This window comes from Hemiscyllium ocellatum, unplaced genomic scaffold (assembly GCF_020745735.1).
Source record: "Hemiscyllium ocellatum isolate sHemOce1 unplaced genomic scaffold, sHemOce1.pat.X.cur. scaffold_2365_pat_ctg1, whole genome shotgun sequence".
Taxonomy (NCBI): domain Eukaryota; kingdom Metazoa; phylum Chordata; class Chondrichthyes; order Orectolobiformes; family Hemiscylliidae; genus Hemiscyllium; species Hemiscyllium ocellatum.
In genome coordinates this window covers 9,511-77,048 of record NW_026868064.1, presented here as the reverse complement: position 1 = coordinate 77,048, position 67,538 = coordinate 9,511, and the positions used below count along the sequence as shown (strand labels likewise).

The 67,538-nt window shown below is 49.2% G+C and overlaps 1 protein-coding gene and 2 long non-coding RNA genes across 3 annotated transcripts; all 3 read right to left on the bottom strand.

Annotated features, from left to right (window-relative positions):
* Nucleotides 1-7,315: 7,315 nt before the first annotated feature.
* LOC132811739 (uncharacterized) lies at nucleotides 7,316-13,099 on the bottom strand. The gene is made up of 4 exons (XM_060822842.1): nucleotides 13,053-13,099; nucleotides 9,628-9,789; nucleotides 9,440-9,586; nucleotides 7,316-7,798 (listed from the first exon to the last, which is right to left on the bottom strand). Exons 1-4 carry the CDS (start codon nucleotides 13,097-13,099, stop codon nucleotides 7,435-7,437), a joined length of 720 nt encoding a protein of 239 aa, XP_060678825.1. The 3' UTR covers nucleotides 7,316-7,434.
* A 95-nt stretch (nucleotides 13,100-13,194) lies between these two features.
* LOC132811740 (uncharacterized) lies at nucleotides 13,195-14,768 on the bottom strand. Its single transcript, XR_009643373.1, has 3 exons — nucleotides 14,635-14,768; nucleotides 14,303-14,446; nucleotides 13,195-13,346 (listed from the first exon to the last, which is right to left on the bottom strand). It is a non-coding gene; the product is annotated as an uncharacterized LOC132811740 (long non-coding RNA).
* A 3,327-nt stretch (nucleotides 14,769-18,095) lies between these two features.
* Nucleotides 18,096-20,051, bottom strand: LOC132811738 (uncharacterized). Its single transcript, XR_009643372.1, has 3 exons — nucleotides 19,786-20,051; nucleotides 18,702-18,822; nucleotides 18,096-18,197 (listed from the first exon to the last, which is right to left on the bottom strand). It is a non-coding gene; the product is annotated as an uncharacterized LOC132811738 (long non-coding RNA).
* Nucleotides 20,052-67,538: the final 47,487 nt, after the last annotated feature.

Sequence of the window (67,538 nt, the reverse complement as noted above, 5' to 3'; positions counted from 1 at the left end):
AGCCTCAGATTTGGGACGTTTCTTTAACAGCTGTGAAGTCCCTTTTGGAACAGATTCAAATCCATTTCAGTGAATTGTCCAATTCTCCATCTTCTGGCCATGAGATGTCAGTGTAAACCATTCCCTGTGACCCTGATAGACACAGCCATCCCCAGAGCCCTCCCCAATGTAAACAGGAACCACATGACCTTTCCCACAACCAATCCCTCTCAATGATGTGACTGGGACATGGCTCGGTCTGGGATTTGGCTGCACCGGGACGGTTGATTGTCCAAGGAGAGGTGGTTACGTTGCCTCTTGCGAGTGTCGTCAGGGCCATAGCCTTCCCAGTGTCCAGCATCTCCACCCGTTTTCTCAGTATCACGTGGAGTGAATGGAATTGGCTGAAGCCTGGTCTCTGTGATGCTGGGGCCTACTGGAGGAGGCCGAGATGGATCACCCACTCGACACTTTGGGCTGAAGATCGCTGCGGGAGCTTCTGCCTTATCTTTTTCCCCGATGGGCTGGGCTCTTCCTTCAGGAGGATGGGGATATCTGTGGGCCCTCCTCCCTCCAACCAGCTGTGGAATTCTCCACCCCACACCCCCCATTCCCCCTGGACTGGATGTGGCAGGATTGGGGAATGTCCATCTCATTCTCACACAGACTTATACCACATCACACACACACACCCCTTCTCACAGGCACTCACCCCTAAGGGCACACACTCACATGCACACACACACACACACACACACACACACGTACTCTCTCTCAAGTGCACTCACACACACACACTCTCTCTCTCCTGCATCCCACAGATATATAACTCTATGGGTGAACTGGTGTTTGCAAAATTATATTTACAGATACATTCTATTTCCCTCAAAAACTGCCTACCCTCCAGGCAGCCAATGCAGGCCGTCTATCCTGATGAAGGGCAAATGCCTGAAACGTGGATTCTCCTGCCCCTGGGATGCTGCCTGACTGACTGTGCTTTTCCAGCACCACCCTCTCGACAGTCACTCCTCCCAATATCATGGAAATTCCACTTTAGACATCGAACCAGTCTGACTCAAGGTTGGGACAGACTCGAACCTCACCCCATGAATGCAGGGTCTGAGCTGAGATGGGACCTTCTGTTATAAAACCTTATCTTGAGATTGTGAGTGTAACAAACTCCTGGGATTGACATATTAAAGAACTGAAATCAGCAGAGCCATTCGAAACCTGACAGACTTTCATCTGGTTTGTTCAATGGACCGTTTCAGCTGCGTGACACTGTCATCTTTTGCTGGGAGCTCTGTGTTTTGTGATTCTGTTCCACAGCTGCAAATGTGTTGCTGGTCAAAGCACAGCGGTTAGGCAGCATCTCAGGAATAGAGAATTCGACGTTTCGAGCATAAGCCCTTCATCAGGAATAAGAGAGAGAGAGCCAAGCAGGCTGAGATAAAAGGTAGGGAGGAGGGACTAGGGGGAGGGGCGATGGAGGTGGGATAGGTGGAAGGAGGTCAAGGTGAGGGTGATAGGCCGGAGTGGGGGGGGGGCGGAGAGGTCAGGAAGAGGATTGCAGGTTAGGAGGGCGGTGCTGAGTTGAGGGAACCGACGGAGACAAGGTGGGGGAGGGGAAATGAGGAAGCTGGAGAAATCTGAATTCATACCTTGTGGTTGGAGGGTTCCCAGGCGGAAGATGAGGCGCTCCTCCTCCAGCCGTCGTGTAGTTGTGTTCTGCCGGTGGAGGAGTCAAGGACCTGCATGTCCTCGGTGGAGTGGGAGGGGGAGTTAAAGTGTTGAGCCACGGGTGATTGGGTTGGTTGGTTCGGGCGGCCCGGAGGTGTTCTCTGAAGCGTTCCGCAAGTAAGCGGCCTGTCCTCACCAATATAGAGGAGGCCACATCGGGTTCCCCTGCAACCGCAGGAAATGTAAAACTTGCGCCCACACCTCCACACTCACTTCCCTCCAAGGCCCCAAGGGATCCTTCCATATCCGCCACAAGTTCACCTGTACCTCCACACACATCATCTATTGCATCCGCTGCACCCGATTGTGGCCTCCTCTATATTGGTGAGACAGGCCGCTTACTTGCGGAACGCTTCAGAGAACACCTCTGGGCCGCCCGAACCAACCAACCCAATCACCCCGTGGCTCAACACTTTAACTCCCCCTCCCACTCCACCGAGGACATGCAGGTCCTTGGACTCCTCCACCGGCAGAACACAACTACACGACGGCTGGAGGAGGAGCGCCTCATCTTCCGCCTGGGAACCCTCCAACCACAAGGTATGAATTCAGATTTCTCCAGCTTCCTCATTTCCCCTCCCCCCACCTTGTCTCAGTCGGTTCCCTCAACTCAGCACCGCCCTCCTAACCTGCAATCCTCTTCCTGACCTCTCCGCCCCCACCCCACTCCGGCCTATCACCCTCACCTTGACCTCCTTCCACCTATCCCACCTCCATCGCCCCTCCCCCTAGTCCCTCCTCCCTACCTTTTATCTCAGCCTGCTTGGCTCTCTCTCTCTTATTCCTGATGAAGGGCTTATGCTCGAAACGTCGAATTCTCTATTCCTGAGATGCTGCCTGGCCTGCTGTGCTTTGACCAGCAACACATTTGCAGCTGTGATCTCCAGCATCTGCAGACCTCATTTTTTACTCGAAGATTCTGTTCCACAACCACCTGATGAAGGGGCGTCGCTCCGAAAGCGAGTGATTCCAGAGAAACCTGTTGGACTAGAACCTGGGGTTGGGGGATTTTTAGCGTTGTCCCCCCCAGTCCCACACCGCCCCTCCACGTCATGGTTTAGAAACTGCTCTCTCTCTCTCTCTCTGGTTAAGATGCTGATGTCTCACTCTCTCTCTCTCTCTGTCTCTGTTTTCGAAGCTGCTGTCTCTCTCTCTCTCTCTCTGTGTTTAGAAGCTGCTGTCTCTCTCTCTCTCTCTCTCTGTTTTAGAAGCTGCTGTCTCTCTCTCCCTCCCTCTCTCCCCGAGGCTGGGATCGAACCTGGGTCCCTGGCGCTGTGAGGCAGCAGTGCTAACCACTGAGCCACTGTGCCACCCCCATTTCACAAGTTAATTTACAACCGTGCGAGGGAACGGAGTTTCACACCTGAAATGCAGGTTGAAGTAAATTCTGAGTACATACGAGTCATCTCGGGAAGGGATTTTGGGAATGCTTCCATGGATTCAGACGGGAACCTGCCCGTTAACTCTTCCTCAGCGTCAGTGAGGAAACTGCTGGAGGAATGTTCTCACCAGATTGACCGGGGAAAGGAGGACCTTCAGGAAGTCCCGGTTCCCCCTGCCAGTGATGGGCAGCTACTCTCCGGCTTGGGAGATCCTCAATGAGACCGGCTCCTTTCTGAGACTGCTTTTCCCCAGTGTCTGGCACCTGCTCCCTCCACCCTTCCTCCCTCTCCTCCTCCCTCATCTCCGTTCCCCCATCCCCTTCCTCAGCTGCTTCCAACTGAAGCGTTCCTCACCCCGCGCCTTCTCCCATCAGGGCTCCCCGTTTTCCATTTCACCTTGTGGCCATGGGGAGGCGGTGTGAGAGGGACGGTGCTGACAGCACCAAGTCCTTTCACCCATTGATGTCACCGTGGGGAAAGGTGGGGGGATGGAGCTGGTGTCACTGCGGAGGATGGACTGGACCACGTACCCCGACAAAGAGGCAGGCAGAGCTGGGGCCCACCCGGGTCACCATGGCCACCCCTTTGGTTTGGAGGCTGTGGGAGGATTCGAAGGAGAACCGCCCACTCTCCTGCTCCTCAGATGCTGCCTGACCTGCTGTGCTTTTTCCAGCACCACCCTCTTGCACTCGGATCTCCAGCATCTGCAGTTCCTCCCTTTCTCCTGGCCCAGGGGACACATCTATCCTCATGGTTTTCAACATTCCCAGCACATTCTCCTCCTTAACACCAACCTGTTTGAGCGTATCGGCCTGTTTCCTGCTGTCCTCACAAAGGACAAGCTCCCTCTCAGTAGGGAACACTGAAGCACAGCATTAACTCCTCCGAATCCAGGCACAAGTTCCCTCCACTATCCCCAATCGGCCCTCCCCTCACTCCAGCCAACCTCTTTCTCCTCACGTAAGTGTAGAATGCCTCAGGGTTTTCCTTCACCCGACCTGCTAAAGCTTTTCCATGTCCCCTTCTCACTCTCCAAAGCCCATTCTTCAGTTCCTTCCTGATGACCTTGTGACCCTCTAGAGCCCTGTCTGGTCCTTGCCCCCTCGCCCTTAAGTCAGCTTCCTTCTTCCTGGAGCGTTCTGGCCCGGTGGGTAAAGAACTGGTTGGACAACAGGAGACAGAGAGGAGTAGTCGAAGGGAGTTTCTCGAAATGGAGAAAGGTGAGCAGTGGTGTTCCACAGGGGTCAGTGCGGGGGTCACAGTTGTTAGTGATGTCCATCAATGATCTGGGAGAGGGCAGTGTTGGTCTGATCAGTAAGTTTACAGATGACACGAAGATTGGTGGAGTAGCCGAAAGCATAGGGGACTGTCAGATAATACAGGAGAATATCGATGGACTGGAGAGTTGGCAGAGCAGTGGCAGATGGAGTTCAATCCAGGCAAATGTGAGATGGTGCATTTTGGGAAGTCTAATTCTAAGGCGAACTATCCTGTAAACGAAAGAGCCTTGGGAAAAGTTGCTGAGCAGAGAGATCTGGGAGTTCAGGTCCATTGGACCCTGAAGGTGGCTGCACAGGTGGGTAGAGTGGTCAGGAAGGCCTATGGTTATGTTTGTCTCCATGGACGGGGTATTGAGTATAAGAGCTGGCAGGTCGTGTTAAAATTGTACAAGGCATTGGTTCGGTCACATTTCGAATACTGTGTACAGTTCTGGTCACCTCTTTCCCAAAAGGATGTGGACGCTTTGGAGAGGGTGCAGGGAAGGTTTACGAGGATGTTGCCTGGGATGGAAGGTGCTAGCTATGAAGAGAGGTTGAGTAGGTTGGGTTTGTTTTCATTAGACAAAAGGCGATTGCGGGGGGACCTGATTGAGGTTTACAAAATCATGAAGGGTGTAGACAGGGTGGATAGAGACAAGCTTTTTCCCAGGGTGAAGGATTCAATAACGAGGGGCCACGCTTTCAAGGTGAGAGCTGGAAAGTTTAAGGGGGATACACGCGGTAAGTACTTCCCACACAGAGGGTGGGGGTGTTTGGAAGGCGTTGCCAGCAGAGGTGGGAGAGGCAGGCACGGGAATTCTTTTAAGATGGGTCTGCACAGATGCATGAGGAGGTGGGGAGCAGAGGGATACAGATCCTTAGGGATTGGGTGATAGGTTTAGACAGTGAATTTGGATGGCACAGGCTTGGAGGGCGCCGAAGGGCCTGTTCCTGGGCTGTAAATTCTCTTTGTTCTTTGTTCTTCCTGTTGACGAGATCTTCCACATCCCTTTGCCACCCAAGGTTCCTTCACCCTCCATCCCCCTCCTTACCTCAGTGGGACAAACCTATCCAGCACTCTCAGCAAGTGCTCCCTCAACAACCTCCACATTTCTGTCGTGCACCTCCCTGAGAATAACTGCTCCCAATCTTCCTGTCTAATCGCATTCTAATTCCCCCAATTAAATACTTTCCCATACTGTCTGCTCCTCTCCCTCTCCATGACTGTAGTAAAGGTCAGGGAGTTGTGATCACCATCACCGAAATGCTCTCCCACCGAGAGATCTGACAGCTGGCCTGGTTCGTTGCCAAGCACCAAATCCAAGATGGCCTCCCCTCTAATCGGCCAATCTACATATTGCATCAGGAACCCTTCCTGGGCACACCTGACAAAAACTGCTCCACCCAAACTAACTAAGGAGCTTCCAATCAATATGAGGGAAGTTAAAGTCACCCCTGACAACAACCCTGTTACTTCTGCACCTTTCCAAAACCTGCCTCCCAATCTGCTCCTCCATGTCTCTGTTGCTATTGGGGGGGGGGGGGGGCTTGTAGACACCTCCCAATAAAGTGACTGCTCCTTTCTTGTTCCTGACCTCCGCCCAGACTGACTCTGTAGACAAACCCTCCTCGATGGCCTCCCTTTCTGCAGCGGTGGTACTGTCCCTGATTAGCAATGCCACCCCCCCACCTCCTTTACCTCCCTCCCCTATTCCTTCTGAAACATCTAAACATTGGAACATCCAACAGCCATTCCTGCCCCTGTGATATCCCAGTCTCCGGAATGGCCACAACATCCTACCTCCAAGGACTGATCCATGCTCCAAGTTATTCCTTATTCCTGACAATTGTTGTGTTCAAATAGACGCCCTTCACCCCATCACACTGACTGCAACGTTGCTCTATCAACTGTCTCTCCTTCCTCACAGACTCTCTGCACGCTAATTCTGCCTGTTCACCAGCGACCCCATCCTCTGACCCATAGCTCCGGTTCCCCCCCCCCCCACCCCCGGCCCAAACTGGTTTAAACCCTCCCACGAAGAGCTCTCCCAAACCTCCCACCCAGGATATTGAGGGCCCCCCCAGTTCAGGTACAACCCATCTTCCTTGTACAGGTCCCACCTTCCCCCCAGAAGGGATCCCAATGACCCCCCCCATATCTGATCCACACTTCCTTCCATCAATGCCCCCTGCCCTGGTCACTCCATCAAGGGGAATGTTTCTCCCTGTCTCTCTTGTCGATGTTCCTCATCATTATATCCATCTCAGTCATGACTTCCACCCCCGCCCCCCTCCCCCCCAGCTCTGAGGAAAGTGACCCCAGTCGGTCCAATCTCTCACTCTCCAGCCCAGGTGACCCCCCCTCCCAGGCTAATTAAGGTAAGGGTCCCGTGTCCCTCCTTAACCACTTCGCCCACCTGCCCCACTACCTTACGGGAGCGGGGAACACACCCACCGAGCTCCCTCTCTGACCCTCGGGCACTCCCAGGGTCCTACTGCCCACCATCTACTCCCTTGCCTTGTATCCCCCCCACCCCAGTGCGTCCCCCACATTGATCCCTGTTGAACGTTGCTTTCAATAAAGTTGAGGGGAGGAAGGGGACGTTGACGATGATTGTTAAAGTGGACAGCAGTCTGGGTGTTGCCAATACCCACACTGCCCCCCCATTGTTCTCTGTGTGTATAAACCCCTTATTTACCCCATCACCCTGGTGGGCATGGCGTGACAGAGAGACACCCTCAAACTGGAGTCCCGGAAATCTTCATCTGTATTTGCATTTAAATCATTGACAACGTGCACGTATCTCGGTAATTCGGAACAGCTTCCCATCCAGCGGCCAACTCTGGGTTGCTGTTACTCTGTGACCATCATCGCGTGAACTCTAACCCCATCGCTGTGGCCTGAACTGGACTGCACCTCGTCCTCTCCTGCCAATTCCAAACTCTGGGGCTCTTCACTGGGAGGGGGGCTCTGGAGTTGTCCCGTTCCCTTCTCTTGCCCAGACCCTGTGGATCAGAACCTTCCAAGACATTCCAAGGGCAGTGGAGAACATCTGGGTCCATGATTCCTTATTTTATCCCCTTTGGCTCCCCCTGAGCCGGCCGACTGACCCCCAGCTTGTCAGGTACTTGCAGGGTCCACAGAGGCCTGTCCCTTTCACACTCAGTTGGTTAAGTGTTGACGTCAAGTTAGCATCATTTCCCATCATGCATCCTTCCACACGTCCTGTGCTGACATCACAGCTCGGTTTCGGTCCACTGCTCACGGGAGAAGGAGGAAACACATGTCCCCACGGCAACAGCGGATGATGGGATGGCAATCTATCATAGCGATGCCTGCTGACTCTGTGTCTCAGTATCAGCACTGGGAGCAAGGCGATGAGGACCACCAGGACCACCACCAGGCGATGATAATGGACACTTCTCCACTCAATGGAGCTGTGGGGGAAATAATCCAAAACAGGTCAGTGACTGCATCAAGGATTAGGGAAGGAAGGTGCTGGGGGATATTAAGGGGTGAGGGGTCTGAGGGGGAGAGTGGGATGAGACTGGGGGGGATATTAATGGGTGTGGGGAGTGAGGGGGAGAGTGGGATTAGACTGGGTGGGATATTAAAGGTGTGGGGAGTGAGAGGAGAGTGGGATTAGACTGGGTGGGATATTAAAGGGTGTGGGGAGTGAGGGGGAGAGTGGGATTAGACTGGGTGGGATATTAAAGGGTGTGGGGAGTGAGGGAGAGTGGGATTAGACTGGGTAGGATATTAAAGGGTTGGGGAGTGAGGGGGAGAGTGGGATTAGACTGGGTGGGATATTAAAGGGTGTGGGGAGTGAGGGGGAGAGTGGGATTAGACTGGGTGGGATATTAAAGGTGTGGGGAGTGAGGGGGAGAGTGGGATTAGACTGGGTGGGATATTAAAGGGTGTGGGGAGTGAGGGAGAGTGGGATTAGACTGGGTAGGATATTAAAGGACATTGGTGATTCCTTGTCTGGAATACTGTGTCCCGTTCTGGTCTCCCTGTTATCGGAAGGATATTATTAAACTGGAGAGGGTCCTGACGAGATTCCCGGGATGTTCCGGGTGTGGAAGGTTTGTGTTCGAGAGGAAGGCTGGGTAATCTGGGACTTTCTTCACTGGAGCGAGTGTGTATAAAATACTGACGGGGATGGATAGGATTAGTGGGCGGGGTCTTTCCCCAGGACGGGGGGTTTTGAGACTCGGGGGTGGGGGAGCATTTTGAATGTGAGAGGAGAGAGATTTAAAAAAGGAGGGTAGGGGGCGATGTTTGACCCAGAAGGTGGTTTGTGTGTGTCCTACCCCACACAGGCCCGGTCAGTGACAGGACGGTGATGGGGAGGGGAGGGGGTCCTACCCACACAGGCCCAGTCAGTGACAGGACGGTGATGGGGGGAGGGGAGGGTGTCCTACCCACACAGGCTCGGTCAGTGACAGGACGGTGATGGGGGGGAGGGGAGGGGGTCCTACCCACACAGGCTCGGTCAGTGACAGGACAGTGATGGGGGGAGGGGAGGGGGTCCTACCCACACAGGCTTGGTCAGTGACAGGACAGTGATGGGGAGGGGGTCCTACCCACAGGCTCAGTCAGTGACAGGACAGTGAAGGGGGTGAGGGGAGGTGAGGGGGAGGGGGTCTTGCAGTGCACAGAAAGATCCCACGGCCCTTTCCGGGCCTGAGTGTGTGGAGTGGTGTGGGGACAGTATCTGTGGGAGGGGGTGGTTTGAGACGGGGGGTTTCGGGGAGGGAGGTGACAGTAGAAAATCCGGTCCCATCCCAGAGTCTCACCCAACGCTGTACACCAATGGGGAATGTTGGCATTGTCCCCTCCCCCAACACCCCCCCCACCAGGGGCAGGGACTGGAGTCTGACCCGCTGAGTGCTTGACCCCAGCTGCTGCTTTCATTCCCCAGTGAAAGGGAAATGTTCCTGGGGGACGGACAGGAGGGGGTGATGGGGAGAGGAACGGAGTGGGTGGGAGGAAGGGGGCAGGACCCCTCGAGTCACTGAGTGATAAGGTAGGGGCCCCGTTTGACTGGAATCACCAAGCTGCATGTTTGAAGTTACCGTTCGCTGGGGTTGATGTGCTGGTTCCTGCTGGGATCGATGTGCTGGTTCCTGCTGTGGTCGATGTGCTGGTTCCTGCTGGGATCGATGTACTGGTTCCTGCTAGGATCGATGTACTGGTTACTGCTGGGATCGATGTGCTGGTTCCTGCTGGGATCGATGTGCTGGTTCCTGCTGGATCGATGTACTGGTTCTGCTGGGACGATGTGCTGTTCCTGCTGGGGTCGATGTACTGGTTACTGCTGGGATCGATGTGCTGGTTCCTGCTGGGGTCGATGTGCTGGTTCCTGCTGGGATCGATGTACTGGTTCCTGCTAGGATCGATGTGCTGGTTGCTGCTGGGATCAAACCTAAAACCAGTTCAGACAGACACACAGAGTGGAGAGAATGCTGGGAAATAATTCGGAGGTACACCATAGATATACACAGCACGGAAACAGACCCTTCGGTCCAACCTGTCCATGCCGACCAGATATCCCAACGCAATCTAGTCCCACCTGCCGGCACCCAGCCATATCCCTCCAAACCCTCCCTATTCATATACCCATCCAGATCCCTCCACCACTTCCTCTGGCAGCTCATTCCACACACGTACCACCCTCTGCCTCAAAACGTTGTCCCTTAGGTCCCTTTTATATATTTCCCCTCTCACCCTAAACCTATGCCCTCTAGTTCTGGACTCCCCCACCCCAGGGAAAAGACTTTGTCTATTTATTCTATCCAAGCCCCTCATGATTTTATAAACCTCTATAAGGTCACCCCTCAGCCTCTGAAGCTCCAGGGAAAACAGCCCCAGCCTGTTCAGCCTCTCCCTGTAGCTCAAACCCTCCAACCCTGGCAACATCCTTGTCAATCTTTTCTGAACCATTTCAAGTTTCACAACATCTTTCCGATAGGAAGGAGACCAGAACTGCACGCAATATTCCAACTGTGGCCTAACCAATGTCCTGTACAGCCGCAACATGACCCCCAAACTCCTGTACTCAATACTCTGACCAATAAAGGAAAGTATACCAAATGCCTTCTTCACTATCCTGTCTACCTGCGACTCCACTTCCAAGGAGCTGTGAACCTGCACTCCAAGATCTCTTTGTTCAGCAACACTCCTAAGACCTTACCATTAAGTGAATAAGTCTTAAGATTTGCTTTCCCAAAATGCAGCACCTGACATTTATCTGAATTAAAATCCATCTGCCACTTCTCAGCCCATTGGCCCATCTGGTCAAGATCCTGTTGTAATCTGAGGTAACCCTCTTCGCTGTCCACTACACCTCCAATTTTGGGGACATCTGCAAACTTACTAACTGTACCTCTTATGCTCACATTAAAATCATTTCTGTAAATGACAAAACGTAGAGGACCCGGCACCGATCCTTGTGGCACTCCACTGGTCACACGCCTCCAGTCTGAAAAACAACCCTCCACCACCACCCTCTGTCTTCTACCTTTGAGCCAGTTCTGTATCCAAATGGTTAGTTCTCCCTGTGTTCCATGAGCTCTAACCTTGTTAACCATCTCCCGTGGGGAACCTTGTCGAACGCCTTACTGAAGTCCATATCGATCAGTTACTTCTTCAAAAAACACAATCGAGTTTGTGAGACATGATTTCCCATGCACAAAGCCATGTTGACAATCCCGAATCAGTCCTTGCCTTTCCACGTACATGGACATCCTGTCCCTCAGGATTCCCTCCAACAAACTGCCCAGCACCGAGGTCAGGCTCACTGGTCTATTGTTCCCTGGCTTGTCCTTACCACCCTTCTTAAACAGTGGCACCACGTTACCAACCTCCAGTCTTCTGGCACCTCACCTGTGACTCTCGATGATCCAAATCCCTCAGCACTGAGATCCCTGACAGAGATGGCCAATGGCCTGCTCACTGATCTCAGTTCATTCCAAAACACCAATTGGAAATCTTCATCACCAGATGTTCTCCATGAAGGATGGGACTGGGCAGGATCCAGAAGATGATGCTTCCTGAGAGGTTTGGGAGGAAGGGGGAGGGATTTGGGGATAAGGGGGTGGGGGGGCGGTTGGTGTTGAGATTTCCACTGCACCTGCCTCTACACTCCAGGCTGTGAATGATCTCTCCCCAGGTCACACTGGGTTAGTGGGAGCTACAAGTTGTGGAGACCGCTCTCGTCAGGCAGAGTCAGAGACTGAAGGATTGAGGGAATGGGCTATTCTGGGATGAGTGAGATTCAATAAGTGAGGGGGAGGGGAGACGGGCTGGGGGATTGGAGAGATCAATCCCTTCGGATGGAGAAAGGGGAACCAGTTTCCAGGCAGTGCCCCGGGGATTATGAATGGCCTCTATTTGCAAGTTGGCCTGGAATCTCAAGTCGGAATCTCATCCCCAGCAAAATAAAGCAGCCGTTTGTAAATACAGGAACCATGAGAGCGTTGGATGGTTATAATGACAGCCCAGGATGGGATCACCTTTGTAAGGAGGAGTGTCTGTAAGGGGGACGGCTGTCAATCAGGGAGCCCCACCCCTCTGCTGTATTTTCGAAATGGGATGGAGTTAGAAACTGTGGGGTGAGGAACATCATGACCAGTCCACCATGTGGGCACTTTGGAACTTAATTCATCGGCAGCTTCATTCTGATGCAGAAGTTGAATTTTTCATTGACAAATCAACATTGAGGGATCTGACCATCTGCAATGCTGTCCAGCAGAATGGGTCTCACTCCCTAAGGAGAGAAATTCCTCCCGGATTCCTTCCTGGGATTATTCCCGATTATTGTGACTCCTATTCCCGGAGTCACCACAACGGTTAAAGATATAATGGGAGAACGTAAAGTTCCCAAATGAACCGGCCGTTTAGCCTGAGGTGGGTGGAAGCACAGACCAGGTTTCTGAGCAAGGAATATTCCTGACCTCAGGAAGGAATTGCTCGGGACAGAAGGTCTCGGTTCTGGGGAACTGCTCACCAACAAAGACCAATCAGCTCCTGCTCTGGGTGTGTCTGCTGGGACTGAGCTGGTTTCAACCTGGACTGACCACACACCCCCTCCCCCACAACACACACACACACACACAACACACACACAATGAAACACAGACGACACACACACACACACACACAATGAAACACACACAGACACAGAGAAACACACACTGAAACACACACACAGACACACACACAACGAACACACAGACACACACACACACACGACAAACAAACACAGATGCAATGCATGTAAACACACACAAAACCCCCATCTCTTCCCACTGGCTTGAAGCAGCAGCTTTGTAAACAGCACTCACAATGAGGACCAGGAAAGTTACTTTTCCAAAATGTAGCCAGCCCTTCACACCTTCCCCAGCAGCAACCAGCACACTCCCACCTCCCCCGTCCCCAAATGGTCAGGTGAATGAGGAAGGTTACAGACCTTAATAAAATATCCTCAAGGAGTGTGGGGGATCGGGTCACATGACAGTCTCTCCTGCATCCAGTGAGGAACAGGGAAGGAATGTCCCTCTGTGGAGAGTTGAACTCATCACCACAGGCAGGTGGGGTGGCTAGCTCAATGCATTTAAGGGGAACAGGGACTGAGGGGGAATGGATCAGAGGGATCGGTCGATGGGGCTGAAAGTGAGGGGATCCGACTGAAGCAGCGCGATCCGAGGGGATCTGGTACAGGATCTAGACGCCATTATTGCCTGGGGACTGGGGATCTGAAGATCTGAAGTGGGGACGGTCACTGGGGCTCTCCCACCGAGCCTGTGTCCCCTTTACCTGGATCCACTGTGGTGGTGATCCCTGTGTCTCCATTACACAAAGAGCCTTCACAGCAGGACAGGTCGCTTAGCAACAAACCAAACGGTTCCAAATCCATCCACGCTCCGCACTCATTCGCCGAAGTACATCCTTTAAATACAACATCATCACCAATATCTGACACTGTGGGGCAGAACAGAGAACAGATCACATCGCAACAGAGTGGATCCCTGACAGGAAACTGGATCACTGTCCTGATTGGAGGATCAGTGAGAGCAGGAGGCTGTGATTGGAGGATCGGTGAGAGACAGAGGCTGTGATTGGAGGATCAGTGAGAGAGGGAGGCTGTGATTGGAGGATTGCTGAGCTGGCTGGGGTTGGTGGGTTCCCGGGGAGAGGTACAGCTTTCCCCGCGATCCGAAAGTAGAGTGTTCCGATGAAACCTTTCAGAAGCCGAAATGGCACAAAGTGAAAAATCAGTTCCTTTTCTGGTAAAAGTGAAAATCCTCTTTGGATTTCTTTCGGTGAGTGAAAACAGGTCCTAATGTAGGTCTTTCTGAAAAGGGAGGTGGGGGAAAGTGAACTTTCCAAAAGCAGGGGATACCTGTAGGACGTTACATTCTGAGCAATGTCTGGTTGTGGGCTGTGAGGCTGAGAGCCAGACCAGGGGCCCGAAAACTCCCACCCCCAGATCCCTACCCTCCCGGGGGGTGCTCAGGGGGTGAGAGCTGGATTGGGGAAGGGGCCCAGACTCAGGCACATTCCCTGTCAGTGGCACCCTGTCAGGGGATGATCCTGAGCCAAGTGCTGAGGCTCACAGAGAGTGTAGGCCCAGACCCAGGTGAGATTGGGGCTGTACGATGTTCCCATTCAGCACCAGCCAGTGACCCACCTCTCCCTCTGCATACAGACTGGGGAGTGACAACTGGGTCAAGGAGGGAACCCAGTCTGTTCTGCACCCTGGTGGACAAGAATGGGCTGAATGGCCTCATCCTGTGCTGTGCTATCCCATCATTCCATTCTCCTGAACAATGGCTCCCTTCAACTTCCCAAAGCTGGGAGTGAGTTGGACGTTGACCCTGAAGCTCAGTGACCGAGGTTGGGGAGAGAGCAGTGGAGGATGGAGTGTATCTACGTACACAATATCTGTTCGCCTGTTCCATTCACACAGCGATTCTCCAGACCCACACACTCCACCTTCTGTAGATTGGCCAGGCAGGAGGCCATGGATGGACTGTAGCATCCGAAACATTGCAGTCCGTTCAGGGTGGTGTTGACAGGCTCTGAAATCACAAAGGGAAGAAGAGAAGATGCCTTCTTTTTGATTCAAGGGCAAAACCATCCTCCCCTCAAACAGTCACATCCCCTCCCCCCAACACAACTCCCCAACCCAGACATTCATCACCTCCCACCCCACCCCCGGGGTTTTCATGTGGGTCTGCATCGTGACAGACCTCACTGTGATCCTCACCTGCTACTGTCTGGTTATTACATCGGTCTGAGCCACAGAGACGGCTGCTCCGGGAGATATACACCCTTCCAGTGCTCAACGAAATATTTCCGAAGGGACCCTCACAGCGTTGTTGAATGTGTGTGACAGTCTCAGTCCCATTGTCTACGGTAAACAGGCTGGAGTTAGAACTTCACCACATCATTTGTTTAGCTTCACCCCATGTGCAACAATTTCTATCGGTGTCCCACAGAAAGTATCCTATCCGGATGCATCACAGCTTGGTATGGAGCACAAGGAAGTACAGAGGGATGTGAACACAGCCCAGTCCATCACACAAACCAGCCTTCAACCGTTATCTCCATCTACACTTCCCACTGCCTCGGGAAAGGAACTAACATCATTAAAGAGCCTTCCCAGCCCGGGAATACTCTCTCCCACCCTCTTCCATCAGGCAGAAGATACAAAGGTTTGAAAACACGTACCAACAGATTCAAGAACAGCTTCTTCCCCGCTGTTATCAGACTAATGACCCGACCGTTCATATCTTCGAGTTGACCTTTCGCTGCACCTTCCCTGTGGCTGGAACACTATATTCTACATTCTGTTCCATTACCCTGATGTACTTCTGTAAGGTGTGATTTGTCTGGATATCATACAGAACAATACTTTTCACTGTATCTCGGTGCATGTGACAATAACAAACCCAGTATCAACATGGAGATATTTTCTGAACCTATGATAGCGGATTTTAACTTTCCAAACATAGACTGGGACTGTCATTGCGTTAAAGGTTTAGATGGAGAGGAATTTGTTTAGTGCGTACAAGATAATTTTCTGATTCAGTCTGTGGATGTACCAAGTAGAGAAGGTGCAAAACTTGACCTACTCTTGGAAATAAGGCAGGGCAGGTGACTGAGGTGTCAGTGGGGGAGCACTTTGGGGCCAGCGACCATAATTCTAGTAGATTTAAAATAGTGATGGAAAAGGATAGATCAGATCTAAAAGTTGAAGTTCTAAATTGGAGAAAGGCCAATTTTGACGGTCTAAGGCCAGAACTTTCGAAAGCTGATTGGGGGCAGATGTTCGCAGGTAAAGGGATGGCTGGAAAATGGGAAGCCTTCAGAAATGAGATAACGAGAATCCAGAGAAATTATATTCCTGTCAGGGTGAAAGGAAAGGCTGGTAGGTGTAGGGAATGCTGGATGATTAAAGAAATTGAGGGTTTGTTTGAGAAAAAGGAAGCATATGTAAGGTATAGAGAGAATAGATCGAGTGAATCTTGAGAAGAGTATAAAGGAAGTAGGAGTATACTTAAGTGGGAAGTCAGGAGGGCATAAGGGGACATGAGATAGCTTTGGCAAATAGAATTAAGGAGAATTCAAAGGGTTTTTACAAATACATTAAGGACAAAAGGGAAATGAGGGAGAGAATAGGGCCCCTCAAAGATCAGCAAGGTGGCCTTTGTGTGGAGCCGCAGAAAATGGGGGAGATACTAAATGAATATTTTGCATCAGTATTTACTGTGGAAAAGGATCTGGAAGATATCGACTGTAGGGAAATAGATAGTGACATCATGCAGAATGTCCACATTACAGAGGAGGAAGTGCTGGATGGCTTGACACAGGTAAAGGTGGATAAATCCCCAGGACCTGATCAGGTGTACCCGAGAACTCTGTGGGAAGCTAGGGAAGTGACTGCTGGGCCTCTTACTGAGATATTTGTATCATCGATAGTCACAGGTGAGGTGCCGGAAGACTGGAGGTTGGCAAACGTAGTGCCACTGTTTAAGAAGGGCGGGAAGGACAAGCCAGGGAACTATAGACCAGTGAGCCTGACCTCAGTGGTGAGCAAGTTGTTGGAGGGAATCCTGAGGGACAGGATGTACATGTATGTGGAAAGGCAAGGACTGAATAGGGATAGTCAACATGGCTTTGTGCATGGGAAATCATGTCTCAGAAACGTGATTGGGTTTTTTGAGGAAGTAACAAAGAGGATTTGTGAGGGCAGAGCGGTAGATGTGATCTATAGGGACTTCAGTAAGGCTTTAAAGTTCCCCACGGGAGACTGGTTAACAAGGTTAGATCTCATGGAACACAGGGAGAACTAGCCATTTGGATACAGAACTGGCTCAAAGGTAGAAGACAGAGGGTGGTGGTGGAGGGTTGTTTTTCAGACTGGAGGCCTGTGACCAGTGGAGTGCCACAAGGATCGCTGCTGGGTCCTTTACGTTTGTACATTTACATAAATGATTTGGATGTGAGCATAAGAGGTACAGTTAGTAAGTTTGCAGATGACACCAAAATTGAAGGTGCAGAGAGGGTTACTCAGATTACAACAGGATCTTGACCAAATGGGCCAATGGGCTGAGAAGTGGCGGATGGAATTTTATTCAGTTAAATTCGACGTGCTGTATTTTTGGAAAGGAAATATTAGCAGGACGTATACACTTAATGGAAAAGTCCTAGGGAGTGTTGCTGAACAAAGAGACCTTGGAGTGCAGATTCATAGCTCCTTGAAAGTGGAGTCGCAGGTAGATAGGATAGTGAAGAAGGTGTTTGGTATGCTTTCCTTTATTGGTCAGAGTATTGAGTACAGGAATTGGGAGGTCATGTTGCAGCTGTATAGGACATTGGTTAGGCCACTGTTGGAATATTGCGTGCAGTTCTGGTCTCCTTCCTATCGGAAAGATGTTGTGAAACTTTAAATGGTTCAGAAAAGATTTACAAGGACGTTGCCAGGGTTGGAGGGTTTGAGCTACAGGGAGAGGCTGAATAGGTTGGGGCTGTTTTCCCTGGAGTGTCAGAGGCTGAGGGGTGACCTTATAGAGGTTTATAAAATTATGAGGGGCATGACTAGGATAAATAGACAAAGTCTTTTCCCTGGGACAGGGTAGTGCAGAACTAGAGGGCATAGGTTTAGGGTGAGAGGGGGAATATAAAAAAGAGACCTAAGGGGCAACTTTTTCACGCAGAGGGTGGTACGTGTATGGAATGAGCTGCCAGAGGATGTGGTGGAGGCTGGTACAATTGTAACATTTAAGAGGCATTTGGATGGGTATATGAATAGGGAGGGTTTGGAGGGATACGGGCTGGGTGCTGGCAGGTGGGACTGGATTGCGTTGGGATATCTGGACGGGTTGGACCAAAGGGTCAGTTTCCATGCTGCACATCTATAACTCTGTGTTTTGGAGAATATGACCCGACACCGCTTGAGGGGCAGGTGTTTGTGGGGGGACATTGCCACCGTTCCTGTGTCAGTGCTGAGGTGGACACCCCACTGCATCATGGGAGCAGGTCAATCCCCACTCCCAGTCCCTACAAACACCGACAATGGGCCTGACCCTGAGGAAGAGGGAAGACACGTCTGCACTCAGGCAAAGGGGGAAAGAAACTTCCCTTCACTCCATCTGGGCCCTTTCCCTCCAATCTGGGAAGAGTCGGCTTTCAACAGAAAGGCAGGATTACCGATGATGATGTGGTATGACACAGTCTGGCAGTTGGTGATGCCAATCCGGCAAGTGGTCTCTCTCAGTGAGCAGGAACCCGAGGAGGCTGAACACATGAAACATTGAAGAGATCGTCCTGGAAAGGGAGAGATTGTAGAGAATTCAGTGAGACTCGGAGTTTCAGTTTGAGGGGAATTTTCACTCAAGGGCCATTACTGTACTGTGCTTTCAGATTACACCCCCTCATTCCGATCATAACCTCAAACACTTCACTCACACTGCGAGGGATATTAAAGGGTGTGGCGAGTGAGGGGGAGAGTGGGATTAGACTGTGTGGGATATTACAGGGTGTGGGGAGTGTGGGAATAGACTGGTTGGGATATTAAAGGGTGTAAGGAGTGAGGGGGAGAGTGGAATTAGACTGAGTGGGTTGTTAAAAGGTTTAGGGAGTGAGGTGTTGTGTGGGATTATGTGGGATGAGCTAGATTTGGGAATATGTTGGGATTGGACGGGTTGGGTCTGTTCCTGTGCTGTCTGACTGTTACTCAGCACCTTGAGGGGCAATCCCAGAGAGTGGGACATCAATGATAGCGTCAGGAACCCCCAACCCGATCAGTGACACAAACAGATCATTCCTTACCTGCTGTGATCCCAGCACAGAGCAGGACAATGCTGAAGAACCCCTTCATGTTTTCCCCTGCAGAGCCGGTGTGTCTGGGATGATGGGGAGCTGCTGTCTGTGTTCACAAACTGCTCTCTTTCTGTCCCGGAATCAGGAAACACCATTAGAGATGTTGAAACGAGCCCTCTGCCAGCAGCCACACAGTACAGGCTTCACCCCACCCCGTTCCCCTCCCACAGTCTGTGCCGTGTCGGCTCAGGGACAGACAGTGTACCTCATGCTTTAGAAACTCCGTGACCATTCCTGCCTGACCACAAGGGAAAGGATCGACAGCTCATGGACTCCCTGTGACCCTGCTGCAGCTTTCCCAGGAACAGGGTGGGAATGTGCCTTACAAATACCTCAGGGGCTGGGGGTGATCACCGTGTACAGGGCACGGGGCTGACCCACTCACACAGCACCAGGGACATGGTTCACCACAGAAGGAGGCCATTCGGCCTTCCCTGCCTGTACCAGCCCGTTACACCCAGTGCCATTACCTCGTGCCAACCTCCTGCTTTCTCCCCACAGCCTTGCACGTTGTTTTATGTTCAATCCCCCCTCACCATCCAATGGCCCTCTTCCATCGTACCCACCTCCCTGTCACACAAACCCTCCAGTCCCGGTAACATCCCTTAAATGTTTACTGAACCCTTTCAAGTTTAACGACATCCTTCCTCCAGCAGGGAGACCAGAATTACACACAATATTTTAAAAGTGGCCTAACCAATGTCCTGTACAGCTACAACCTGACCTCCCAACTCCTGTACTCAATGCACTGCCCAATAAAGGACAGCATACCAAACACCTTCTTCACTATCCTCTCTACCTGTGACTCCACTTTCAAGGAGCTATGAAGGTGCCCTCCAAGGTGCCCTTGCTCAGGAGCACTCCCAGGGTCCTCCCATTAAGTCTCCAAGCCCTGCCCTGGTTTGCCTTTCCAAAATGCAGCCCCTCACTTTGATCTGAATTAAACTCCATCCACCGCTCCTCAGCCCTTGAGACTGCAGCTGGCTTCCTCCTCAGCAGGAACGGCTCTGTTCCTTGTTACCTTTGGCCTTACCTGGCAGTTGGAACACACAGTTTTCCTGCGATGAACTCCTTCAATTCTCCAGCAGGGCAACCCTTGTCTTCTGGAGTGAGAAAGCACCCACTTTCTCAAGCAGGTGTCCAAGCAGTTTGGAGAATGTGATCTGAACTCCCTCCAGTCCAAGAGCTGGCTAAGTGCTTTCAGTCTCTGCTCAACAGCACGTCTTTGTTGTTTAACAGGTTATTCCGTACGGGGTAATTGATGTTGATTTCCCTGTGTTGATTTGCTTGTTTCAGGAACATGCAAAAAATGTTTGTTAGCTGAAGTTTATAACAACACAGACCACACCCTTGTTCCTTACGACCTTATGTTGTGAAGTTTTGTAGAGTCAGGGACCCACAGAATCATACAACAGGGAAACAGACCCTTCGGTCCAACCCGTCCATACCGACCAGATATCCGAAACTGACCTAGTTCCATTTGTCAACACTTGGCTCATATTCATCAAAACAATTCCTTTTCACCTACCCATCCAGATGCCTTTTTAATGTTGTAATTGTACCAACCTCCACCACTTCCTCTGGCAGCTCGTTCCACACACGTACCACCCTCTGTGTGAAAAAGGTGCCCCTTAGGTCTCTTTTATATCTTTCCCCTCTCACCCTGAACCTATGCCCCTCTAGTTCTGGGCTCCCCCACCCCAGGGAAAAAGACTTTGTTTATTTCCCCTATCCATACCCCTCATGGTTTTATAACCCTCTATAAGGTCAGCCCTCATCCTGCGACATTCCAGACATGAAGCCCAGCCTTTTCAGACTCTCCCTGTCGCTCAAACCCTCCAGTCCCAGCAGCATTCTTGTCAATCGTTTCTGCATCATTTCAGGTTTCCCAACTCACAGAAAACCAGGCGGAATTATAACCAGCCAAGAGACAGAATCAAATAGAATGGAAAGAACAAAGCTGGAGCCTGATCTCGGAGAGGTACAAATGAGGAACCCAGCTGGGAGGGATTGGGTTAGGGTTAGGGCCAGAGTTAAGGTTAGGGTTAGGGTTAGGGTGAGAATTAGTGGGAGGGTTAGGTTTAGGGTTGAGGTTAGAACAAAGGTTAGGGTTAGTGTTAGGATGGGTTGGTAGGGTTAGGAATAGGGTTGGGCTTAGCGTTAGTGTTTGATTTAGGGTTAGGATTGGGGTTGGGGTTACGTTGTAGTGTTTATGTTAAATAGGCTTGGTGTGAAGTTCAGGGTTAGGGTTAGTGTTAGGGTTTGGGTCAGGGTTCGCATGTGGGTTAGGGTTCGTGTTCAGGTTCGGGTTAGGGTTCAGGTTATGGGGACCGATTGGGATGATGTTAGGGTTAGGGTTAGAGTTCAGGATTGAGAAATGGATAGTATTTGCCTTAGGGTTCATGTTAGAGTTAAGATTAGATGTTTGGTTAGGGTTCCAATTAGTGTTCGAGCTTTGTTGGGTTAGAGTTAGGGTTTGGGTTAAAGTTATGATTAGTGTTGGGATTAGAGACAGGGTTAGGATTTAGGTTTGGGTTGGGCCAAGGTTTAGGGTTTGGTTTAGGGTTCCGGATAGGGTTAGTGTTAGCATTAGGGTTAGGATTAGGGTTAGCGTTAGTTTTTGAGTTCGTGTTAGGATTCAGATAGAGTTAGGGCTACATTTTGGGCTAATGTTAGAATTTGGATTAGGGTTAAAGTTCAGGTTCGATTTAGGGTTAAGGTTACAGTTTGAGATAAAGTTAGGGTTTTGGTGAGGGTAAGAGTTCAGATTCGAGTTAGGGTTAAGGTTCAGGTGAGGTTTACAGTTTGGGATAATGTTAGAGTTTGGGTCAATGTTAGAGTTCAGGTTAGAGTTAGGGTAAAGGTTTAGGATTCAGGTTAGGTTTGGGATTCAGATGCAAATCCAGAAAGTGTGGTCCAATTAGTTGGGAGCATTTATGTTAAATTGGCTTTGGGTTCGGGTTAGGGTTCAGTTTAGGGTTAAAGTTTGGTTAGGGTTAGGCCTAGGGTTAGGGTTCATTTTAGAGTTAGGGTTTGGGTTTAGGTTTGAGTTTCGCCAAGTGTTACGGTTAGGGTTTCAGTTTAGGTTTAGAGATAGGGTGAGCGTTAGCATTTACGTTTGTGTTAGGTTTATGGATATATTTCAGGTTCGGCTTAGGGTTAGTGCTCGGGTAAGGGTTAAGGAAAATGTTACGGTCAGTCTACGGGACAGGTTGATGGATCGGCTTAGGGTTAGGTTGAAGGTTAGGGTTAGCGTTTGCGTTGGATTCAGATGCAAACCCCGAAAGAATGGACCATTTAGTTTGTTAAGTTCAGTTTTGGCGATAGGATTAGGGTTCGGGTTAGGGTTAGGGTGGGGATTCAGATGCAAACCCAGAAAGTGTGGTCCATTTTGTTTGGAGTGTTTATATGAAATGGGCTTCGTTTTAAGTTCAGTGTTTGGGATAGGGTTGGGGTTAGTGTCAGTTGTGGCTAGTGAAAGGTTTAGGGTGAGGATTAGGTTTAATATGATGGTTAGTGATTGGGTTACGCATTGGTTTAGGGTCATCTCTGATTGATTTAGGATTAGGGATCAGGTTTGAGTTTGGGTTATGGCAAAGGTTAGGGTTTGTGTTAGGGTTAGAATTAGGGTTAGGCTTGTATTAGGGCTTGTGTTAAGGTTTGGGGTAGGGTTCAGATTGCTCTAATGTCAGGCTTTGGGTTAGGGTTAGAATTCAGGTTCAAGATATGGTTTAGGTTTGGGTTAAGGTTAGAGTTAGGGTCAGAGCTAGGGTTTTGTTAGGATTAGGGTTTGGGTTAGAGTTGGGATTAGAGTTAGGGCCAGGATTTAGGTTTGGGTGAGGCCAAGCGATAGGGTTTGGGTTAGGGTTCCGTTTAGGTTTAGAAATAGGGTTAGTGTTAGGGTGAAGGTTATGTTGAAGGTCAGTGTTAGGATCAGTTATGTTGAGGGTTAGGATTAGTGTTAGGGTGAAGGTTATGTTGAGGGTTAGGGTTAGTATTAGGATTAGTGTTAGGGTGAAGGTAATGTTGATGATTAGGGTTAGGGTTAGCATTAGTGTTAGGGTGAAGGTTGTGTTGAGGGTTAGGTTTGAGTTAGGGTTTGAGTTCAGGTTGGGTTCAGTTGCTAACCAAGAAACAGTGGCCCATTTAGTTTGTAGTGCCATATCACTTGCCCTTCACTCCTCCCGAGAACATCTTAACACCAAGAACAGCTACGTCAGAATCCTACTCATTGACTACAGTTCAGCCTTCAACACGATTATCCCCTCGAGACTGATTACTAAACTTAGTGAGCTCGGACTAAGCCCCTCTCTCTGCAACTGGATCCTCAGTTTCCTGACCCACAGGCCACAATCAGTGAAGATTGGGGACAATGTTTCACCCTCACTAACACTCAACACTGGAGCTCCCCCCTCCCGGGTGGGGAGGGTGTACTCAGCCCCCCTACTGTACTCACTGTATACCCATGACTGCATCACCAAATACCAGACTGATGCCATTTACAAGGTCACTGATAACACCACCATAGTCAGTCGGATCTCAGATGGTGATGAAACAGACTACAGATGGGAGGTGGAAGACCTGGAAGATGGTGCACTGAGAACAACCGAGCTCTCAACGTCAGCAAAACCAAGGAACTCATTATTGACTTTTGGCGGGATGTTATTCATGCCCCCCCCCCACACACACATTAACAGCACAGAGGTGGAACGAGTGGAGAGTTGCAAATGTGTTGCTGGTCAAAGCACAGCAGGTTAGGCAGCATCTCAGGAATAGAGAATTCGACGTTTCGAGCATAAGCCCTTCCTGATGAAGGGCTTATGCTCGAAACGTCGAATTCTCTATTCCTGAGATGCTGCCTAACCTGCTGTGCTTTGACCAGCAACACATTTGCAGCTGTGATCTCCAGCATCTGCAGACCTCATTTTTTACAACGAGTGGAGAGTGTCAAGCTCCTGGGAGTGGTCACCCACAACAGGCTTCCTTGGGCTCTTCATGTGGACACACTGGTTACAAAGGCCCAACAACGTCTCTCCTTCCTCAGGCAGCTGAGGAAATGTGGCGTGACGATGAATACCCTTGTCAACTTTTATAGGTGCACCATCGAGAGCATTCTGTCTGGGTGTATCACTACCTGGGATGGCAACTGTACCATTCAAGATCGGAGATGGTTACAGAGAGTGGGGAACTCAGCCCGGACAATCACAAAGGCCAACCTCCCATCGATAGAATCCATCCACCAGGCCCACTGTCAGGGAAAGGCCGCCAGCATTCTCAAAGCTCCATCCCACCCTGGCAATGTTTTTCGACAGCCTCTACCATCAGGGAGAAGGTACAGGAGCCTGGACACACACACCAGCCGGTTTCAAAACAGTTTCTACCCACTTGTTGTTAGAATACTGAACGGACTCTCAAACTCTGAACATTCACCTGTCCCTGTGTTTTTGTTTTTGCCGCTGTTTCCCTATTATTTACTATCTATGCTCATTAACTCTGTGATCTGCCTGTATCGCTCACAAGACAAAGGTTTTCACTGGGCCCGGGCCACGTGACAATCAATTCAATTCAATTCAATTCGAGTTTGAATTCATTGATTTTGCCAACAGTGAACTGATGAGACCATCCGATGCTGGGAGTAAAACAAAAGCAGGCATTTTGAAAATCCGAGAGAGGACCAGGCATTGAGCGAGTACCTTCCAATGAGACAGACTGCCATCAAAAACACTCTCCGTCAAAGGGACCTATTTCATATGAAACATAACACAGTAAATGACAGAAGGTGACCCAGGGAGATCTTTAGCTGAAAGAAGACAGACACCAGAGACAACAGCCATTGTGTGAATTTGAAATTAAATTGTTTGAACTTGAATAAATGTCGTATAGGTGTGTCAGATAAAGTAATGCAGGTGACAAATGTTGAATATCACCAATTTAAAACTGTATACCCAGTCCCCAACCCCAGCACATGACATCACATGATCGAATTTAAACCAAACTGAAATTCCAGCTTTTTATAATTTGAAGTGAGTGAGTAAATTAAACTGAAGAGCTTCCATCGAGTGTGGACAGCAGAGAATCCCGACTTACTGCCCAGAAACAAAAGCCAGAACTGAACTCAACTGATAAGGACCTACAACATTCAGGCAAGATCTTTTTAACCCTTTCCCTTTCAAAACCACACAATGCTCAGCCCCACGTATCCCACTGTAGAGAAAGTGAAATGTTGCCCTATTTACTGTAAAGGAAACATGTCTCTCCCAAATTTAATAAAATCACAGGTTTTCAAAAAATATCACTTCTCAAGTTACATTTCAGAAAGGTTCTGGAAGGAAAAGATTCATAAAACATGAATTTGATTTGATTTGATCTGATTTGAATTGATTGATTCCTTTCCTATGTCCCGAGGTACAGTGGAAAGTGTTGTTTGATGTGTTTTTAGGGCAGGTTGTACCACACATAGAGCAGAGAGCAGGGCTGACTGTGACAGCTGCAGTCGGGTTAGTAGTGCAGGAGAGTTCAAAAACTGAAATTACAATCGAGGAAAATGGAGTGAGAGAATAAAGAAAGGGAAAGGAGAGGCATGAGAGGAGGAAAGGAGAGAGAGAGAGAGTGAGAGAGAGAAGAAGTGGGAGGGAGAGAGAGAGAGAAGAAAGAGAGAGAGAGGGGAAAAAGAGAGAGACGGTCCTTAGCTGAGCAAAGAGAAAGAGAAAGGAAGAAAGGATTTGAACTTCAGAAGTTGAGAATTTGTCAGGATAGTCGAGTTAACAGTCTGGAAATAAAGAGAGAAGGTGGTGAGGGATGGGTGTGGGCCTTAAAGACAGATAAGACTGATGAGGCTCTCAGAGAGAGTACTCTGCTGGAGGGGTTTAAAAACTCACTTCCAGAGATGATAAGAATCCATGTGGAGGAACAGAAAGTTCCGGAAGTGAGAACAGCAGCAGAGATGGCAGGTAAATATACGTTGGTGCTGACGGCAAAGTTCACCTTCCAGCAAGAATGTCATCCTGTGAGGGAGAGGAATTGGGAGAAGGGGAGATCCGACACTACAAACCAAGGAAACCGAGCACACTGGGAATAGTTGACCACAGGATCAAAAAGAAGGCTGGGAGGGTGGGAAGGAGGTGACAGGCCTCAGGTGTTTCCACTGCAGTAAAGTGGGACACGTAAAGTCCCAGTGCTGGCCGTTAAAGAAAGGCATTGTGGGAAAAGGTGTGGGAAAAGAAGCGAAGCCAGTGACATTAGCGAAAGTAGTAAAGGAGACCCCAAGGAGAGCCGAGGAGCTGCAGGAGAGGGACATGTTTCGGTCTGGGATTTGGCTGCACCGGGACGGTTGATTGTCCAAGGAGAGGTGGTTACGTTGCCTCTTGCCGGAGTGTTGTCAGCGCCCAGAGCCTTCCCAGTGTCCAGTATCTCCACCCATTTCTCGATATCATGTGGAGTGAATGGAATTGGCTGAAGCCTGGTCTCTGTGATGCTGGGGCCTACTGGAGGAGGCTGAGATGGATCACCCACTCGACACTTTGGGCTGAAGATCGCTGCGGGAGCTTCTGCCTTAACCTTTTCCCCGATGGACTGGGCTCTTCCTTCAGGGAGGATGGGGATATCTGTGGGCCCTCCTCCTCCAACCAGCTGTGGAATTCTCCACCCCCACCCCCCCCCCCCCCCCCATTCCCAACTGGATGTGGCAGGATTGGGGAACGTCCATCTCATTCTCACACAGGCTTATACCACATCACACACACACACACACACACACACACACAGACACACACACACACAGACACACACTCACACACACATACACAGACACACACACACTCACAGACACCCTCTCACAGGCACTCACCCCTAAGGGCACACACTCACATGCACACACTCAGTGTCTCTCCTGTACGCACACACACATACACACTCTCTCTCTATCCTGCACACACACACACATACACGTACTCTCTCAAGTGCACTCACACACACACACTCACTCTCTCTCTCCTGCATCCCACAGATATATAACTCTATGGGTGAACTGGTGTTTGCAAAATTATATTTACAGATACATTCTATTTCCCTCAAAAACTGCCTACCCTCCAGGCAGCCAATGCAGGCCGTCTATCCTGATGAAGGGCAAATGCCTGAAACGTGGATTCTCCTGCCCCTGGGATGCTGCCTGACTGACTGTGCTTTTTCCAGCACCACCCTCTCGACAGTCACTCCTCCCAATATCATGGAAATTCCACTTTAGACATTGAACCAGTCTGACTCAAGGTTGGGACAGACTCGAACCTCACCCCATGAATGCAGGGTCTGAGCTGAGATGGGACCTTCTGTTATAAAACCTTATCTTGAGATTGTGAGTGAAACAAACTCCTGGGATTGACATATTAAAGAACTGAAATCAGCAGAGCCCTTCGAAAACCTGACAGACTTCATCTGGTTTTGTTCAATGGACCGTTTCAGCTGCGTGACACTGTCATCTTTTGCTGGGAGCTCTGTGTTTTGTGATTCTGCTCCACAACCACCTGATGAAGGGGCGTCGCTCCGAAAGCAAGTGATTCCAGAGAAACCTGTTGGACTAGAACCTGGGGTTGGGGGATTTTTAGCGTTGTCCCCCCCAGTCCCACACCGGCCCCTCCACGTCATGGTTTAGAAACTGCTGTCTCTCTCTCTCTGTTTTAGAAGCTTCTCTCTCTCTCTCTCTCTCTCTCTCTCTCCCTCTCTCTCTCTCTCTCTCTCTCTCTCTCGAGGTTTGGGAATGTTTCGGAGTGTCAGTTGGGACAATGATGGTTTAGTTGCTCCTGGTTTTCTCACTGATTGGGATCGAGTTCTGTTTTGGGAATAGAAGGTCCATTGTGTTGAATCCACAACCTGCTCAGAGTTTCCTGGGAACCGGGATATAGTGGACAGGGTCACTCTGGAGACCTGGTCATTCCAAACGGATCCTGCTTCACTGTGGAATCTTTGAACTGTGTTGGTTCCACCTCAGCCTCACCGTCCTGCCCCTTGCAGAGTCGGAGGGCTGGGGTGGGGAAGGGAAGGTGGTGGGGGAGGTGGTCTCGTTGTGGGTCTGCCCCTGAGCCTGGCCAAAGTGGGCACCTGCAGGTTGGGTGCGGTGGACTGTGGCCTTGGTAGGGGTCACCGACTCTGCCAGCTGACCTTGTGCCACAGTTACCTCAGTGCCAGGGGTCAGTGGGAGCACACACTGTTACAGCAGTGACCCTTGGAGACCAGCGGGCACCGTGGGTGAGAGTTGGGGGAGGATGACCAGTTGAAGTTTGCAAACCCGGTTGGTTTGGTCGGGTGTTCTGTCCCATTTCTGGGAGTCTCTGATTCCCGCTGGATTTGTTGGTTCCTGTCCCACTGTGGAATTTGTTGATGTTTTGTTTCTGAGCAGCGTGAAATGTCTCTCTCTCAACCTTCTGGCAGCAGGCTGTGGTGGGAGGACCTCCTGGCCAAGAGCTGGGGCTCCCACACAATGTTCCAACTGACATTTTCTTCCCAGTCCAGAGAGTGAAGGGAGATGGGGAGAGGGGGAATAAAGGAACATATCAGCCATGATGGGATAGGATGAATGGCCTCATTCTGTCCCTCTTTGGTCTCACAGTCAGCATCTGAAATGCAAGTTAACCTACAGCCGTGTGAGATAACGCCGTTTCATAGAATCATGGGATCCCTATGGTGTGGAAACAGGCCATTCGGCCCAACAGGTCCATGCTGAACCTCCGATGGGTAACCCACCCAGACCCATTCCCCTCTAGTATTATCCTATATTTCCCCCTGACTGATGTCCCCAATCTACACATCCCTGGGCACTATGGGACAATTTAGTATGGCCAATCCACCCTCACCTACACATCCCTGGGCAGTATGGGACAAAGTGGCATGGCCAATCCATCCTATCCTACCCATCCCTGGGTAATATGGGACAATTTAGCATGTCCAATCCACCCTAACCTACACATCCCTGGGCACTATGGGACAATGTGGCATGGCCAATTCATCCTATCCTACCCATCCCTGGGTACTATGGGACAATTTAGCATGGCCAATCCACCCTAACCTACACATCCCTGGGAACTATGGGTCAATTTAGCATGGCCAATCCACCCTAACCTGCACATCCCTGGACACGATGGGACAATTTAGCATGGCCAATCCACCCTAACCTGCACATCCCTGGGAACTCTGGGACAATTTAGCATGGCCAATCCACCCTAACCTGCCCACCTTTGGACGATGGAAGGATACTGGAGCACCTACATTGGATTAGGTCATGACCCCGGCCAGGTGTTAGATTTGGAGGAAGGTGAGCACTTTGGTGATAGTGACCACAATTTGGTTATGTTTACTTTAGCGATGGAAAGGGATCGGTAAATACCACAGGTCAGGAGTTACCGCTGGGGGAAAGGCAATGATGATGCGATTCAGGAAGATTTAGGATGCATAGGGTGGGGGAGGAAACTGCAGGGGATGGGCACAATTGTAATGTGGGGCTTATTCAAGGACCAGCTACTGCGTGGCCTTGATAAGTATGTACCTGTCAGGCAGGGAGGAAGTGGTCGAGCGAGGGAACCGTGGTTTACTAAAGAAGCTGAATCCCTTGTCTAGAGGAAGGAGGAGGTTTATGTTAGAATGAGATATGAAGGCTCAGTTAGGGCACTTGGGAGTTACACGTTAGCCAGGAAGGAGCTGAACAGAGAGCTGCAAAGAGCCAGGAGGGGACATGAGAAGTTGTTGGCAGATAGGATCAAGAAAAACCCTAAAGCGTTCTACAGGTGTATCAGGAATAAAAGAATGACTAGAGTAAGATTCGAGCCAATCAAGGACAGGAGTGGGAATTTGTGTGTGGGTCTGAGGAGATTGGAGAAGTGCTAAAAGTATATTTTTCATCACTATGCACACTGGAAAAAGACAGTGTTATTGAAGAGAATACTGAGATACAGGCTCTTAGACGAGACAGGATTGAGGTTCACAAGGAGGAGGTGTTAGAAATTCAGGAAAGTGTGAAAATAGATACATCCCCTGGGCCAGATGGAATTTATCCGAGGAATCTCTGGGAAGCCAGGGAGGAGATTGCCGAGCCTTTGGCTTTGATCTCTATGTTGTCATTGTCTACAGGAATAGTGCCAGAAGACTGGAGGATTCCAAATGTTGTTCCCTTGTTCAGGAAGGGGATGAGAGACAGCCCTGGTAATTATTGACCAGTGAGCCTTACTTCAGTTGAGGGTAAAGTATTGGAAAAGGTTAAAGGAGATAGGATTTATAATCTTCTTGGGAGGAACAAGTTGATTAGGGATCGTCAACATAGTTTTGTGAAGGGTAGGTCATGCCTCACAAACCTTATTGAGTTCTTGAAGATGGTGCCCAAACAGGTGGATGGGGGTAAAGTGGTTGAGGTGGTGGATATGGATTTGATAAGGTTCCCCAAGATAGGCTATTGCACAAAATACAGAGGCGTGGGATTGAGGGTGAGATCGCGGTTTGGATCAGAAATTGGCGAGCTGAAAGAAGACAGAGGGTGGTGGTTGATGGGAAATGTTCATCCTGGAGTTCAGTTTCCAGTGGTGTACCGCAAGGATCTGTTCTGGGGCCACTGCTGTTTGTCATTTTTATAAATGACCTGGACGAGGGTGTAGAAGGATGGGTTAGTAAATTTGCAGCTGACACTAAGGTGAGTGGAGTTGTGGATAGTGCTGAAGGATATTACAGGTTACAGAGGGACAGAGATAAGCTGCAGAGCTGGGTGGAGAGGTGGGAAATGGAGTTTAATGTGGAAAAGTGTGAGGTGATTCAATTTAGAAGGAACAACAGGAAGGTAGAATACTGGGCTAAGGGTAAGATTCTTGGTAGTGTAGATGAGCAGAGAAATCTTGCACATAGATTTCTGAACGTTGTAACCCAGGTTGATAAGGTTGTTAAGAAGGCATACGGTGTGTTGGCTTTTATTGGTAGAGGGATTGAGTTTCGGAGTCACAAGGTCATGCTGCAGCTGTACAAAACCCTGATGTGGCCACATTTGGAGAATTGTGTACAGTTCTGGTCACCGCATTATAGGAAGGATGTGGAAGATTTGGAAGGGTTCAGAGGAGATTTACTTGGATGTTGCCTGGTATGGATGGAAGGTCTTATGAGGAAAAGCTTATCTCTGTCCCTCTGGAACCTGGAACATCCTTCAGCACTATCCACAACTCCACTGTCCTTAGTGTCACCTACAAATTTGTTGGAGAGAAGAAGGTTGCGAGGTGACTTAATTGCGGTCTATAAGATCATCAGAGGGTTAGATCGGGTGGAGAGGGAGAGCTTTTTACCTCAGCTGGTGATGGCTAACACGAGGGGACACAGCTTTAAATTGCGGGGTGATAGATACAGGACAGATGTCAGAGGTAGTTTCTTTACTCAGAGAGTAGTAGGGGTGTGGAATGCACTCCCTGCAACAGTAGTGGACTCGCCAACTTTAAGGGCATTTAAATGGTGATTGGATAAACATATGGATTAGAATGGAACAGTGTAGGTTAGATGGGCTTCAGATTGGTTCCACAGATCAGTGCAACATTGTGGGCTGAAGGGCCTGTACTGTGCTGGCATGTTCTATGTTCTATGTCTCATTGGTTCAATGTTGGCAAAACAATAAATTCAAACTCGATTGGGTTTTAGTATCCTGGGGCATAAGTTAAACTGATTGGCCAAATTCAAATTGTTGTCAAAACAGCAAACAACTCAGGTATCTATGTCACAGCCAGATGTTACATATCTTCCATTTCCCAGTGTACTCTGAGACTGCTAGCTGGTCATATACACAGGGGATTGTCAGCTCTATGTGCAGATCTGCATTTTCTCTCTCTTAAAGGGACAGTACACACCTTCAACTTCATAACACCTATCCCACTTCAGAAAAAAATGAACAATCATAATGAAAAGATGGCTTCATTTTTGTTTTTCTCAGTCTTAACCCCATTACAATGAAATACTTTGGTCATTAATCTAAATTAATTCCTTTAAAGCCACAATAATGCATCTGCTCTCACATTTTTATGACCCGTGACATGTTTGATTCCAATGAAATAGCCTCAGATTCTTGTCTTTAAATCATTCCCAGAATGTAAGAGGATTGTGATCCGTGGACACAACTGTCCCTGCCACATTGCCCATCACACAAACATTAAACTGTTGTAAGGCCGGTCCCAAACTCAATCATTCCTTTCCAACGGTGGAGTATTTTCTCTGGTGGGTGATGAGTTTCTTTGTAAAGTCACCAATTGGCCGTTCAATTCCATCATCATCCTCCTGTAGTAGAACAGCTCCAACTCCGAGATCACGAGCAGCAATGGCAACTTTGAAGGGTTTCAAACCATTTAGTGTGGCTAACCCTGGTGTGGTGGTTAATACTGCGGGAAAACTGTCAGATACCTCCTGGCATTGTTCTCTCCACCAAAATGTTGTGTTCCTTTTCAGTAAGTCTGTTCGCGATGCCACTACACTGCTGAGGTTGGGAATAAATTTCCAGAAGATTCCGCTTAATCCCAAAAATCAAAGTACCTCTTTCTTCGAGGTTGGTCATGGACGTTCCTCGATGGCCTCGTCTTTGCGTTCCTTGGGGTCAATCTTCCATGACCAACGTTATGTCCCAAGAATGTCCCCCCATCTTCACAAATTCGGCTTTGTTTAAATTTATTACAAGTTTGGCTTTTCATAATTGTTCAAAGAGCCCTGCCAACTGGACCATGTGGTCTTTCCATCACTCACTAAAGATCATTCCATCATCCAGAGAGACTGTACAGTTTGTTAACCCAGCTACAACCCTGTTCCTGTGTCTTTGGAATGTGGTTGGTGAGCTCTTCATTCCAAAGGGCATCACTTTGAGTTGATATCACCCATTTGGGGTGAGAAACACAGAAACATCTTTCACTTTCTCTGAGAAAGGTACCTGTGAGGAACCAGGCAGTCAGTCCAACCTGGTGATGTCACTGGCTTCTCCAACTATCTCCATACACTCCTCCAGTCTTGAGATTGGGTCTGAGTCTGATTTTGTTCTGGCATTGACCTTGCGATAGACCACACAAAGTCACTGAGCCCCGTCAGGTTTGGGAACACACACGATCGGTGAACCCCACTCACTCTGACTCAGTTCGATGGTATCTTCGTTGAGCATCACATCCACTTCCTTCTGGAGCGGTGTGGCTCTGAGAGGATTAAATCAGTACTTTTCATCAGTATTCACTCAGGAACAGGACACTGTTGCTGATGTGAATATGGAATCACAAATAATTAGAATGGATGCCCTGGAAATATGCAGGGAAGAGGTTTTGGGAATATTGGAAAGGATGAATATAGATAAGTCTCCTGGGCCTGATGGCATTTACCCCAGGATCCTATGGGAAGCTAGGGAGGAGATAGCAGAGCCATTGGCCTGGATTTTTATGTCGTCATTGTCAACGGGAATAGTACCAGAGGACTGGAGGATAGCGAATGTGGTCCCATTGTTCAAGAAAGGGAGTAGGGATAGCCCTAGTAACTATAGGCCAGTGAGTCTGACTTCAGTGGTGGGCAAAGTCTTAGAGAGAATGGTAAGGGATAAGATTTATGAACATCTGGGTAGGAATAACGTGATCAGGGATAGCCAGCATGGTTTTGTGAAGGGCAGGTCGTGCCTCACAAACCTTATTGAGTTCTTTAAGAAGGTGACTAAGGAAGTGGACGAGGGTAAAGCAGTAGATGTTGTGTATATGGATTTTAGTAAGGCGTTCAATAAGGTTCCCCATGGTAGGCTAATGCTAAAACTACGGAGGTATGGCATTGAGGATACATTAGAGGTTTGGATTAGGAATTGGCTGGCTGGAAGGAGACAGAGGGTAGTAGTTGATGGATTATGTTCATCTTGGAGCGCAGTTACTAGCGGTGTACCACAAGGATCTGTTTTGGGACCATTGCTTTTTGTTATCTTTATAAATGATCTAGAGGAAGGACTTGAAAGCTGGGTAAGCAAGTTTGCGGATGACACAAAAGTCGGTGGAGTTGTGGATAGTGAGGAAGGAAGTGGTAGGTTACAGCGGGATATAGATAAGTTACAGAGCTGGGCAGAAATGTGGCAAATGGAATTCAATGTAGCTAAGTGCAAAGTCGTTCACTTTGGTAGGAATAACAAGATGATGGATTACTGGGCTAATGGTAGGCTACTTGGTAGTGTGGATGAGCAGAGGGATCTTGGTGTCCATGTACACAGATCTCTGAAAGTTGCCACCCAGGTAAATAGTGCTGTGAGGAAGGCATATGGTGTACTGGGCTTTATTGGTAGAGGAATTGAGTTCCGGAGTCCTGAGGTCATGTTGCAGTTGTATAAGACTCTGGTGAGGCCTCATCTGGAGTATTGTGTGCAGTTTTGGTTGCCATACTATAGGAAGGATGTGGAAGCTTTAGAACGAGTGCAGAGGAGGTTTACCAGGATGTTGCCTGGAATGGTAGGAAAATCTTATGAGGAAAGGCTGAGGCACTTGGGGCTGTTCTCATTGGAGAAGAGAAGGTTTAGGGGAGATCTGATAGAAGTGTATAAGATGATTAGGGGTTTAGATAGGGTAGATACTAAGAACCTTTTACCGCTAATGGAGTCAGGTGTTACTAGGGGACATAGCTTTAAATTAAGGGGTGGTAGGTATAGGACAGATGTTAGGGGTAGATTCTTCACACAGCGGGTTGTGAGTTCATGGAATGCCCTGCCCGTATCAGTGGTGAACTCTCCTTCTTTATGGTCATTTAAGCGGGCATTGGATAGGCATTTGGAAGTTATTGGGCTAGTATAGGTTAGGTAGGATTCGGTCGGCGCAACATCGAGGGCCGAAGGGCCTGTACTGCGCTGTATTGTTCTATGTTCTATGTTCTATATAAATCTGTAGCGGTGTTGTTTTATTGGAACAGCATTCCCTCCTTCCACCTCATGCACAATAGTATTAGTCCTCCCCATCTTATTCCTGCATATGTCCTCATACTGCTGTAACAAACCTTTCAGCTGGGTTCTTTGCTCCTGAGACAGATAGCTCACTAACCTATCCCACTCCTCAAGGATTTCTTCAATGTTTAACATATTTTGAGACACATCAAACTCCACGAAACCTAGATTTGATTCCTCACTCTGCAGGGCAGTAACTAACACCTGTTTCTCCAGTTCCAGAGATTAGATTAGGTTCCCTACAATATGGAAACAGGCCCTTCAGCCCAAAACGTTCACACCGAGCCTCCGAAGAGTAACCCACCCAGACCCATTCCCTTACCCTGTATTTAGATTAGGTTAGATTACTTACAGTGTGGAAACAGGCCCTTCGGCCCAACAAGTCCACACCGACCCGCCGAAGCGCAACTCACCAGACCCATTCCTCTACATTTACCCCTTCACCTAACACTACGGGCAATTTCCCATGGCCAATTCATCTAACCTGCATGTTTTTGGACTGTGGGAGGAAACTGGAGCACCCGGAGGAGACCCACGCAGACACGGGGAGAATGTGCAAACTCCTCTCAGACAGTCACCCGTGGCAGGAATCGAACCCCGGTCCCTGGTGCTGTGAGGCAGCCATGCTAACCACTGAGCCACCGTGCCACCCCCAGTCTCTATTATTCACACGATATCCCTGACACAGTTATTTTCCTATCTGGCATCTTTACCAGAGAGTTTACCTGACTCAACTTTTTCTCAAAATGAGAGGGAGCACTAAACCTGGCTTTGAAGGGATCTCCTACCCCTGGGAACAACACTAATATGTCACCCTCCCCCTCGGGAAAACCCCTGAGTCTGAGAGTTTGTATCTGCCACCTGCTTCACTCTGTGCTGTGTCCCTTCACTGTTTCGCTAACTCACCGACCCGATATAACCTCTCCCTCACCTCAGATACATCATCCAAATGGGAGGTCACTGACTTTGGGCCTGTTCATTTCTCTTTAATTAATTCCAAAGGGCCTCTCCCTTCAGGCCTGAATATTACCTCAAAGGGAGTGAACTGAGTGGATTCATTTGGGGCATCTCTAATGGTAAACAATCCGAATGGGAAACCTTTATCCCAATCATTGGGGTAATCCTGACAGGACGTTCTTAACCTGGTCTTCAGGGTCTGATGTCACCTTTCTAAAGCTCCCTGGGATTCAGGATGGTTCCCACTGGATTTAAAGAGCTGGATGCCTAAACTATCCGGGACGTCCTTAAACAGCCGAGCGGGAAAATTAGACCCTTGCTCTGACTGAATCTCTCTGGGTAGCCCATACCGTGGGAGGAAAGTTACTAACTCCTCTCCCACCCTATTGGCCTTGGTACTCCGTAATGGAATGAGAACATAGAACATCGCAAAATCCAGCACAGAACAGGCCCTTCGGCCCACGATGTTGTGCTGAGATTTAATCCTAATGTAAAATATAGTAACTTAACCTACACACCCCTCAACTCACTGCTCTCCATGTCCATGTCCAGCAGTCGCTTAAATGTCCCCAATGACTCTGCTTCCACCATCGCCGCTGGCAACACATTCCATACATTTCCAACTCTCTGCATAAAGAACCTACCTCTGACCTCCCCTCTATACCTTTCCCCTAATATCATAAAGCTCTGACCCCTCATCCCAGTCAATCCTGCTCTGGGGGAAAGTCTCTGGTTACTGACTCTACCCACGCCTCTCATTACCTTGTACACCTCGATCAGGTCTCCTCTCTTCCTCCTTCTCTCCAGAGAGAAAAGTCCGAGCTTATTCAACCTCTCTTCATAAGGCAAGCCCTCCAGTCCAGGCAGCATCCTGGTAAACCTTCTTTGTACCCTCTCCAAAGCCTCTGTATCTTTCCTATAGTCGGGTGACCAGAACTGGACACAATATTCCAAGTGTGGTCTCACCAGGGACTTGTAGAGCTGCAGCAAAACCTTGCGGCTCTTAAACTCGATCCCCCTGGTAATGAAAGCCAAAACACCATGTGCTTTCTTAACAACCCTGTCCACTTTGAGGGATCTATGTACTTGAACACCCAGATCCCTCTGTTCCCCCACACTGCCAGGAATCCTGACTTTAATCCTATCCTCAGCATTTGAGTTGGGCCTTCCAAAAGGCATCACTTTGCACTTGTCTGCAGTCTGAGTCAGGAAACCCTGCTGAACACATCCGACAAAAACAGCTCCATCCAAACCATCGGCACGAAGGAGGTTCCTGTCAATATTGGGCAAGTTGTAATCACCCATAACAACAACCCTGCTACATCGACATTTTTCCAAAATCTGTCAGCCAGTGAGTTCTTCAATCTCTCTCCTGCTATTAGGGGGTCTGTAGAAATCCCCCAATGAGGTGGCTGTTCCCTTGCTGTTCCTAACTTCCACCCAGACTGACTCAGGAGACAAACCTGCTTCAACAACCTGCATTTATGTAGCTGTGACGCACTCTCTGATTAGCAATGCTACACCCCCTCCTCTTTTTCCACCCTCCCTGTTCTTATTAAATGTTCTAAACCCTGGAACATCAACCAACCATTCCTGCCCCTGTGAAACCCACGTCTCCGTTATGACCACAACATCATAGCCCCAAGTATTGATCCATGCTCTAAGTTCATCTCTCTTATTTCAGACCCTCCTTGCGTTAAAGCAGACACACTTTAACCGATCCCTTTGTTTCCATCAGGTGAGAAACCTTCCCGATAGATTCACCATGTCCTGTCACGGCCCCATCTACAACTGCCCCCCTCTCAGATATGTCGCTCTGATTCCCACCTCCTTCCTAGAATGGCACCTTCAGCAAAATGACAGGGACAATTAGCCATTTGGATTCCGAACTGACTTGAAGGTAGGAGACGGAGGGTGGTGGTAGAGGGTAGCCTTTCAGACTGGATGCCAGTGACCAATGGTGTGCCACTGGGCTGGGTGCTGGGTCCACTGCGTTTGTCATGTTTATAAATAGATTGGATTTGAACAGTAGAGGTATGGTTCGTAAGTTTGCAGATGACACCAAAATTGGAGGCGTAGTGGGGAGCAACAAAGGTTATCTCAGGGTACAACGGGATCTTGATCAGATGGGCCAATGGGCCGAGGTGTGGCAGATGAACTTGAATTTAGATCAATGTGAGGTGCTGCGTTTTGGAAAGGCAAATCAGGGCACGGTTTATACACTTAATGGTAAGGTCCTGGGGAGTGTTGCTGAACAAAGAGACCTTGGAGTGCAGGTTCATAGCTCCTTGACAGTGGAGTCACAGGTAGATAGGATAGTGAAGAAGGTGTTTGGTGTGATTCCCTTTATTGGTCAGTGCATTGAGCGTAGGATTTGGGATAACAGGTTGTGATTGTACAGGACATTGATTCAGCCCCTTTTGGAATGTTGTGTTCTCTGCTCAAAGGAAGGATGTTGTGAAACGTGAAAGGGCTCAGAAAAGATTTACAAGGATGTTGCCAGGGATGGAGGGTTTGAGCTACAGGGAGAGGCTGAACAGGCTGGGGCTATTTTCCCTGGAGTGTCGGAGGCTGAGGGGTGACCTTATAGAGGTTTATAAAATCATGAGGGGCATGGATAAGCTAAATAGACAAGGTCATTTCCCAGGATTCGGGGAGTCCAGAACTAGAGGGCAGAGGTTTAGGGTGAGAGGGGAAAGATATAAAAGGGACCTAAGGGAACTTAAGTGCCTTTCCAAGTAGATTTTCCAGACAGATTGGACCCTCTGCCTTTATGACCCCCTCTCAAACCAAAACAAGAGCCAAATAACCTTGTTAAAGGAGCAGCATTGCCGCACAATACAAAGAGGAATTGTACGGTCTATGTTTGAACTTTGTTCCTTTACTTTTCTGCTTTGTCCCGAAGATTATGTGCCATTGTACATTTCTGCCGAAGATTGTGTCCGGAACGGTGACCTTGGACACTTTTCACCGTACTCATGTACTTGAGTACACACGACAATAAAGAAAATCTAATTCCCTGGAAATTAGTGACATTTCATTCTTCAAAATAGATTCCATTGTGTAATAATCCTCAGAGGGAAAGAGTTCATTAGCTGTTTGTTCAGATCTCTGAAACGAATGTAATCAGTGATTCAGCCAGCTTTATATTCTCACCAGAACGTCAGCTTCCAAATGACATGAAGTTGTGTTGATGATATTGCTGTATTTAGGTGGACAGATCATTGCTTCCCCAGGAACAGCCAGACCTGACTGGGACAGAATGAAATACTCAGCAATCTTACAGGCAGTGCGTATTTACTACCCAATCCTTGCAGCTGTCGGCATTATCGGTAAGCCTTTACATCCAGTTACATTTGTGTAAGATCTTTTTAAACTCTACTCCCTGATTCTTTGTGGAAATTTGACGTGCTCTCCCTGGCTTTGGTTATTTTCCAACATTACGCTCCTCGCCGTTTCACCAGTAGTTCATTTTTATGATTGTTCCCTTCCATCTGCTGAAGCAGCTTGGTTTATAAATGTTTTGCAGAGAATTTAGTTCCAATACAGAGCCAGCTAAGTCAGCATTTATTCCTCATGTGGAGCTACACTTCAGAAGGGAGCTGCCATCTTTACCCACTGCAGACCGATTGGTGGAAGAGCATTGGCACCGGCTCATAGAGCACAGAAATAGAGCCTTCGGTCTAACGAGCCTGTGCTGTACCTGTTTCCTCAACTGAAATCCTCTCAGTTGTCTGCTTATGGCCTATCTCTTGCTAAAACCTTCCTCTCCATGAAACTGTCCAAATGCCTTTTAAATGATCCAGCCAAACTGAAGGAACAGTGATGTGTTTCCAAGCCAGGAAGGTGAGTGGCTTGAAGGGAACTTGTAATTTTTCACCACATCTCCTGTAATTGAGTTAATATATTAATCTGAGGCAATTGTTGTGAGTTAGCAGACATGCACGGTGGCTCAGTGGTTAGCACTGCTGCCTCACAATGTCAGAGACCCGGCTTCAATTACACCCTCAGGCTATTGTCTGGACAGAAGTTGCACATTCTAGCCATGTATTTGTGAATGGTGAATTGGCCGTGCAAAATTGCCCATAGTGTCCAGGGATGTTAGATGAGCTGCATTATTCGGGGGAAATGCAACAGGGTAGGTGCCTGTTTCGACACTGTATGAATTCTATGTTAAGTGAACATCATTACTGTGACTCCGATAATGAAAATGTTTCCCTTTCTTTATTTTTCATCCAGTTAACTCCGTGGCAATTGTGATCCTGATCCGAGGCAACTGTGGGCTCTCCAAATGCGTCACTCGCTATTTGTTGGCAATGACTTTTGCAGATCTGCTTCTTGTCATCTTTAATATCTTACTGGACCGAGTTAACGTTCTGCATTTCCCGGTTACTTTCTTATCCATCACTCCTGTCTGTGCTTTGAGAACCGTTCTGTTTCTTGCAGCTCTGGACGGGTCAGTTTGGTTCACAGTTGCTTTCACATTTGATCGGTTTGTACTGATCTGTTGCCAGAAACTAAGCACAAGATATTGTCAGGAGAGAACTGCTTTTGTCGTTATAGCAACGGTGAGTGCGGTGGCTTGTTTGCGGTCAACGACTTGGTATTTTGTATTTGTTCCTGCAATTATTATTGACAATGTGCCATGGTTTTGTATGACAGTACCAGACTATTATACATCATTATTTTGGAAAGTGTATGTGTGGATAGACACCACCTTTATACCATTGCTCCCAATTGCATTGATTTTGATATTCAATGCTGTAACTGTGAGGCACGTTATAGCAGCCAATCGCATCCGCTCGCGCCTCCAGATCCATGCAAATGGAGGGAATAACACTGACCCAGAGGTGGGAAACCGGAGAAAATCCATCATCTTGCTCTTTGCCTTGTCCGCGAATTTCATCTTGTTCTGGATGACACATGTCATACGGCGTTTCAGCTTTCAGGAGGTAAATTATAATTATGAAGACAAATCTTTAAATACTCCAATGTTTGTCTTCCAAGAAATTGGATTCATGTTACGGCTTCTAAATTCATGCACCAACACCTGCATTTACGCTCTAACACAAACTAAATTCAGAGAGGAGTTAATCAATGGAATCAAATATCCATTGACTCGATTGGTTCAGCTCTGCAATCAGAATACACGGCCGACCACTCTTTGAAAATGTATTTTCAGCCACAAAACAGGATCTCCACTTTGGAACAGCGTGTGGAACCTCCCCTGGCGGCTTCAACTGAGAGGAATTCTATGTCCTAGTAGAGTCATAGATATATACAGCACGGAAACAGACCCTTCGGTCCAACCCGTCCATGCCGACCAGATATCCCAACCCAATCCAGTCCCACCTGCCAGCACCCGGCTCATATCCCTCCAAACCCTCCCTATTCATATACCCACCCAAATGCCTCTTAAATGTTGTAATTGTACCAGCCTCCACCACTTCCTCATTCCACACACATACCACCCTCTGTGTTAAAACGTTGCCTCTTAGATCTCTTTCCCCTCTCACCCTAAACCTATGCCCTCTAGTTCTGGACTCCCCGACCCCAGGGAAAAGACTTTGCATACTTATCCTATCCATGCCCCTCATAATTTTATAAATCTCTATAAGGTTACCCCTCAGCCTCTGATGCTCCAGGGAAAACAGCCCCAGCCTGTTCAGCCTCTCCCTGTAGCTCAAACCCTCCAACCCTGGCAACATTCTTATCAATCTTTTCTGAACCCTTTCGAGTTTCACAACATCTTTCCGATAGGAAGGAGACCAGAATTGCACACAATTGTGGCCTAACCTCTGTCCTGTACAGCCGCAACATCACCTTCCCAGCTCCTGTTTATGACATTTCTCTCCATATCAGGAATTAGCCAAGAGAAACAATCTCTGAATTACCTCCAAAGAAATCCTAACTTTCCTGAAATAAGGGGACCGAAACTGCCCACAGTGCTCCAGACGGGATCTCGGCAGCACCTTTTATAGTTACAGGGTGATTTCCCTGTTCTTATACTCCAACCTTCTGGAAGTAAGGGCCAATATTCTGTTCGCCTTCCTGCACGCTGTGTGCTAGCTTTCTGTCTGCCTCCTTTCCTTGAGACTGCTTCACTATTTCCGCTCTGGAACAGAATGAGCACAGGAAAATTGTTGCTGGAGGATTGTTTGTTGTAAAAAGCCTCGACACAACTTGTTTCTGTTGAGATTCTCCAACAGCACCAGGTTTCAGCTCATTGAGAGACCGAGCGACAGGTCTTCGAGTATTCCCAGTGACTGTGCCCCGTCATTGTGACCAGGCTGTTGATTTCATTGGAGATGAATCCTTTTGCCCCAGACAATGCAGCTTTCCCTCCCACTGAGATTGGACGGAGGGAAGTAATTCATGGAAGGACGAGGAAAGAACTGAAGACGCTGGGCCGAGAGAAGCAAGTTGTACAAACCAGTTGGGGGAGAATTGGAGATGAGATTTCACTTTGAACATGGATCACATTTGATGAGGAACATGACCTCAGCTTCTCCCTGCACAGCTCCTGCCTGGGAATCTCCGTGCTGCCAGCATTTTCCGGGTCTACTCTCAAGCTTGAGCATTCCCAACATTTCCGTGTGAGCATTCGTGTGGATATAAACGAGATGATGGAATTAGATTTCCCTCCCTATCAGTGTGACGGCTGCACTCTCTGCAATGTGGTTTTCAGGTGTTTGGAAAGGACACTGAAACCAGCCAGGTTGGCTTTGTCAGGCCAATGTTCACTGTGTTTAATGCCCAGTACATTAATAACCAACTCCACCAATCAGTGACCAGGGACAGACACATCCAGCTCAGACAGTCTGGGTGAGACCAGCAGTGGTGGTGGCCCATACTCTGAGCTAGGAGACTCGAGGACAAGTTCTCCAAAGGTGTATAATAACGTTGGGAAGAAAATATCTACAAGAACTAACGGGGAGTGTTTGAAGCATTATCATGGAGACCAGCTGACCCCATCACGATAAACCCCTGAACAACAAACAGAAGCTGAACTCTAACCTCCAGCTGATCCAACAATTCACAAGTTCCACAATTCAGAGCAACACGTCCTTTGGTCAGTCACAGTGAGGAACATGGAGTGTACCCCCACCTGAGATCTCAGACCACCCCCTGCTCTGTACGCTACCAGCTCGGAGCTCTGCAGAATGGGGGCGCTTTTCCTCCAGTGATTGAAGTAAATTTGGATTTCAGTTTAAACAGTTAATGAACTCATTATTTGTTAAACGTGTCAGTATTCTGTGTGTCTGTGTGCTTTATCAACACTTAGCAGCAGGGGGAGGTCAGGGTGTGTGTGTGTGTGTGTGTGTGTGTGTGTGTGGGTCTGGGTGTGAGTGTGTGGGGGTGTGGGGGGGTGTGGGGTGTGTGTATGTGTAGGGTGTGTGTGTGGGGGGGTGAGGGTGTGTGTGTGTGGGGGGGTGTGGGTGTGTGTGTGTGTGGGGGGGGTGTGTGTGTGGGGGGGTGTGTGGGTGTGGGTGTGTGTGTGTGTGAGGGTGTGTGTGTGTGTGGGGGGGTGTGGGTGTGTGTGTGGGGGGGTGTGGGTGTGTGTGTGTGGGGGGGGGTGGGTGTGGGTGTGTGTGTGTGTGAGGGTGTGTGTGTGTGTGTGTGTGTGGGTGTGTGTGTGTGTGTGGAGGGGGATTATCCTGTGACTGTGGGGGTGTGTGTGTGGAGGGGGATTATCCTGTGACTGTGTGTGTGTGTGTGTGTGAGGGTGTGTGTGGAGGGGGATTATCCTGTGACTGTGGGGGTGGGTGTGTGGAGGGGGATTATCCTGTGACTGTGGGGGTGGGTGTGTGGAGGGGGATTATCCTGTGACTGTGGGGGTGGGTGTGTGGAGGGGGATTATCCTGTGACTGTGGGGGTGAGTGTGGAGGGGGATTATCCTGTGACTGTGGGGGTGTGTGTGTGGAGGGGGATTATCCTGTGACTGTGGGGGTGGGTGTGTGGAGGGGGATTATCCTGTGACTGTGGGGGTGTGTGTGTAGGGGGATTATCCTGTGACTGTGGGGGTGGGTGTGGAGGGGGATTATCCTGTGACTGTGGGGGTGGGTGTGGAGGGGGATTATCCTGTGACTGTGGGGGTGGGTGTGGAGGGGGATTATCCTGTGACTGTGGGGGTGGGTGTGGAGGGGGATTATCCTGTGACTGTGGGGGGGTGTGTGTGGAGGGGGATTATCCTGTGACTGTGGGGGTGGGTGTGGAGGGGGATTATCCTGTGACTGTGGGGGTGGGTGTGGAGGGGGATTATCCTGTGACTGTGGGGGTGGGTGTGTGGAGGGGGATTATCCTGTGACTGTGGGGGTGGGTGTGGAGGGGGATTATCCTGTGACTGTGGGGGTGGGTGTGGAGGGGGATTATCCTGTGACTGTGGGGGTGGGTGTGGAGGGGGATTATCCTGTGACTGTGGGGGTGGGTGTGGAGGGGGATTATCCTGTGACTGTGGGGGTGGGTGTGGAGGGGGATTATCCTGTGACTGTGGGGGTGGGTGTGTGGAGGGGGATTATCCTGTGACTGTGGGGGTGGGTGATATTTACTGAGTCCAGCTGAAAGATTTTGCTGGCATTTTTATTTCAACAATATCCTTTATCCAATAAAAACCCTGTGTCTGTTCCCCGTCCCAAACCCAGCTCGATTCTGTACGGCATCACCTCCCAGGAACAAGCAAGCTTTGGGGTTTGTCTCTCTCAAAGCCAGCTCTGACTTGAATAACACAATATTGACATCTTTTGAACCATGGGGGAGATTCCATGAGGAAAGGGGCCCTGATGTAACCGAGGGGGGAGGAGCTCAGGCCCTGTCAATCATCACTTTGCTTTAGTGGCAGCTGCCCCTGGGCTTTCCTGGGTCCTGCAGGACATCGTCATGGACCTTGGGATGTGACCATCCACACCACTCAGTCAGGGCCAGCTGCTTGGTTCTGGATGACCAACAGGTTTGAAGCCGACTAAAGGGCATCTTCCAGTGAGTTGGTGGCCCCCCAGGAGCAGGGACCAGGCCCTGTTGGTCTCGGTTCGAATCCCGCACAGAGCACAAAGTCCCACCTCACGGAGCTGCTCGGGACGAACATCGACACAAACCACTGCATCTTCCTCCAGATTCCCCTCCCAAAGGCACAGCCCAGCAGAAGTTGTGGGGCAGTCTGTACCCGTGACCCCCACCCCCAGCCCCTACAGCCATTACAAGGGCAGTGTGCAATGGGACAGACCGACTGGATGTACATTAAGGATCTCACAGGTAGGACCCTTCTCACCAACAGCCAAGTGACATGTTGGTGTTGGTGAGAACGTTCTGCTGATGGGACATTCTGCTAAATGACTCTGACCGTCTGCTCAGTGAACCACCCGACATGACCCACCCTCGCCCTTCCCCGCAGGGTCTCGAGGACACTGTCTGCTGATCAGGTGGTGATGGGCTGGTGGGGAAAGGGGGTTCTCTTTGCAAATTTCTCCAGGAGGGACAGGTGATGAGGAACAGTCCAACCTCTTAGAGCGTCCCAACACGACGTGTCCAGTCCCATCCTTCACAACCCTGGGGGGGGCAGGTCAAACCTCAGTATGCAGCGACACTTGGTGTTTCTGTACCAAGGACCCAGGTACAGCTTGGGGCATTTGCAGACAAAGATGGCCGTCAGGACGAGGGCAACATCCTGGGTGGTCTTCTCCTTGTCTTATCCAGAACTTTGGACAGAGTGGACCAGCAGACAGGGCCCACCTCTGACCTCCAGGTGAAGAAGGAGAGATCTCCAGTGACTGACACAGCACAGTTCCTGGGATGGGTCAGACCCGCGCCATGTCCAACAGAGAGAGAGACAGTGCCTCACACCCGCTCCCTAACTCTTTCCCCACAGCGGAGAGGGAGCAGTGCTCTCAAAGCTCCGTTCCTGCCTCACCTTGGCAATACGCTCCTGGTCATGGCTTCGCTTCGGCCTTGACCTGCCTGACCTCCCAAGGTCAGTTTGACCCCGATGCAGATACCCATGAGTCTGTGCGGTGACAGCACTTCCCAGCAGAACCCAGAAAAGCCATCCATGTTCAGGAAGGCTTTGGCCTGGTGGCTCCCGCTGTCCGGAATAGTTCCACTCCCTGAGGCTCCCATCCTTCCCAATGGACCAGCAAATGGTTCCGTACCAAACCCAAACGAGGCCGGAGAGAGTGGGCAGTGCTGCCTGACTCCGGAGCTGATCGGGAAACTTCCTGACTGAGACTGAGCGAACGATGCTGGGCTAGAGCAGTCGGATCCAATTGCCCGGTTCCCGGCCCGAAGCTGATTTTGGGGGGCACGTCCCTGGTGTGGATCTGCCAGACCTTGTCAAAAGCCTTCTGCTGGTCCAGGCTGAGGAGGCAGGGACGGAGTCTCCCTGCTCCTAAAGTGGGCCATTCTGTCCCTGAGGTGGACAAGGCTCTCTGAGATTGTCCAGCATGTGTTTGATCGAGGGGATTCACCCCAGTCTCTGACAGACCTGACCCGGGCGGGGATGAGGGAGGGTGGGGGGCAGGATCTGGCAGTCTGCATCCAGCAGTGAGGTTGGTCACGGGACTGTCTACATCACCCCCCACACACTGCTGTCCAATCACCTCTGGGGGGGTTAGAGACACACACACACACACACACACACACCCCTCCTGGGGAAAAGGGCCTTTTCCTTCAATAAGGTCCCAGAAGGAGCAATTGACAGGCCCCACCTTCAGCTGGAAGATGGGCCGGAACAGCCCAGGATGGTGTGTTCTCTCAGAGGGGAATCAGGGATCGCGATCTTGTGGAGGAACTGTCTCGCTCCCGAGTCTTTCGGAAATAAACATTGAACAAGTTCCACACTGAACTCTCGGCCAGGAATAAACATCAAATGGTCACCAATGGTGGTTCTGTCAGTGCACCGGGATCCCAGAGACCCAGGGAAAGTTCGGAATGCCGGAGATCAGACCCTCCCAGAGCTGTCCAGGGGGCTCCCAGTCTCAGGAATTGCAAAGGGAATATGGGGACAAACATGGAGGAGATTGTCAAAGATTGGGATCAATGATTGAATTTCCTTCCTGGGGGAAAATCAAAGTGACCAGGAAGAGTGATTGTGATCACATGGGGAGAGATGGGGAACGAAGCTGGGAGGTATGACCCGAGTTATACCTGATCTGGGAGAGGAGACACTGTTCTGATCCAGCAACATCCATCGAGGCCTAACCCTCGAACATTGGCCCAGGATCAAACCGAGAGTGAACACATGGGCCAAGACGCTATCCCTGAGGAGAGTTACAGTGACCGGAGCTCACCAATAGGAATGGGGCCCAAATCAGACAGGACCCAATCATTCTGTGGGAACTGTCACAAAGTTAATACAGTTCAAAGACTGTTGTACATCAGATTCTGCATTTGGAAGACTGACCCTCTGTTAGTGCGGCACTCCCTCAGCACTGACCCTCCGACAGTGCAGCACTCCCTCAGCACTGACCCTCTGACAGTGTGGCACTCCCTCAGCACTGACCCTCCGACAGTGCGGCACTCCCTCAGCACTAACCCTCTGACAGTGCGGCACTCCCTCAGCACTGACCCTCCGACAGTGAGGCACTCCCTCACCACTGACCCTCCAACAGTGTGGCACTCCCTCAGCACTGACCCTCCGACAGTGCGGCGCTCCCTCAGCACTGACCCTCCGACAGTGCGGCACTCCCTCAGCACTGACCCTCCGACAGTGAGGCACTCCCTCAGCACTGACCCACCGACAGTGAGGCACTCCCTCAGCACTGACCCTCCGACAGTGAGGCACTCCCTCAGCACTGACCCTCCGACAGTGAGGCACTCCCTCAGCACTGACCCTCCGACAGTGAGGCACTCCCTCAGCACTGACCCTCCGACAGTGAGGCACTCCCTCAGCACTGACCCTCCGACAGTGAGGCACTCCCTCAGCACTGACCCTCGGACAGAGCCTCAGATTTGGGACGTTTCTTTAACAGCTGTGAAGTCCCTTTTGGAACAGATTCAAATCCATTTCAGTGAATTGTCCAATTCTCCATCTTCCTGGCCAGGAGATGTCAGTGTAACCATTCCCTGTGACCCTGATAGACACAGCCATCCCCAGAGCCCTCCCCAATGTAAACAGGAACCACATGACCTTTCCACAAACATCCCTCTCAATGATGTGACCGGGACATGGCTCGGTCTGGGATTTGGCTGCACCGGGACGGTTGATTGTCCAAGGAGAGGTAGTTACGTTGCCTCTTGCCGGAGTGTCGTCAGGGCCCATAGCCTTCCCAGTGTCCAGTATCTCCACCCGTTTCTCGATATCACGTGGAGTGAATGGAATTGGCTGAAGCCTGGTCTCTGTGATGCTGGGGCCTACTGGAGGAGGCCGAGATGGATCACCCACTCGACACTTTGGGCTGAAGATCGCTGCGGGAGCTTCTGCCTTATCTTTTTCCCCGATGGGCTGGGCTCTTCCTTCAGGGAGGATGGGGATATCTGTGGGCCCTCCTCCTCCAACCAGCTGTGGAATTCTCCACCCCCACCCCCCCACCCCCCCATTCCCAACTGGATGTGGCAGGACTGGGGAATGTCCATCTCATTCTCACACAGACTTATACCACATCACACACACACACACACACACACACACCCACACATCCTCTCACAGGCACTCACCCCTGAGGGCACACACTCACGTGCACACACTCAGTGTCTCTCCTGTACGCACACGCACATACACACTCTCTCTCTCCTGCACACACACACACATACACGTACTCTCTCATGTGCACTCACACACACACACTCTCTCTCTCTCTCCTGCATCCCACAGATATATAAGTCTATGGGTGAACTAGTGTTTGCAAAATTATATTTACAGATACATTCTATTTCCCTCAAAAACTGCCTACCCTCCAGGCAGCCAATGCAGGCCGTCTATCCTGATGAAGGGCAAATGCCTGAAACGTGGATTCTCCTGCCCCTGGGATGCTGCCTGACTGACTGTGCTTTTCCAGCACCACCCTCTCGACAGTCACTCCTCCCAATATCATGGAAATTCCACTTTAGACATCGAACCAGTCTGACTCAAGGTTGGGACAGACTCGAACCTCACCCCATGAATGCAGGGTCTGAGCTGAGGTGGGACCTTCTGTTATAAAACCTTATCTTGAGATTGTGAGTGAAACAAACTCCTGGGATTGACATATTAAAGAACTGAAATCAGCAGAGCCATTCGAAAACCTGACAGACTTCATCTGGTTTTGTTCAATGGACCGTTTCAGCTGCGTGACACTGTCATCTTTTGCTGGGAGCTCTGTGTTTTGTGATTCTGCTCCACAACCCCCTGATGAAGGGGCGTCGCTCCGAAAGCAAGTGATTCCAGAGAAACCTGTTGGACTAGAACCTGGGGTTGGGGGATTTTTAGCGTTGTCCCCCCCAGTCCCACACCGGCCCCTCCACGTCATGGTTTAGAAACTGCTGTCTCTCTCTCTCTGTTTTAGAAGCTTCTCTCTCTCTCTCTCTCTCTCTCTCTCTCTCTCTCTCCCTCTCTCTCTCTCTCTCTCTCTCTCTCTCTCTCGAGGTTTGGGAATGTTTCGGAGTGTCAGTTGGGACAATGATGGTTTAGTTGCTCCTGGTTTTCTCACTGATTGGGATCGAGTTCTGTTTTGGGAATAGAAGGTCCATTGTGTTGAATCCACAACCTGCTCGGAGTTTCCTGGGAACCGGGATATAGTGGACAGGGTCACTCTGGAGACCTGGTCATTCCAAACGGATCCTGCTTCACTGTGGAATCTTTGAACTGTGTTGGTTCCACCTCAGCCTCACCGTCCTGCCCCTTGCAGAGTCGGAGGGCTGGGGTGGGGAAGGGAAGGTGGTGGGGGAGGTGGTCTCGTTGTGGGTCTGTCCCTGAGCCTGGCCAAAGTGGGCACCTGCAGGTTGGGTGCGGTGGACTGTGGCCTTGGTAGGGGTCACCGACTCTGCCAGCTGACCTTGTGCCACAGTTACCTCAGTGCCAGGGGTCAGTGGGAGCACACACTGTTACAGCAGTGACCCTTGGAGACCAGCGGGCACCGTGGGTGAGAGTTGGGGGAGGATGACCAGTTGAAGTTTGCAAACCCGGTTGGTTTGGTCGGGTGTTCTGTCCCATTTCTGGGAGTCTCTGATTCCCGCTGGATTTGTTGGTTCCTGTCCCACTGTGGAATTTGTTGATGTTTTGTTTCTGAGCAGCGTGAACTGTCTCTCTCTCAACCTTCTGGCAGCAGGCTGTGGTGGGAGGACCTCCTGGCCAAGAGCTGGGGCTCCCACACAATGTTCCAACTGACATTTTCTTCCCAGTCCAGAGAGTGAAGGGAGATGGGGAGAGGGGGAATAAAGGAACATATCAGCCATGATGGGATAGGATGAATGGCCTCATTCTGTCCCTCTTTGGTCTCACAGTCAGCATCTGAAATGCAAGTTAACCTACAGCCGTGTGAGATAACGCCGTTTCATAGAATCATGGGATCCCTATGGTGTGGAAACAGGCCATTCGGCCCAACAGGTCCATGCTGAACCTCCGATGGGTAACCCACCCAGACCCATTCCCCTCTAGTATTATCCTATATTTCCCCCTGACTGATGTCCCCAATCTACACATCCCTGGGCACTATGGGACAATTTAGTATGGCCAATCCACCCTAACCTACACATCCCTGGGCAGTATGGGACAAAGTGGCATGGCCAATCCATCCTATCCTACCCATCCCTGGGTAATATGGGACAATTTAGCATGTCCAATCCACCCTAACCTACACATCCCTGGGCACTATGGGACAATGTGGCATGGCCAATTCATCCTATCCTACCCATCCCTGGGTACTATGGGACAATTTAGCATGGCCAATCCACCCTAACCTACACATCCCTGGGAACTATGGGTCAATTTAGCATGGCCAATCCACCCTAACCTGCACATCCCTGGACACGATGGGACAATTTAGCATGGCCAATCCACCCTAACCTGCACATCCCTGGGAACTCTGGGACAATTTAGCATGGCCAATCCACCCTAACCTGCCCACCTTTGGACGATGGAAGGATACTGGAGCACCTACATTGGATTAGGTCATGACCCCGGCCAGGTGTTAGATTTGGAGGAAGGTGAGCACTTTGGTGATAGTGACCACAATTTGGTTATGTTTACTTTAGCGATGGAAAGGGATCGGTAAATACCACAGGTCAGGAGTTACCGCTGGGGGAAAGGCAATGATGATGCGATTCAGGAAGATTTAGGATGCATAGGGTGGGGGAGGAAACTGCAGGGGATGGGCACAATTGTAATGTGGGGCTTATTCAAGGACCAGCTACTGCGTGGCCTTGATAAGTATGTACCTGTCAGGCAGGGAGGAAGTGGTCGAGCGAGGGAACCGTGGTTTACTAAAGAAGCTGAATCCCTTGTCTAGAGGAAGGAGGAGGTTTATGTTAGAATGAGATATGAAGGCTCAGTTAGGGCACTTGGGAGTTACACGTTAGCCAGGAAGGAGCTGAACAGAGAGCTGCAAAGAGCCAGGAGGGGACATGAGAAGTTGTTGGCAGATAGGATCAAGAAAAACCCTAAAGCGTTCTACAGGTGTATCAGGAATAAAAGAATGACTAGAGTAAGATTCGAGCCAATCAAGGACAGGAGTGGGAATTTGTGTGTGGGTCTGACGAGATTGGAGAAGTGCTAAAAGTATATTTTTCATCACTATTCACACTGGAAAAAGACAGTGTTATTGAAGAGAATACTGAGATACAGGCTCTTATACGAGACAGGATTGAGGTTCACAAGGAGGAGGTGTTAGAAATTCAGGAAAGTGTGAAAATAGATACATCCCCTGGGCCAGATGGAATTTATCCGAGGAATCTCTGGGAAGCCAGGGAGGAGATTGCCGAGCCTTTGGCTTTGATCTCTATGTTGTCATTGTCTACAGGAATAGTGCCAGAAGACTGGAGGATTCCAAATGTTGTTCCCTTGTTCAGGAAGGGGATGAGAGACAGCCCTGGTAATTATTGACCAGTGAGCCTTACTTCAGTTGAGGGTAAAGTATTGGAAAAGGTTAAAGGAGATAGGATTTATAATCTTCTTGGGAGGAACAAGTTGATTAGGGATCGTCAACATAGTTTTGTGAAGGGTAGGTCATGCCTCACAAACCTTATTGAGTTCTTGAAGATGGTGCCCAAACAGGTGGATGGGGGTAAAGTGGTTGAGGTGGTGGATATGGATTTGATAAGGTTCCCCACGATAGGCTATTGCACAAAATACAGAGGCGTGGGATTGAGGGTGAGATCGCGGTTTGGATCAGAAATTGGCGAGCTGAAAGAAGACAGAGGGTGGTGGTTGATGGGAAATGTTCATCCTGGAGTTCAGTTTCCAGTGGTGTACCGCAAGGATCTGTTCTGGGGCCACTGCTGTTTGTCATTTTTATAAATGACCTGGACGAGGGTGTAGAAGGATGGGTTAGTAAATTTGCAGCTGACACTAAGGTGAGTGGAGTTGTGGATAGTGCTGAAGGATATTACAGGTTACAGAGGGACAGAGATAAGCTGCAGAGCTGGGTGGAGAGGTGGGAAATGGAGTTTAATGTGGAAAAGTGTGAGGTGATTCAATTTAGAAGGAACAACAGGAAGGTAGAATACTGGGCTAAGGGTAAGATTCTTGGTAGTGTAGATGAGCAGAGAAATCTTGCACATAGATTTCTGTACGTTGTAACCCAGGTTGATAAGGTTGTTAAGAAGGCATACGGTGTGTTGGCTTTTATTGGTAGAGGGATTGAGTTTCGGAGTCACAAGGTCATGCTGCAGCTGTACAAAACCCTGATGTGGCCACATTTGGAGAATTGTGTACAGTTCTGGTCACCGCATTATAGGAAGGATGTGGAAGATTTGGAAGGGTTCAGAGGAGATTTACTTGGATGTTGCCTGGTATGGATGGAAGGTCTTATGAGGAAAAGCTTATCTCTGTCCCTCTGGAACCTGGAACATCCTTCAGCACTATCCACAACTCCACTGTCCTTAGTGTCACCTACAAATTTGTTGGAGAGAAGAAGGTTGCGAGGTGACTTAATTGAGGTCTATAAGATCATCAGAGGGTTAGATCGGGTGGAGAGGGAGAGCTTTTTACCTCAGCTGGTGATGGCTAACACGAGGGGACACAGCTTTAAATTGCGGGGTGATAGATACAGGACAGATGTCAGAGGTAGTTTCTTTACTCAGAGAGTAGTAGGGGTGTGGAATGCACTCCCTGCAACAGTAGTGGACTCGCCAACTTTAAGGGCATTTAAATGGTGATTGGATAAACATATGGATTAGAATGGAACAGTGTAGGTTAGATGGGCTTCAGATTGGTTCCACAGATCAGTGCAACATTGTGGGCTGAAGGGCCTGTACTGTGCTGGCATGTTCTATGTTCTATGTCTCATTGGTTCAATGTTGGCAAAACAATAAATTCAAACTCGATTGGGTTTTAGTATCCTGGGGCATAAGTTAAACTGATTGGCCAAATTCAAATTGTTGTCAAAAGAGCAAACAACTCAGGTATCTATGTCACAGCCAGATGTTACATATCTTCCATTTCCCAGTGTACTCTGAGACTGCTAGCTGGTCATATACACAGGGGATTGTCAGCTCTATGTGCAGATCTGCATTTTCTCTCTCTTAAAGGGACAGTACACACCTTCAACTTCATAACACCTATCCCACTTCAGAAAAAAATGAACAATCATAAAGAAAAGATGGCTTCATTTTTGTTTTTCTCAGTCTTAACCCCATTACAATGAAATACTTTGGTCATTAATCTAAATTAATTCCTTTAAAGCCACAATAATGCATCTGCTCTCACATTTTTATGACCCGTGACATGTTTGATTCCAATGAAATAGCCTCAGATTCTTGTCTTTAAATCATTCCCAGAATGTAAGAGGATTGTGATCCGTGGACACAACTGTCCCTGCCACATTGCCCATCACACAAACATTAAACTGTTGTAAGGCCGGTCCCAAACTCAATCATTCCTTTCCAACGGTGGAGTATTTTCTCTGGTGGGTGATGAGTTTCTTTGTAAAGTCACCAATTGGCCGTTCAATTCCATCATCATCCTCCTGTAGTAGAACAGCTCCAACTCCGAGATCACGAGCAGCGATGGCAACTTTGAAGGGTTTCAAACCATTTAGTGTGGCTAACCCTGGTGTGGTGGTTAATACTGCGGGAAAACTGTCAGATACCTCCTGGCATTGTTCTCTCCACCAAAATGTTGTGTTCCTCTTCAGTAAGTCTGTTCGCGATGCCACTACACTGCTGAGGTTGGGAATAAATTTCCAGAAGATTCCGCTTAATCCCAAAAATCAAAGTACCTCTTTCTTCGAGGTTGGTCATGGACGTTCCTCGATGGCCTTGTCTTTGCGTTCCTTGGGGTCAATCTTCCATGACCAACGTTATGTCCCAAGAATGTCCCCCCATCTTCACAAATTCGGCTTTGTTTAAATTTATTACAAGTTTGGCTTTTCATAATTGTTCAAAGAGCCCTGCCAACTGGACCATGTGGTCTTTCCATCACTCACTAAAGATCATTCCATCATCCAGAGAGACTGTACAGTTTGTTAACCCAGCTACAACCCTGTTCCTGTGTCTTTGGAATGTGGTTGGTGAGCTCTTCATTCCAAAGGGCATCACTTTGAGTTGATATCACCCATTTGGGGTGAGAAACACAGAAATATCTTTCACTTTCTCTGAGAAAGGTACCTGTGAGTAACCAGGCAGTCAGTCCAACCTGGTGGTGTCACTGGCTTCTCCAACTATCTCCATACACTCCTCCAGTCTTGGGATTGGGTCTGAGTCTGATTTTTTCTGGCATTGACCTTGCGATAGACCACACAAAGTCACTGAGCCCCGTCAGGTTTGGGAACACACACGATAGGCGAACCCCACTCATTCTGACTCAGTTCGATGGTATCTTCGTTGAGCATTGCATTCACTTCCTCTGGACCTGTGTGGCTCTGAGAGGATTAAATCTGTAGGGGTGTTGTTTTATTGCAACAGCATTCCCTCCTTCCACCTCCTGCACAATAGCATTAGTCCTCCCCATCTTATTCCTGCATATGTCCTCATACTGCTGTAACAAACCTTTCAGCTGGGTTCTTTGCTCCTGAGACAGATAGCTCACTAACCTATCCCACTCCTCAAGGATTTCTTCAATGTTTAACATATTTTGAGACACATCAAACTCCACGAAACCTAGATTTGATTCCTCACTCTGCAGGGCAGTAACTAACACCTGTTTCTCCAGTTCCAGAGATTAGATTAGGGTCCCTACAATATGGAAACAGGCCCTTCAGCCCAAAACGTTCACACTGAGCCTCGGAAGAGTAACCCACCCAGACCCATTCCCTTACCCTGTATTTAGATTAGATTAGATTACTTACAGTGTGGAAACCGTCCCTTCGGCCCAACAAGTCCACACCGACCCACCGAAGCGCAACCCACCAGACCCATTCCTCTACATTTACCCCTTCACCTAACACTACGGGCAATTTCCCATGGCCAATTCATCTAACCTGCACGTTTTTGGACTGTGGGAGGAAACTGGAGCACCCGGAGGAGACCCACGCAGACACGGGGAGAATGTGCAAACTCCACACAGACAGTCGCCCAAGGTGGGAATCGAACCCCGGTCCCTGGTGCTGTGAGGCAGCCGTGCTAACCACTGAGCCACCGTGCCACCCCCAGTCTCTATTATTCACACGATATCCCTGACACAGTTATTTTCCTATCTGGCATCTTTACCAGAGAGTTTACCTGACTCAACTTTTTCTCAAAATGAGAGGGAGCACTAAACCTGGCTTTGAAGGGATCTCCTACCCCTGGGAACAACACTAATATGTCACCCTCCCCCTCGGGAAAACCCCTGAGTCTGAGAGTTTGTATCTGCCACCTGCTTCACTCTATGCTGTGTCCCTTCACTGTTTCGCTAACTCACCGACCTGATATAATCTCTCCCTCACCTCAGATACATCATCCAAATGGGAGCTCTCTGACTTTGGGCCTGTTCATTTCTCTTTAATTAATTCCAAAGGGCCCCTCCCTTCAGGCCTGAATATTACCTCAAAGGGAGTGAACTGAGTGGATTCATTTGGGGCATCTCTAATGGTAAACAATCCGAATGGGAAACCTTTATCCCAATCATTGGGGTAATCCTGACAGGACGTTCTTCACCTGGTCTTCAGGGTCTGATGTCACCTTTCTAAAGCTCCCTGGGATTCAGGATGGTTCCCACTGGATTTAAAGAGCTGGATGCCTAAACTATCCGGGACATCCTTAAACAGCCGAGCGGGAAAATTAGACCCTTGCTCTGACTGAATCTCTCTGGGTAGCCCATACCGTGGGAGGAAAGTTACTAACTCCTCTCCCACCCTATTTGCCTTGGTAATCCGTAATGGAATTGCCTCCGGAAATCTGGGAGACACATCCATTCTAGTTAACAAGTCCTGATTCCCACTTTTAGTTTGAGGGAGGGGACCTACACAATCAATCAGAAGCCACATGGAAGTTCTTCAAATGGAGCGGGGGGGGATTGACAACAAAGGGGCGGGTCAGATTCCCGGCCGTGGCTGACCTCCCATTTGGCAGGTAGGACCCGGATGGCAAAAGGGAACCACACCCTTGTGCATTCCCGGGGGATACAAATGGGTTTGTACCTTCGACTGAGTCTTCCTGACCCCTGGGTGACCTCCTACAGGTAGGCCATGTTCTCCCGTAACCCCTCCTGTCTGTATGCTACCGGCAACACAATCTGGGGCACTTCGGCCCATCTCTATCTCTGTACTAACCTGCCGTGGTCTCCATTATCGTCTACGGAGTCTGCCTTTAAGATAATAACCCTCAGGAATAATTCTGACTCCTGTTCTGTGTATGCATCTATAAATAGATCTCTTTTATCATCTTGTCTTTCTGCTGTCAGTCCCGTAGCCTTTCAGGACTAACCCCTTCTGTCTGACCCTCTGCCTGTTCAGGATTTTCCTGCAGCATTCCATCAAACAGGGTGTCCGCGAACTGAACCACAACTCCTTCATCTTTCTCGTTTGTTTTTGCTCTGTGCTGGGACTTGTGATAGTGGGATCATGTTACTGCACAGTCTGGAAGAATTCCAGGGGATTTTTCTTTCAATTCCTCAGTTCCCTGATCTTCCTTGGGCTTCTCCAAAACAAGGGGTGTCATTCCCACCTTGGATCCTGCTCAATCGTTCCCAAGAACAAACTGTATTCCTGGAACGGACACTCTGTCCATCACTCCCACTGTTCCTTCCCCAGTCTCGAGTTGGCACTCCAACCTGATCTTACAAATGGGAACATGAGATTTCTGTCCATCCAGCTCACAAACTAACGCTCTCTCAGGGAACAGATCAGAAACAGAGCAGATTCACATATCTCTTACTATTAGAGACCGGTTAGATCCTGTATCTCTCAAAGTATACCTTCTTGCCGCCCTCCCCCTGACCTTTCTGAGTAACCTTTACCCACAGGGGTGAATGCTTTATACAGATTAGGCACTAACTCCATCCCCAGCCCCTGCCTGGGCTGTGCACTCTCCTGCAGCTCCTCGGCTCTCCTTGGGGTCTCCTTTACTACTTTCACTAATGTCACTGGCTTCGCTTCTTTTCCCACACCTTTTCCCACAATGCCTTTCTTTAACGGCCAGCACTGGGACTTTACGTGTCCCACTTTACTGCAGTGGAAACACCTGAGGCCTGTCACCTCCTTCCCACCCTCCCAGCCTTCTTTTTGATCCTGTGGTCAACTATTCCCAGTGTGCTCGGTTTCCTTGGTTTGTAGTGTCGGATCTCCCCTTCTCCCAATTCCTCTCCCTCACAGGATGGCATTCTTGCTGGAAGGTGAACTTTGCCGTCAGCACCAACGTATATTCACCTGCCATCTCTGCTGCTGTTCTCACTTCCGGAACGTTCTATCATCTCTGGAAGTGAGTTTTTAAACTCCTCCAACAGAATAATCTCTGTGAGAGCCTCAGCGGTCTTATTTATCTTTAAGGCCCACACCCACCTCTCAAAATGACTGTGTTTAATTCGTTTGAACCCAACGTAAGTCTGACCTGATTCCTTCTTTCTGTTTGTGAACCACAGTCCATACGCCTCTGGTCCCACTTCATAAACACTGAAAATAACCTGTCTGACCTCGTCATCATCTCTTGACATTTCATCTGACAGCTCAGCAAATATCTCACTCGCTCTGCCAAGTCTGAACTGGCATTCCCCGTAAATCCTCGGGCCATGCCATCTGCTTAGCCAATTTTTTAAAGAAATTAAGAAAGCTTCAACATTTTCCTCATCAAAATGTGGCAGAGTATTAACATATTTGTATACACCACGATCTTCCCTTTTCAGCTCCATCCTGTCATCTTGACTTTCCATCCTAATTCACAACTTTCCCCGTTCAGATTTCCTCTCTGCCTTTCTCTTTCCTCTCTCTCTCTCTCTCTCTCTCTTTTCGCTCAGCCAAGAACCTTCTCTCCTTTTCTTTATCTTCTAACTCCAGTTGTGACAATTGCAATGTCAGGTTTCCGGACGCTCCTGCACGTGTCTGTTTCTGTGACACACCGAACCGCTTGACTAACTCCATGACAAGTTCAGCTTACCTTTTGCCTCTTGTTAAACCCGATTCTAAATGATTTGCTAATACGAAAGGTCTGTCATTCCTCTGCCTTTCTAAACCTTTTCGGGAACTTAGAAAGCATCTTCAAACCCCAGAGCCTCTTCCACAATCTTAAGAGCCATTTCCCTCACTTTTAATGTAACCAACCACAAGGAACCAAAATTAAACAAATTTTCCCACTAAGTTTTATTTAAAGTTCTCGGAGGTTAATTTGCAAGAGTTTAATTCTGCTGGGCCCTTTTATACCAAATCTATTCAAATCCCTGACTTGATCTGACTAAACCTGCCCAAATCTATCCTAACCTCAGACAACGAGCCTCTAAACTGTTCTGGCAGAGCGGTGGACACCGCGGTTAATGAAACCAAACACCCAGAAACACCTTCCCTCAGAATCTGTTTCAATTCACGTGACAGAGAACTTCCACAGACCACCATTTAAAGAAAATTCATTTTCTTACCGTAACAAAAATAATTCACACATATAAACCTCTAGTCATCGAGAAGCCGTACAGTTCCCCACACCAACCCTGTGAAGAATAACCCAGACCCACTTCCCACACCCTATAATGACATCTGACAGATGCACCTAAAGTCCACATCCCTGGGCACGATGGGACAATTTAGCATGGTCAATCCACCCTAACCTGCACATCCCTGAACACTATAGGACAATTTAGAATGGCCAATCCACCCTAACCTGCACGCCCCTGGACATTATAGGACAATTAAGCACGGCAATTTCCACCCCAACCTGCACATCCCTGGACACTATGGGACAATTTAGCATGGCCAATCCGCACTAACCTACACATCCCTGGGCACTATGGGACAATTTAGCACGGCCAATCCACCCTAACCTACACATCCCTGGACAATATGGGACAATTTAGCAAGGCTAATCCACCCTAACCTACACATCCCTGGGCACTATGGAACAATTTAGCATGGCCAATTCAGCCCAACCGACACATCCCTGAACACTATGGGACTATCTCGAATGGCCAATCCACCCTAACCTACACATCCCTTAATTCTAAGTGACAATTTAGTATGGCCAATTCACACCAACTGATACATCCCTGGACATTATAGGACAATTTAGCATGGCCAATCCACCCTAATCTACACATGCCTGGTGACTATGGGAAAATTTAGCATGGCCAATCCACCCCAACCTACTCATCCCTGGACACTTTGGTACAATCTAGCATGGCTAATCCACCCTAACCTACACAACCCTGAACACTATGGGACAATTTAGCATGGCCAATCCACCATAAACTTCACATCCCTGGACAATATGGGACAATTTAGCATGGCTAATCCACCCTAACCTACACATCCCTGGGCACTATGGAACAATTTAGCATGGCCAATTCAGCCCAACCGACACATTTCTGGTCACTATGGGACTATCTCGAATGGCCAATCCACCCTAACCTACACATCCCTTAATTCTAAGGGACAATTTAGCATGGCCAATCCACCCTAACCTACACATCCCTGGGAACTATGGGAAAATTTAGCATGGCCAATCCACCCTAACCTACACATCCTTGGACACTATGGGACAATTTAGCATAGCCAATCCAACGTAAACTACAAATCCCTGAATTCTAAGGGACAATTTAGCATGGCCAATCCACCATAAACTTCACATCCTAGGACACTATGGGACAATTTAGCATGGCTAATCCACCCTAAACTGCACATCCCTGGGCACTATGGGAAAATTTAGCATGGCCAATCCACCCTAACCTGCACATCCATGGACATTATGGGACAATTTAGAATGGCCAATCCGCCCTAATCTACACATCCCAGAACTCTATGGGACAATTTAGCATAGCCAATCCAACGTAAACTACAAATCCCTGAATTCTAAGGGACAATTTAGCATGGCCAATCCACCATAAACTTCACATCCTAGGACACTATGGGACAATTTAGCATGGCTAATCCACCCTAACCTGCACATCCCTGGGCACTATGGGAAAATTTAGCATGGCCAATCCACCCTAACCTGCACATCCATGGACATTATGGGACAATTTAGAATGGCCAATCCGCCCTAATCTACACATCCCAGAACTCTCTGGGACAATTTAGCATGGCTAATCCACCCTAACCAACACATCCCTGGGCACTATGGCACAATTTAGCATGGCCAATCCACCCTAACCTACACATCCCTGGGATCTATGGGACAATTTAGCATTGCCAATCCACCCTAACCTGCACATCCATGGACACTATGGGACAATTTAGCATGGCCAATCCACCCTAACCTGCACATCCCTGGACACTATGGGACAATTTAGCATGGCCAATCCACCCTAACCTACACATCCCTGGACACAATAGGAAAATTTAGCACCGCCAATCCACCATAACCTACACATCCCTGGACACTGTGGGACAATTGTGCATGGCCAATCCACCCTAACCTGCACATCCCTGGACACTATGGGACAATTTAGCATTGCCAATCCACCCTAACCTGCACATCCATGGACACTATGGGACAATTTAGCATGGCCAATCCACCCTAACCTGCACATCCCTGGACACTATGGGACAATTTAGCATGGCCAATCCACCCTAAACTGCACATCCCTGGTCACTATGGGACAATTTAGCATGGCCAATCCACCCTAACCTACACATCCCTGGTCACTATGGGACAATTTAGCATGGCCAATCCACCCTAACCTACACATCCCTGCACATGATGGGACAATTTTGAATGGCCAATCCACCCTAACCTGCACATCCCTGGAAACTATGGGACAATTTAGCATGGCCAATCCACAATAAACGTCACATCCCTGGACACTATGGGCCAATTTAGCATGTTCGAGTTAAAAAATGAGGTCTGCAGATGCTGGAGATCACAGCTGAAAATGTGTTGCTGGTTAAAGCACAGCAGGTTAGGCAGCATCTCAGGAATAGGGAATTCGACGTTTCGAGCATAAGCCCTTCATCAATCCACCCTGACCTACACATCCCTGGGCACTATGGGACAATTTAGCGTGGCCAATCCACCCTAACCTACACATCCCTGGAGACTATGGGACAATTTAGCACGGCCAATTCACCCCAACCGATACATCCCTGCACACGATGGGACAATTTCGCATGGCTATTCCACCCTAACCTACACATCCCTGGACAGTACGGGACAATATAGAATGGCCAATCCACCCTAACCTACACATCCTGGACACTATGGGACAATTTAGCATGTCGAATTCACCCCAACCGATACATCCCTGGACACTTTGGGACAATTGAGCATGGCTAATCCACCCTAACCGACACATCCCTGGGCACTATGGGACAATTTAGCATGGCCAATCCACCATAACCTTCACATCCCAGGATACTATGGGACAATTTAGCATGGCTAATCCACCAACCTACACATCCTGGGACACTATGGGACAATTTAGCATGTCTAATTCACCCCAACCGATACATCCCTGGACACTTTGGGACAATTTAGCATGGCCCATCCATCCAGCTCTGTGGGACAATTTAGCATGGCCAATCCATCCTAACCTACACCTCCCTGGACACTATGGTACAATTTAGCACGGCTAGTCCAACCTAACCTGTACATCCCTGGACACTACGGGACAATTTAGCATGGCCAATCCACCCCAACCGATACATCCCTGGTCACTATGGGACAATTAGCATGGCTAGTCCACCCCAATCTACACAGCCCTGGGAACTATGGGACAAGTTGCATAGCCAATCCACACTAACCTACACATCCCTTAATTGTAAGGGACAATTTAGCACGGCCAATCCAACCTAACCTGTACATCCCTGGGCACTATTGGACAATTCAGCATGGCCCATCCACCCTAAACTGCACATCCCTGGGCACTATGGGACAATTTAGCATGGCCCATCCACCCTAACCTGCACATCCCTGGGCACTACGGGACAATTTAGCGTGGCCAATCCACCCTAACCTGCATATCCCTGGAGACTATGGGACAATTTAACATGGCCAATCCACCCTAACCTACACATCCCTAGTCACTATGGGACAATTAGCATGGCTAGTCCACCCCAACGTGCACATCCCTGGGCAGTATGGGACAATTTAACATGGCCTAAACACCCTCACCTACACATCCCTGGACGCTACGGGACAACTTAGCATGGCCAATTCACCCCAACCATACATCCCTGGACACTATGGGACAATTTAGCCTGGTCAAACCACCCTAACCTGTACATCCCTGGGCACTAAGGGACAATTTAGCATGGCCCATCCACCCTAACCTGTACATCCCTGGGCACTATGGGACAATTTAGCATGGCTAATCCACTGTAAACTACACATCCCTGGGCACTATGGAACAATTTTCCATGGACAATTCACTGCAACCGACACATCCCTGAACACTATGGGACAATTTAGCTTGGCCAATCCACCCTAACCTGCACATTCCAAAATTCTATGGGACAACTTAGCATGGCCAATCCACCCTAACCTGCACATCCCTGGACACTATGGGACAATTTAGCATGGCCAATCCACCCTAACCTACACATCCCTGGTCACTATGGGACAATTTATCATGGCCAATCCAACATAGCCTACACATCCTTGGGCACTATGGGTCAATTTAGCATGGAAAATCCAACTTAAACTACACATCCCGGAATTCTAAGGGAAAATTTAGCATGGCCAATCCACCCTAACCTACACATCCCTGGTCACTATGGGACAATTAGCATGGCTAGTCCACCCCAACGTGCACATCCCTGGGCAGTATGGGACAATTTAACATGGCCTAAACACCCTCATCTACACATCCCTGGACACTATGGGACAATTTAGCATGGCCAATCCACCCTAACCTACATAGCCCTGGGAACTATGGGACAATTTGCCTGGCCAATCCACCCTAACCTACACATCCCTTAATTGTAAGGGACTATTTAGCACGGCCAATCCAACCTAACCTGTACATCCCTGGGCACTATTGGACAATTCAGCATGGCCTAAACACCCTAAACTGCACATCCCTGGACACTATGGGACAATTTAGCGTGGTCAAACCACCCTAACCTGCACATCCCTGGACACTATGAAACAATTTTCCATGGCCAATCCACCCATTACCTACACATTCCTGGACAGTATTGGACCATTTAGCATGGCCAATCCAGGCTAACCTATACATCCCTGGGCACTATGGGACAATTTAGCAAGGCCAATCCACCCCAACCTATACATCCCTGGGCACTAGGGGACAATTTAGCATGGCCTAAACACCCTCACCTCCACATCACTGGACACTGTGGGACAATTGAGCATGGCCAATCCACCCGAACCTACACATCCCTGAATTCTAAGGGACAATTTAGCATGGCCAATTCACCCCAACCGATACATCTCTGGACACTATGGGACAATTTAGCATGGCCAATCCACCATAACCTGCACATCCCTGGGCACTTTGGTACAATTTAGCATGGCCAATCCACCCTAACCTGCACATCCAAGGACACTATGGGACATTTTAGCATGAAAATGTGTTGCTGGTTATAGCGCAGCAGGTCAGGCAGCATCCAAGGAACAGGAAATTCGACGTTTCGGGCATAAGCCCTTCATCAGGAATGGGATGAAGGGCTTATACCCGACACGTTGAATTTCCTGTTCATCGGATGCTGCCTGACCTGCTGCACTTCAACCAGCAACACATTTTCAGCTCTGATCTCCAGCATCTGCAGACCTCACTTTTTACTCGACACTTTAGCATGGCCAATCCACCCCAACCTACACATGCCTGGACACTACGGGACAAGTTAGCACGGCCAATCCAACCTAACCTATATAACTTTGGGCACTATGGAACAGTTTAGCATGGCTAATCCACCCTAACCTGCCCCTCCCTGGGCACAATGGGACAATTAGCATGGCTAATCCACCCCAACCTGCACATCCCTGGGCACTACGGTACAATTTAGCATGGCCAATTCACCCCAATCTGCACATCCCTGAGCACTATGGGACAATTTAGCATGGCCAATCCACTCTAACTTGCTCATCCCTGGTCACAATGGGACCATTTAGCAAGGCCAATTCACCCTAACCTATATAACCTTGGGCACTATGGGACAATTTAGCATGGCCTAAACAGCCTCACCTACACATCCCTGGACACTACGGGACAATTTAGCATGGCCAATTCAGCCCAACCGATACATACCTGGACACTATGGGACAATTTAGCATGGCCAATTCACCCCAATCTGCACATCCCTGAGCACTATGGGACAATTTAGCATGGCCAATCCACTCTAACTTGCACATCCCTGGACACTATGGGACAATATAGCATGGCTAATCCACCCTAACCTGCCCTTCCCTGGGCACAATGGGACAATTAGCATGGCTAATCCACCCTCACCTGCACATCCATGGACACTATGGGACAATTTAGCATGGCCAATCCACCATAACCTTCACATCCCTGGACACTATGGGACAATTTAGCATGTCCAATTCACCCCAACCGATACATTCCTGGACACTTTGGGACAATTTAGCATGGCTAATCCACCCTAACCAACACATCCCTGGGCACTATGGGACAATATAGCATGGCCAATCCACCCTAACCTACACATCGCTGAACTCAAATGTACAATTCAGCATGGCCAATTCACCCTCATCTACACATCCCTGGAGACTATGGGACAATTTAGCATGTCCAATTCACCCCAACCAATACATCCTTGGACACTTTGGGACAATTTAGTATGGCCAATCCACCCTAACTTACACATCCCTGGACATTATGGGACAATTTAGCAAGGCCAATCCACCCTGACCTGCACCTCCCTGGACACTATGGGACAATTTAGCACGGCCAGTCCAACCTAACCTGTACATCCCTGGGCACTATGGGACAATTTAGCAAGGCCAAAACACCCTCACCTACACATCCCTGGACACTACAGGACAATTTAGCATGGCCAATCCACCCTTACCGATACATCCCGCGACATTGTGGGAATATTTAGCATAGCCAATCCACCCTAACCTACACATCCCTGGGCAATTTGGGACAATTTAGCATGGCCTATCCACCCTAACCTGCACATCCCTGGACACTATGGGACAATTTAGCATGGCCAATCCACCCTTACCGATACATCCCGCGACATTGTGGGAATATTTAGCATAGCCAATCCACCCTAACCTACACATCCCTGGGCAATTTGGGACAATTTAGCATGGCCAATCCACCCTAACCTACACATCCCTGGGCAATTTGGGACAATTTAGCATGGCCTATCCACCCTAACCTGCACATCCCTGGACATTATGGGACAATTTAGCATGGCCAATCCACCCTAACCTGCACATCCATGGACACTATGGGACATTTTAGCATGAAAATGTGTTGCTGGTTATAGCGCAGCAGGTCAGGCAGCATCCAAGGAACAGGAAATTCGACGTTTCGGGCATAAGCCCTTCATCAGGAATGGGATGAAGGGCTTATACCCGACACATTGAATTTCCTGTTCCTTGGATGCTGCCTGACCTGCTGCACTTTAACCAGCAACACATTTTCAGCTCTGATCTCCAGCATCTGCAGACCTCACTTTTTACTCGACACTTTAGCATGGCCAATCCACCCCAACCTACACATGCCTGGACACTACGGGACAAGTTAGCACGGCCAATCCAACCTAACCTGTACATCCCTGGAGACTATGGGACAATTTAGCATGGCCAATCCACCATACCCTACACATCCCTGGACACTGTGGGACAATTGAGCATGGCCAATCCATCCTAACCTACACATCTCTGTTTACTTTGGTACAATTTAGCATGGCCAATCCACCCTAACCTGCACATCCCTGGACACAATGGGACAATTTCGCAAGGCCAATCCACCCTAACCTGCACCTCCTTGGACACTATGGGACAATTTAGCACAGCCAGTCCAACCTAACCTGTACATCCCTGGGCACTATGGGACAATTTAGCATGGCCTAAACACCCTCACCTACACGTCCCTGGACACTACGGGACAATTTAGCATGGCCAATCCACCATAACCGATACATCCCTGGACACTATGGGACAATTTAGCATGGCCAATCCACCCTAACCTACATATCCCTGGAGACTATGGGACAATTTAGCATGGCCAATCCACCATAACCTACACATCCCTGTAACTGTGGGACAATTGAGCATGGCCAATCCAATATAACCTGCACATCCCTGGACACAATTGGACAATTTAGCACGCCTATTCCACCCTGACCTACACATCCCTGGACACTATGGGACAATAGAGCGTGGCTAATCCACCAAAAACTGCACATCCCTGGACACTATGGGAATATTTAGCATAGCCAATCCACCCTAACCTCCACATCCCTGGGCACTTTGGGATAATTCAGCACTGCCAATCCACCCTCGCCTGCACATCCATGGACACTATGGGACAATTTAGCACGGCCAATCCACCCTAATCTACACATCCCTGGAGACTATGGGACAATTTAGCACAGCCAATCCACCATAACCTTCACATCCCTGGACACGATGGGACAATTTAGCATGGCTAATCCACCATAACCTACACATCCCTGGACACTGGGACATTTTAGCATGGCCAAACCACCCTAACCTGCACCTCCCTGGACACTATGGTACAATTTGGCACGGCCAGTCCAACCTAACCTACACATCCCTGGGCATTATGGGACAACTTAGCATGTCCAATTCACCCCAACCGATACATCCCTGGACACTTTGGGACAATTTAGCACGGCCGATCCACCCTAACCAACACATCCCTGAACACAATGGGACAATTTAGCATGGCCAATCCACCATAACCTTCACATCCCTGGACACTATGGGACAATTTAGCATGGCTAATCCACCATAACCTACACATCCCTGGACACTATGGGACAATTTAGCTTTGCCAATCCACCCAAACCTACACATCCCTGGACACTATGGGACAATTTAGCATGGCTAATCCACCATAACCTACACATCCCTGGACACTATGGGACAATTTAGCTTTGCCAATCCACCCAAACCTACACATCCCTGGGCACTATGGGACAATTTAGCATGTCCAATTCACCCCAACCTACACATCCCTGTGCTGTATGGGACAAGGTAGCATGGCCAATCCACCCTCACCTACACCTCCCTGACCATAATGGGTCAATTTA

Bases quoted from the DNA above. Each gene is read 5' to 3' on its own strand.
- LOC132811739 (XM_060822842.1), bottom strand. From the start codon at position 13,099: ATGGCGTCTAGATCCTGTACCAGATCCCCTCGGATCGCGCTGCTTCA. The intron at 9,587-9,627 runs GTACATCGATCC...CGATCCCAGCAG, and splicing joins ACATCGTCCCAGCAGAACCA to GAACCAGCACATCGATCCCA. The intron at 7,799-9,439 runs GTAACTTCAAAC...TTTCCCCCACAG, and splicing joins CACATCAACCCCAGCGAACG to CTCCATTGAGTGGAGAAGTG.